Consider the following 66,273-nt stretch of genomic DNA (forward strand, 5'->3'; position numbering starts at 1 on the left):
TCTCATTCAATTCCACATCCTAGCCCCCAGTGCAAGGCCTGGACAGTGAAGATGCTTAATAAAATATAGAACAAATCCATGAGTGAGTGAGCTCGGTCATGCCAGAATGTGAACAGGTGTACAAACTGCTCTGTGAGTTTAGAAGAGGAAGAGATCAAGAAAGGCTTCCTGGAGGAAGGAGCATCAGAAGTGGGGCCTTCACATAAAGAGGAATAGACTGGCTCTGCCTGGGGCTTCCCTGGGCACCTTCTCATTTTATCTTCACAACAGCAACCCAATGATAACTATAGCAATAATTATACCCATTTTACAGATAAGGACATTGAGGCCTGGGCAGGGTAAGTCTTTTCCTCAGAGTGTCACAGCCAGGAAGCAAAGGAGTTAGGACTTGTTGAAGTCCATGCTCTCACCAGCTTCTGGAGGCCCAGCTCAAACACTCCTAGCAAAGGAAGTCTTCCCAAACTCCCTCAGGATATGGCCACTCGCTCCTTGGGACCCCCATGTCACTCCATCCCAGGATCACATTTGCCTTCTTTTTCTGTAGGCTCCAGTCAGCTGTGTCCAAGGTGGGGTTCATCATGGCATCCCCTGCACCCACACCCAACCTGGGGCATTGCTGCCTAGCAGCTGCCCACACGTGTTTGCCAAGGGGACTTTAATGCAATGGAACCTAAGATCACAGAGTGCTGCTGTGAGGAATCCATGAGCAGACACAAAATGACTGGCCCATTTACCACAGGGAGAGGCCACTGCTGGGCTGCTTACTGTTATTCGGATTCACCCAGCCCCCCTTCCTGGATTCAAAGCAATTCCTGCCCCCAGGCAGCGGCAGACCAGAGAAGATCACATAGCCACAGAGACTCAAAGCCAAGTTTCCCAACTCCCAACTCCCTGGCTAGTGCTCCTTGGCCTTCAGAAACTCACCGCTCACTTATGGTTGAGTTCTGCATCCTTTGATCACATAAAAGCCCATCCTAATGAAATAATTCCACCATAACCCTATCACGGAAGCCCACATCTGTTTCCTTTTCCTGTCCCTGTCCTGTCCTTGCATGCCAGACTAGCCTGGAGCACGTTGGGGGATGTGTGAGCCCAGGGGAGTGTGTGCGCGTGCGCGCGTGTGCTTGCGTGTGCGTGTGTGTGTGTGAAGTGTATGAGCCCAGCAGGAGGTCAGCCAAGGCTGTGCTATGCTGCTGTAACAAATGGCCCCCAGATCTCCATAGCTCATAGCAGCAGATTTATTTCCCAGCATCTCCCAGTTAATTCACAGGTTGATTCACCCGCTCCCTCCAACTGCGCCTTGAACCAGGAGGAAATGGGCAGCCTCCCCCTGACACGCTGCACAGTGCCATGGCAGAGGGAAAAGAGAACACGAGGAACTGTGAGCTGGCTCTGAAAGCTCCTGCCCAGAAGCCACACATGGCTCTCCCACTTCTCTTTCACAGGCCAGAGCTGGTCACATGAGCGAACCTGACTTCCACAGGATGGGAAGTGGACCCCTTCCTCAGCGAGAGCTAGGAGATAGCCTACCCCACTGCGATTCCACTGTGTTGTGCGAAGCCAACTCAAATGAGTGTCTGCATCTTGATGGGTATTGGTTTGTGTGAGAAAATACAGGTGTGCCAACTTTCCTGTTGGGGGTGCGTTGTGTTCAGAGTGTGGACAGGGGTAGGTTGGCATTTCTAGATGTAAAAAAGTGCTTAAGAGGTATGTATAAGAGCCTGTGGATAAATGGACAAATATGAGTGTGTGTGTGATGGGAGGAATGTGGGTCAGGGGAGTGTAAGCATGTGGGTGTGTGTATACGTGTATGCAAGCGTATGGGCATGTGTGCATGTGAGAGCATGCATGTAGGCATGTGTGTTTGTAAACATGCATGTGTACCCACATGTGTGTGTGCACATTCGCCCTAGTCACAGTACCATCTGAGTCTGGTTCTATGTATGCCGGATGCCTCCCATACTCACACCTAAACATATGCTCCCTTCCACAGGGAAGAGGCTCTCGCAGATGGGAGGTGAGATGCTCAATTTCCCAGCTGATGATTTAGCAGGTTTATTCACCCCTCATTTGTGGCCATCTGTCACCTTCCACACGGTGGTTGTCTCTACCTGGCCTGCACACTGGCTGCAAAAGAATGCTGGTAGGACCGGAAGACAGGCATTCTGCCTTCAGCTACCAACTGTAGAGAATGGGGTCCCCCTCCCAGCCCAGGACTGATTCTTTTGGAGCTGCCTTGGGGAATGGGTTATGAGCAGTCCTCAAAGAAAGAAGGGAATTGGGGGTCTCCAAAATGCTTGGACTCCCCCAAACCTCCAGCAACCTTTCCCATCTCCCAACTCATCCCTCCACCCCTCTATGGACCCCTAGCCAGAACAAACCAGACCCTAATAATTGCTGAGAGAGTCACCTCCTCTGGGTGCTGGTCCAATGCCAGGCTCTGTGTTAAGTGCTTTACATGTACTGTCTCATTTAATCCTCACAAAACCCAAGGGACAGGTGCTACCCTCCTCCCTGTTTGACAGATAAGGAAACAGACACAAAGAGATGTCCAAGCTTTCAGAGCCCACTTGTAACAAAACTGGGTCTTGTGCTAACTTCTCCCTGTTCAGCTCTTCTAGATGAGTCTAGGGCTGCTCCAGGTCACCTTCTCCAGGAAGCTGTCTCAATTCACAGCCTGGAGGGGTCAGGCCTGAGTCTATGGTTGGACAGCAGCCCTGAGTGTGGATGCTGGGGGAAGGAGGTGGAGCAGAGAGTCCAGGACACCCCATCTTCTTCTCTGGCAACCACCCCACACTTTTCCGGGGGAAAGACCATCCCTTTGGACAGGCCACTCCCCTTGACTCTGTTTTCTGATTCTAACATATCCTTGAAATGAACCTTCTAATCCCATGCCTGATTTTGTCATGTCCCAGCTAAACCACTGCTTGGGGCCCCACCACCCTCGGGATGAAGTCCAGCCCCCCGACACACTGTATGAAGCCCACTTGTCCAGCCTTATCACCCCATGCTCCCTTCCTCTCTTACTTTGAGTTCCTCACTCCTTCATCTCTAATCCTTTGCAAACATAGGGGACTCTTGGCTGAGGAAACAGCAAGTGAAAAGGTGCTGGGGTAGGAGTAGGTTTGGCACATTTGGATTATGCCCAGGTAGCTGGAGTATAGAGAGCTGGAGGAGGGAAGGGTTCAGAGAAGTAGCAAAGCATTTACTGAACATTTTAAAATTTTGTCCTTGAATGCTCTAGACAGCCCCCTCCAGAAAACCTTCTCTGGATTGCAACCCCTTGTACCTCTGAGCTCTCCCAGTCGCTACCCTGGTGACCCAAATCAGCTCTTGGCCCCTTTAAGATGGAGGAGTCTCCAGACCCCTGCCTTGTTTTATTCAATGGATGGTAAAAGCATTTTTACAACTGGGCCTTCCTCTGGTCCTGGGTCCCAGGGTCAGAAGAGCATCTGCGGGATTTGGATAGGTCCCAAACAGGACGTTGTCCTCCACATCAGCTCCGGCTCCAGTTAGCAGGTCTCTAGGGGAGGCAGGCTGGACTGGCTAGGATGTGAGGTTTGGTTATTTATGGATTTCAATTTCCCCAGCTCCCTGTGACTCCCAGGAGCATCCCAGGGAGGCTGCAAAAACATATTTGTCTGGGCCTAGAAGAAAGATTCAACTGTCAAATGAATTGAACATCCCCAGAAGGACCCATGGTCATTTCAGTGTCTGAGGGGCCAAGAGAGACAGTGCAAAGGGCTCTGGCAGGGAGTCAGAAAACCTGGGTTCTAGCTCTGTCTCTGCCCCAATTTTAGGCTAGCCCTAATCTGGACCCCAGTTTCTATCTCAATAAAAGGTGAGAGAGATTGATCTAGGTCAGGGGTTGACAAACATTTTGTAAAAGTCCATATAGTAAATATTTTGGGTTTTGTGGGCTATCGGGTCAGTATCACAACTCCTGAACTCTGCCCTCATAGTGCAAAATAGCCATAGACAATATGGAAGCTAATAGGCATGGCTATGTTCCAAGAAAACTTCATTTATAACAAAGAGGTTATAGGCCCAAACTTGGCCCAAGGACCATAGATCACTTCCCCCTGATCCAGGTGACTCTCCTGTTATATCAGGCAGGACAATTTAGGTTGCAGGCAACAAAATCCCAATGCATACTGGCTTAAGTTAAACATTGTCTAGGGGAGGAGGGATTACTCTCTCACATAAGAGAAATGTCCTGAGTAGACTTCAGGCATGGCTGGATCCAGCGGCCCAGATGATATCTTTAGGACTTATTATGACTAAATTTCACTCTCACCATCCCTTGCCTACATTTGCCTCTACTTTGGCTATGATTTTAGACAGACACTCTTCTTATGGGAGCAACATGGCTGTTAAAGCAAAAGTCCTAAGGTTCACTCTGATTGGACCAGCTTTGGTGATGTGCTCCTTCCTGAACCAATCACCCAGGTGAGGTTGATGAAGTTACTCCAGTTGGCCAGGCTTGAGTCATGTGCTCATCTCTAGAGCTGGAGATGAGTCCAGCCCCACCAGGTTTACATGAGCTGGCAGGGGCAGAAAGGTGGTTTCCCAGAAGGAATTTGGGGTAGTAGATGGACTACACTTGCCTATAGTGAGCCTTCATGTGAAATAGAACAGCGCTGTCCTCTGTGTGGACATAGTCGCACACTTTGGCTTGGCCTGCAAAGCACAGACTGGATTTCAGACCCACTTGCCCCCTTGGTAGTGTGTAATGAAAGACATGCACCACAGCATATGAAGCAGACATATGGTCCTTCCAACGGACAGTTGGAAGTTCTTGGTGTGGGGCTTATATTCAGGGTTTCTCCTCAAGGTGTCATCATTCCTCCTTGGATAACCTCTTAATCCCTACCCACTCTCTCTCCATCCAACCCCCACCACACACCACCACCAGATTAATCTTCCCATATCTGCCATATCTCCCCTGCTCAAGAAGCTTCCTTGGCTCCCGGTTGCTATCAGGACAAGATCTTCATGTCTTAGTCTGATGCTCAAGGCCCCCAGGATCTCACCTTACTTCTCCTTCTCAGCCTTTTCTCTTCTAATCATCTGGGCTGGACTAAGAGTCCAAGACTTGAGATGGCACCAATGTTCTAGTGAACAGTGACCTTCTGTGACCTTGAACAAATTTCTGTCCCTCTGGGCCCTCAGTCTCCTCATCTATAAATTGCAGATGACAATGGCTATGTCTTGAAAAACGTGAGTCAAATATTCTATAAATAAGAAGGATTATTATAGCTTGAGTTACCCCAGGCCTCCCCAGCTTATGGGTTCAGATGGGGCCCTGGAAATAGTCCTAGTTCCTGTTTCATTGGCTGTACATCACCCCTCACATGGGCCCTATGATGTCTCCCCAGTGCTCACCAGCCAGCCCATCGGTGGCAGTCACCTGCGGCATCCACTGTGCTCTTCCTCTCTAGCAGACACACTGGCTATTGCCTGCAAGGCTGTCCCCAGATGTCCTTGCTGATGCCTGGGCCTGGGGTGCTCTCCCCATGTGTCTCTCAAGCTGCTGGATAGGTGCTTCAGGCCAGGCACAAATGTAACAAGAAAGTGCCTTCTCTCCTCCATCACGCCTGCCCCTGAGCCTGAGCAGAGCTGCATGGACCCAGAACTTCATGGGGACCCCCATGAAAGGGACCCCTCCAGCTTCCATAGTAGCCCCTTCGTCCTGGCCTATAGACCATGATACAGAGAACCCAGGGAGTCTGTGAACTTGCATGGGTAAAGCATTACATCTTTATGTTCATTAATTCCCTTCCATTATGAATGAAGGTAACAAACCACAGTCATGTTGGTTGTACCTGTGCCTTTGTGTGACCAACAGAAATCACATGTGTGGTTCACAAATATTAACACAAAATGGATCATAGATTTATTTATTTTTTTTAAAGATTTTATTTATTTATTTGAGAGTGAGAATGAGAGAGCATGAGAGGGGGAGGGTCAGAGGGAGAAGCAGACCCCCTGTCGAGCAGGGAGCCCGATGCGGGACTCGATCCCAGGACTCCAGGGTCACGACCTGAGCCGAAGGCAGTCGCTTAACCAACTGAGCCACCCAGGCGCCCCTGGATCATAGATTTAAATGGAAAATGCAAAACCATAAAACTCCTAGAAGATAACAGAGAAGGAAATCTATATACTTTGGGGATGGCAGTGAGTTTTTAGATATAACACCAAAGGCATGATCTAAGATGCCTTCAGTTGGTGAATGGACAAATAAACTATGGGAAGTCCAGACAATGGAATATTATCCCACACTAAAAAGAAATGAGCTAGCAAGCCAAGGAAAGACATGGAAGAATCTTAAATGTGTATTACTAAGTGAAAGAAACCAATCTGAAAAGGCCACATACTATAGGATTCTGACTACATGGCGTTCCAGAAAAGGCAAAAGTATGGGGAGACTTAAAAGATCAGTGGTTGGGATGCCTGGATGGCTCAGTCAGTTAAGCATTTGCCTTTGGCTCACTTCATGATCTCAGGGTCCTGGGATGGAGCCCAGCATTGAGGTCCCAGCTCAGCAGGGAGTCTGCTTCTCCCTCTCCGTCTGTGCTCTCTCTCTCTCTCAAGTAAATAAGTAAAATCTTTAAAAAAAAAAAAGAGCTTAAAAAAAGATCAGTGGTTGACAGGGCTTGGGGAATGGGGGAGGGATGAAAAGGCAGAGCAGAGGATTTTTAGGGCAATGAAAATACTCGGTATGGTCCTATAACGATGGATACATGTCATTGTACATTTGTCCAAACCCACAGAATGTACACTACTGACTGAACCCTAATGTAAACTGCGGACTTTGGGTGACTATGATGTGTCACTGTAGGTTCATCAATTGTAACAGATGTACCCTCTGATGGGGGATGTTGGCAACAGGGGAGGCTGTGCATGTGTGGGGGCGGGGAGAATGTGGGAATCGCTATACCTTCTTCTCAGTTTTGCTGTGAACCTAAAACTACTCTACAGAAAAGTCTTTTTTTAAAAAAAGCAAGTGGCAGAATGATAACTAGAGTACAATGCTATATTTAGAATATAAGCACACTCACAAAAAAACCATTGTTACATATTTTCTAGGTATATATAGATGTACGCAACTGGAAAGGGAAAAGTCTAGAGGACATGCAGCACACTCTTCATGTTGTATCTGGGAAGGGAGGAAGAAGAAATGAAGATTAAGTGGTTGATCAAAAGGTCTTAAATATTGTAATAGTTTACCAGGAGTGTGTACCAGAAATATTGGATCATTAATAATATTTTTTAAGGGGAAAAATGAAGGAGAACAAATAAGGAAAGGAAGGAGAGAAAGAGAAGAAGAGAGACCAGGGAAGTACAAGGGCAGAGAGAGGGTCAGGGAGAAAGTGAGGGAGCAGAGGAAGCAGGGGTGGGGAAGAAGGTTGCAGAAACCCCTTGCCGTCCCCTCCCTCCACACCTGCCAAGATCTCTCCAGCCCCATCAGCCTCGGGCAGACAAGCTGAAATCCCAGGGCTCTGCAGTGTTCTCTCCCATTAAGATGTCAACTCCTCTCTTGGCCCCCCCACCTGCCCAGACCCTGGTCCTCTGCAGAGACCTTTATTCCCTTATCAGACAGAACCAGAAAGGACCACATGGCTGGCCCCACGCCTGGCCCACTGATTGCAAATTGTTTCTGAAGGAGTGTTTAGCAATGGGTTTTCCCTCTCCCAGGACTATTCTAAGAATGTCAATAGCTTCCGTTTGGAATAAAAATGCTGAATCCATTTTTCTCATAAATACTGATATTGTGATTAGCTGCCATTCTGATGGCAGATAATGAAAGTAGAGCACGCATTTGCTGCTTCTAGATCTCCTAAGATAGAGATGTGTGGGTGCCACAAGCCCTGATGGGGCATCTGCTCTGTGCCAGGCTTTGAGTCCATGCACTCCTTCCACCTCTTCTGGGTCATTGTGGCTGTGTCTACAGAGAGGAATAAACCATGGCCCAGTGATGTCATCCACTTACAAAGGCCTAGAATGAACTGAGGACTTCTCTCTCCAAGATCAGAATTCACATCTCCACACCCCAGCTGCCCATTACTGTTGGACAGCAGAAATTCCAGAAGATGAATTAGATGAGTAGACTCAGGGTAGTGCTCCCTGGCTCACCCCCATCAGGCATCAGCCCACCCCTTCCCCAGTGGAGAAGACACAGTGTATTACCATAACCCAGGACCTGACCTTTCCTAGGGACTCTGGCTAACCTCCTATTCCTTCACCTGCATCTCTGCCTGGGGGCTTCCCCACAACACCCAGGAAAGCTACTCTGCCATGCGCTCGCTAGTCCAGAAGTGTCAGGAAATTAGCACCGTTAGAGCAGTCCTCAACCAATGGCTGGCAAGAGTGGGTGTGTAAATACCCCAGCTCCCTCTCCTTTTAGGTGGGATGATTCTGAGGTGCATGTGCTACAGTCTTTCTTAGAGCTTTCCCCTGGAATTGAGTACCAGTTGCCTACCGGCTAGTGGGCTGGGTCATGCACTCCATACTGGCTGCCTTCACTTCCTGATCCCACAGCGCACTTCTTTACTGCGTTCTCTGAGTTTCCCAAAATAGACCACTTGCACTCAAGTCCTTGTCTGGGGGCTGCCTCTGGAGGAACCCAAACAAAAAGCTCCTTGGAAGCCAAGATCCAGATACACTGTAATAAAAGCTTCAGTCACCAGCAGCAAATCTCCTAGCAGGAACTTCCCAAGACTCAGATCTGATCACATCTTTAAAGGCTCCCTAGGTTAAGTTCAAACTTTTTCGGTTTTGTTTTGTTTTGATTCTTCTGGCAATCTCAGGTTCAAATTCCTTAAGGTGGTATTTGGACACTTAGAGATTTTGCTCATTTGGCAACCCTTAACCCTGGTCTGGTTACAATCTCTCAATTTTGGGGGTGGGTGTGGGGAATTATTTCTCCAAACTCAGTCCAAAGAGAACACAGGATAGATAGCATCCTTGACAAGACCTTGGTTAAGAGTGTATGAATTCGAATCCTGTCTGGTGATGTGAGCGAATACTTCACGGAGCCTCTGTTCTTTAGGTGTATTCTTCATATGTTGGGCAATAAGGGGTAGACCTTCCACATAGTTTTGTGTGGATTAGATGAGCTCGTACACACAAAGGGTTGAGTAGAGTGCCTGGTATGTGGTTCCGGTGGGCTGGTTCCACCAAGACTCCATGAAGCTGGAGTGCATGTAAGTCAGGTTTAGCCAAAGAGAGCATCAAATACCTCTGACCATAGTGGCTGGTTTCAGAAATGCACCCAAGTTAGTCCAATGAATGTCAACCCTGGGAATTTTCTAGGAATGATGGGAATGAGAGGGTATTTTCCTGATGAGAAAATAAAGATGTTTGTCTGGAGCTGTTGGTAGCCATATTGTCAACACATGGGGGGAGAGTCTGCCCAAGAAAGAAGCCAACACTGAGGAAAGAAGGACTAAGAAAGGGAAAGGATAGAGGGAGGGACAGAAAGACAGATGTAAGCCAATAAATTCCATTTGGTGTTTCAGGTGGTTTGAGCTCAGATTTCATCTCCTGCAACCAAAGGAATTTGGAATGGAAACTCACTCAAGAACTAAATTGAATGAGCCAGACAGCCCTTTAAAATTCTAAAGCCAATGACTTCTAACTTTTATCTTTAGCTGCACAAAAATTGTATCAAACAAAATCATGAGTGGAATCCCAGATTATAAAAGTGGAACTGTTCTGGCTGAATCAGAAATGTGGGTCCTTGAGTCCACCCACCCCCACCCCCAACCACCATTCACATGTTACTGCCCCACAGAGGTACCTCCACAGGAAGATCCAGGGACCAGTGGGACCTCAAACCACTGCCCTATCCCAGCCCTAGAACTCTCCTGCTGAGGAGTCAGGAAATTCATAGGCACGTAAAAGCTTCCAAAGCACTAGACTGTGGTAGACTCTCCCTTCACCTCCAGTGACTTCTCCCTCACCTCCTGTGACTTGCCCAAGGTCACACATTCAGAGCAATAACTGGAATCCAGGTGAGTCTCTGACTCCACCCTCAGGTTACTGAAGTTTCAGCCATTCACATGTCACGTTCATTTTCGTTTTCAACATTCACACTCCAATTTAGGAATTTTGCCAGATCTGGGCAGTACTCAGATCTCTCTTTAAAGCAACTCTCCTCTAAATGACAGTAAATTTATTTAAAAGGAAACATTTCACGACTGCAAATGGAAAGCCAGTATCTCTTGCCAAAATAGAAACCAATTTAAAATAATTACAATAACAATAATAAGGGAAGAGCAATGCTATTAAATTCTACATTGGAGAAGGGGAGGCTGAAGCCAGTTCTTTGTTAAAAAGGGAGATTAGCAAGTGTTGGAGAGGTGTTAAAGACATGGTAGCACTAATCTGAGACTTTCTTTTTGATGTGACAGCCAGGAGCCAGGCTGAAGGAAGCCAAGAAGATAAATCCACCTGCCATTTTTGGCAGCTAGGGCTGGAATCGAAAATTTTTTGTTTTTTAACAAATATAAATGAAGACAATGGTATAGAATGCAGCGTGGACAAGAATCATGTCAAACGGGTAATCATTTTGATGGGGTGAACAGCACAGCTGTCAGATGATGGAATTAAATAGCCCTTGAACCCTCTGAGTCAAAGACACTGCTGCACCCTCCTCCATTTGGCACCAGTGGAGTGTGAAACCGGAGCCCCGCACACATCATCTTCAGCATCCCCACGATGTGTGGGGAACTTAGATAGGAGTCCATTTCAAGGGCTCCTTCTTCCCCGTCAAAAGAGGCAGGTCTGGGTTCCGACCACCAAGGATCCAGAGCTCTTAAATGGGCTGCTGACATACCCACCAAAGTTAAACACACACCCATAACCAACAATCCCATTCTGGGGATTGGAAAGACAAGTCTGCAAGTGACTCTTGGCTTAAAAATATGTGGCACTTTATTAGTGAATCTGTAAGTATGAAAGAAGACCACCAACCAGAAATGCATCATGTGCACCAGAGGGTGTGTATAAAAATATTCCTGGCAGTGCTGTCTATAATTGCCCCAAGTGGAAAACAATGTAAGTGTTCGAAACAGGAAAAAATATAAAGAAATTATAGCATAGCCATATAATGGAATACCATATAGCCCTGAAAAAGAATAAACTAATTCCTACACCCAACAGTGTGGGTGAATCTCACAACATGATGCTGAGTGAAAGAAGCCAGACACATAAGAGTGTGATTCTATTTATATGAAGTGCAAGATCACAACCAATTTCTGATGCTAGAAGCCAGAAGAGTCATTATCTCTTGGCGTGATGTATTGAGTGGGAATTCTGGAAAGCTCGAAATGCTCTATATCTTGCACATGGAAGTGTGCACATGTAAAATTGCACTGAGCTGTCCACACAAGGTAAGTACTTTCTGTGCACTTAATTTTAAAAAAATTTTAATTGCAGTATAGTTATCTATAATATTATATTCTTTTCAGGTGTACAACATCGTGATTATGTACATTACAAAATGCTCACCATAAGCATAGTTACCATCTGTCACCACATAAAGCTATTACAATATTATTGACACTCTAACACGTGTATGTTACACCTCAGTTTGAAAAATGTATACAAGCTGCAGTTGGCTGCTATGGGTGAGGAAGTGAGGTTGGTACGATCTGGTTGCTGGTGGCTTTTGTCACCCAGTTGTGGGCTAGGGTGGGATCAAGGAGGCACCCAAGGGCATGGCAGGTGGGGAACTACCCCCCTCCATTTTTGTAGAAGTGCCCACGTCTCATGGACGCTGATCTTCAAAGCTGCCCCAAGATGCCATCATTTTTAAAGCCACCGAAAGCCCTCTGCTAGGGCTGCCATTGCACAGACTGCTACCTTGCTGGGCACAAGGCACTTGGTAACCATCACCTTACTGAACCCAGACCACCAGGTCAAGGAGCAGAGACACAGCAAGAGTTTGAGCAGCTTGCCTGAGGTCACCCACTGGGAAGGGGTGATGTGGTTTTTACCCCTTTCTTTTCTTTTTTTTTTTATAATTTTTTTTTAAGATTTTTTTTTAGAGATTTTTTTTATTTATTCATTCGAGACACAGAGATACAGAGAGAGAGAGAGAGAACATGAGCAGGGGGAGAAGCAGAGGGAGGGAGAGAAGCAGGCACCCTGCCGAGCAGGGAGCTCGATGTGGGGCTCGATCCCAGGACCCTGGGATCATGACCTGAGCCGAAGGCAGACGTCCAACCATCTGAGCCACCCAGGCGCCCCAACCTCTTTCATAATTAACTCTAGAGATCACACCTGCATCTGCCTCACGTATGAAGGCTCTATAGATAAATCTCTCCCCCAATTCCTTACATAGGTGTAATGAGATGAAGTCAGGTGAATGACGTAGACATTGTGACACAGTGTTGGACTACTATTTGACCTTTGCGTGATTCTCCAAAAGGAGGATCATCTGCTTCCCAAGTGCAGTTGGCCAACCATGGGTAACCGAACCAGAGAGAAGCAAAAGCAAAACCGCTGTACAGGGGATGCTACAGGCAGAGTGTATACACCAGGGAACTGGCCCAAGCCAAGAGGGCAAGAGGTATCCTACTGGCATCCAAGTTGAAGCCTGCAGACTGAAGAAGAGTCCATCAGGAGAGAATGATAAGGGACCAGTGTTCTTGGCAGAGGGAACAGCATATGCAAAGGTCCAGGGGTGGGAATCTTCTGAGGGGCATTGAAAATAGCCTCATGGCTGGATGTAGGCAATGAGTGTGGAAGGAATCCAAGAGTCCTAGGCTCTCTGCCCTGGGAAAGGTTAGAAGGGTCAATGAATATTGAGCCCCTACTGTGCGCAGGGTTCCAAGGGACAACAGTCCCCGGATCCACCCAAAGGAGAGTGGTAAGTACCTGTAGGGAGGCAGGAACAAGATCTATGTGGGGATTTCAGGAAGAAGAAATCACATGAATTTGGGCAATATTCCAGCAAGAATCCTGGAGGTGATAGCATTTGAGACTGCCTTCAACCCTCGACTAGGATCTTGTTGACTGCGAAGGAAGAACAAGGAGATTCCTTGTGAATAGCACCTGAATAGTAAAAGTATATTGACCACGTACCATGCACCAGAGCATTAGCTTGCTTTCTCCTATCAGCGTTGTCAAGGTGGATGCTATTATGATTCTCATTTTATGGATGAGGAAACTGAGGCCCAGGAAGGCGGGGTCACTTGGCCAAGATCTGTCCAGCTACAAAGCCTGCACATTATCCAAAATGCTGCATGCTGTAGAGAAATGTTTATTGGGCCGTTTCCTCAGGGACTGGGTCCGTCTCCACCCAGCACGGACGGCTCTCCACCCATCTTTTGGGGGGTTGCCTCTTTGGAGGTGACTTTCTGTTGAAGTGTGAAAGTATGGATCCCAGCATGGTATGACACATACAAATATGTGAACATTCAGCAGCAAGACTGCTGCCAGGGATCTGCCCCAGCGTGACTCATGGGCAGGATAATAAAATGATCTTATGTCCTATTATCTCCCGGGAGGTTTATTGTGGTTTTTCAAGTGATTACACACATTAAAGCTGCGTCTCTTTTGCTAATGGGGGAATTTCTGGCATGGAGGGGGGGTATGGTTAAGATAACAGCATCCCTTCAGAAAACAAAACATGAAGCTCTGTTTCCCCACAGGAGAGCTTTTCTCAGGTGGAAGGGACGCTTCTCAGTTTTACTATAATTTTGGAGAAACTCGAAGAGGGAATTTTGTTGTCCACAAGACAGTCTGCTACAAGCAGCAGATGGGGGTTCAGGGTAGGAGGCCTGGGCAAGGCAGTGGGGACAGACTTGGGCATGGCCTTCCCCCTAAGCCCCTCCCCCAGCAGCCTGGTGACTTGGGATGGCAGAAGGAGTGCCATCTTTTTAATTTACAGGTGAGTAAACTGGGGCTCAGAGAGGGAAAGGGGTTTGCCCAAGGTGACACAGAGGGATGGTGACAGATCTCAGCATCCTGACCCCCAGATTAGGTCTCTTACAGCATCACCTGTGGCCTGATGGGAGGCAGACAGGGATGGCAGAAACCCCCCAGGGGCAAGATTAATGAGCTGAATGGCTTAGTGGCTTTGAGATGGCCTGGCCAGAGCTGGGATCCCAGCTCCGCTCCTCTCCTGCTTGCATGACTTTGGGCCAGTGACTCTCTGGGCCTCTGTTTCCCTACATGTCAGTGATTAGCATGCAGCCCATGCTCCAAAAGGTAGCAGGGAGTCATCATCTTCCTGGCTCTGCCATCACACTGCAAGGTGCTCTCACTCAAGTCACTACCTCTCTCTGGGCCTCGATTTACCCATTTCTAAAACAAAAGGACTCAACTGGGTAATATCTAAGGGCCGGCTCCAATCGGAAGCCCTGTAAGTATGACTTCATGAATCACCTCAAGTCAGGGAAAGGGGAAGACTATAACAATATTACCAATAAAATTTCAACCATTTATTGGGTGCCTCCTATGTGCTGGGAACTCTGCTAGGTGCTAGCCCACCTCATGTCCCACCTACAATGCTACAGCAGCTCCCTGCTGGTCTCCTGGCTTCCGGTCTTCTCCCCTTCAATCCACCTTGCACATCTGGCCAGTCTCAGCTCTCTTAAACCTTATCTTACTCTTCTGCTCCAGCACAGTTAATGGCTCCCCAGTGCCCCAAGGTCAAATCCAATTCTTTAATGTGGTGTTTAAGCCTTCCATGTTCAGGCCATGCCTTCTTTAGTGGAATTTCCTATCAACTGTATTGTCTCTTTGTCTGGTCCTCTCCCGTGCCTGGTACTCAGAGGTGCTTAATAAACATTTGTTAAGTGAATGAACACGTGGGTGTAATGTTTCTCTAAATTAGGCTACTCAAACTTTCGTCGTTTGCAAACCACTTACAAGAGTTTTGTGAAATTTGTGCACTGTGTCTATTTTTATTTACTTAAATATTTTTCACTTTTAGATTAAATAAATGCATCCCAAAAGGAAACTGTACATCATGCTATAACTAGAAGATCAGTATTGCTTGCCAGAAATAGGTCTCCATTAAAAGAAACGCAAGGACAAATGAGCCATGCATTCAATTCTAACTAGATATTGTTGTCTACCAAGGCTGGCGTCCTAGGGCTCATCTCTCTCTTAAATGGGATTGGTCAGTACTTCAGAGAGGTGTTAATGAAAAATTAGCTCCAACCTGAGACTTACCCATGGACAGAAATCACAAGAATGTTACAGGGAGATGAACATAGAAAAGCTTTTCCCTTCCACATTATTCCACTCCACTGACAATCATCCTAGCTACCACCTGTGGTTGCCAGGCCACATTTTGGAAATATTGCTTATTGGAACCGACTACTCTAGTCCATGGGGGATGCCTGTGAGTTCTCTGGAAGACTTTAACTGGGGATTTTAAGAAAGACATGGAGGTCCTCCATACACCGACATCAGCTTTATAGTATAGCGACTTACCCAAACCCCACGGCACAGGAGACAGTTCTCAGAACTCCACTGAGATAAGAGTTTGTTGTTTGAAACCATCTGCCTGATAGAATAAGGAGCTCCAACATTGGAGATGTGCAGACAGATGCTAGACAGTCATTGGGGGAGAGGGGATGGGGAGCAGAGAATATTGCGAAGATAATTCAAGCATCAGATGGCAGCCGACGAAACTGACCGGACAGCCAGGATTTGGTTTGATATGTGGGCAAAAGACATGTACTGCAATGAAAATAGCAGAGAATGAACTTCTGATCAGGAATCTAGAAAAAAAAGAGACAATTGAAAGTGAGGCGATCCAGGAGACCTAAAGGCAGAAGAGGGGATAGAAGTGGATATGATTATTTCTTTATATAGGTGATGCTTCATATTTCTCAATCCAGCTCTGGATTCATCAGGACAGTTTTGATTTTAAGCAATGGACACTGAACTCAAACTTGCATAATTGACAAAAAGGACCTTAATGGGTTTTTTAAAATAACTAAACAGCCTTCAGGCATGGCTAGATTCAGAGACTCAAACAATATTCAACAGGACTTGGGCCACTCTCTCCATCTTCCAGCTCTGCTGTGCTCTATGTTGGTTTCAGGTTTTCAGGTAGGGTCTGCTCCACGTGTGACAAAAATGGCTGCTAGCAGCTCCAGGCTTAAGAACTGTGGTGGAGGTCAAGCTTCTGTTTGAAGAAGCTTTTAGAAAAAGTCCCAGGGAGAGTTCTTACTGTGCCTGAGCCAGCCTATGTCACATGCCCTCCACCCCTCGCCAATGGCGGTCAGGGTGATGCGCTCTGGCCGTGCCTAGGCCACATGTTCACCCCTGAAAGGAGGGAACCCCACCCAGTCAAGGAATGTGAGTGGAGGAGGGCAAATCCCCCAAATCAAAACTGAGGTGCTATCACCTGAAGAAGCTGAAATGAATGTCAGGCAAGCAGAAACAGCTTCCATTTTTGCCAGCCTCATATCCTTGCTCAAAGCTGTGCCCCCGCGTCTCCATCCACGCAGCTCCGAATCATCCTTTGGCCCTCAGTTCAAATGGCACTTCCTTGAGGAAACCTTCCTGAACCACCCTAAGCTGGCCTAAGATCCCGCCCCCCCCCCAAATGTATGCTCCTGGCAGAGCTTGTCACTCTGGGTTTATTTGGCTATCGGACAGAAACCCATCTCTCATGCTGGACCAAGACCACCTTAAGATTTGTCTTGTCTACCACTGTGTCCGCAGAGCATAGGACAGTGCCTGGGAAGTAGAGGCTCAATAAATATTTATTTGAAGTACCAGTGGAGGTTATAAGCATATAGGAGCTGGTGACCTGTGATGGGGGGAGGGAAGGATCGAAAATATCAAGGAAGATATCAAGGAAGGTATCAGGATTTCATGCTTGTGGGTGAGTGTTGGGAAAGAGGCAGGAGAATTCAGGGTGGCCTTGGGGAGCACTGTGCATCATGGGACCCCAGGATGGATGACCCAAGTGAGGGTCACGATGGGGTAGAGGATGGCAAGTCAATCAGGAAATGCCAGACCTAGGAAAAAATAGAGGGGGCGAAGATAGGTCAGGGCTGGAGAGAAGAAATCCTTTCTATGAGTCCTTGGGGAACGGAGAGGGAAGGGCAGTTGTGGCCCCATTCCCAGGAGCCTTTGTGAAAATGGAGGTGGGGGGGCAGTGTCAGGAGTTGGCAAAGTGAAGGGAGGGAGTCCTCAGGCACTGGGTTGGGAATGGCTAGGAGAGAGGCTTGTCTGGGACAATCTCTCAAACCTCAGAAACTGGAAGTAGGAAAATGTCTTGGGGGTTCTGCCGCCATCCCTTGGGCGTTGTTCCAGGCTGTTATCCCCTTTTAGTAATCTGTTTATCCATCTGTCCATCCACGCACATAGCCACTTGTGTCTCTAAGACCAAGCCCTGGCAGCAACCTACCCGTCCCTGCCACAAGCACACACCCAGCCTGGCACCAAGAGCCAGTTAGTTAGCTTCAGGTCAGAAGTGGTGCCCCCCTCCTAACAGGCAGAGGGAGGCTGCCCTGCGGGGAGAGGAGACACGGGGCAGGAGTCCACCCACCCCCACCTCCACCAAGGGGGCCTTGTGACCTACGGGGGGTGGGGTGCCAGAGAGAGAATCAAAAAGGACAGACCAACAGAAGCGGACTGCAAGGCTAGAAAGAGAAAAGCCAAGAGGGAAATCCGTGTTGAAAAGGAATGGGAAACTGAGACCAAGTCAGGCGGGCTGACCACCCCAGGCCAAGTCAGGGAAGAAGCCAACTGACGGAAGGAGAAGGAAGGAGGGAATGGGAGGAGGAGGGGGAGGGGGGAGCAGGCCAGACGGATGGGGGTGGGCTGGCAGAGGGAGGTAGAGAGGAGGGAGAGAAGGAAAGGAGAGAGGAGGAGAAGGAGAGGGGAGAACTGGAAGGCGGGATGGAGAGAGAACGGGGCAGAGGAGGGAAAGCAGAGACAGCAGCGGCGACCGCAAGAAGTGGGAGAAGCTGCCGGCGGGGAAGCTGCGGGGCGGCGGCCGCTTGGGGAGCGCGCAGCGCGGGCCGGGGCGGTGGGGGGAGCGCGGGCGGGGGGCGGGGCGGCGGGCGGCGCCCCTCCCCTGGCTGGGCGGGCTCCCGGAGCAGCGCCCCGCCCCCCGCCCGCGCGCGCTCCCGCCCTCCATCCCTCCTTCCCCCGCCCTGCCGCTTCCCGGTGTCCCTCCGCCCGCCCTCGGAAGACCGAGCGAGCGGTGAGGTTGCGGGCGAGCCGCGCCGCGCGGAGGAGCCGAGGAGCCGAGGAGCCGGGAGCGCAGCGCGGCCGGAGCCCGGAGCGGCCCCGCGCCCGGAGCGCACCGCAGCGGCCAAGCTGCCCGCGCAACGCCGGCTGCGGGCAGCGCAGCCCGGGCCGCAGGTAGGAACGGGCGGCCGGCGTCGGGGCGCGGGGCGCAGATCCCCGGACGGCCCCGGCAGATCGGGCCAGACGGGGTGGGGGCGGACACCCTGATTCCAACCCCCGCGCCTCACCTCGTCTCAGGGCATCACGAAGGAGCCCGGGACGCCGCTCCCACCGCCGACGTGAGCCCGGGCCATTCCCCTGGGACGCGCGGGAGGCAGGGGACTCGTGCGAGGGTCGCGAGAGTCTCCTGCCCCTTCCCTGTCGCGGAGCCCCCTTGGATCTCCTAGCTGGCGTTGGAGTCTCCTAGTTGGAGCCGTCGAAGCGCCGCGTCCATTTCTCAGGGGATGGCGGGGGACCCTGGGAGTGAATAATACGAAGAGCGTTTGGGGGGCCGTGGCCACTTTTCCGTCTCAGGGTCAGATGCGCCGAGGTAGAGCTGTGCGCCTCATTTATTCTCTAAAGGGCTCTGGGGCGAGCGACTTGGGGTTGGGTCACCTGCTTTTCATCCTGGGGTAGCTCAAGCTCTCAAGAAATGTTGGCTAAAAAGCATTTACCACAGCCTGGGCTGAGCGCACACTAGCTCGCGCCGCGCTCTCCACTCCTTTCCCCGAGGAATATGGGGTGAGGGGAGTCCCCCAGAGGGTTTGAGGACAGTGTCCCCTTGTCGCCGCGGAAACTGTTTTCACCTTCTTGTGTCCCACATTTACTCCCCGGAGATGGGGAAAGGGAAACTGCCTGCCTCAGTTACTTACCCCAGGGCAATGACTCCGTGGTCTCCGTGTCTGGTCCCTTTGTGCCCACCATCCCTATGCGTGGCACCCATAGATGCCCTGTTCTAGCTTGGCTTGGTCTTCAGACAAGGAACTTAGACCGGGCAGCCCCCGCGGAGGTTCTTAGCTAATCTCTTCCGAAAATAGACATGGACCCCAAGGAGAAAACTGGATTTTAAAAAGCCAAATGATTAAGCCCTGGTTCCTCCTGATATGGGGCTGGAGCACTCCCTCCCTCTCCTAGAAACCCCAGCCTCATGCCCATGAAGAACTGGGGTGGACGGGGAAGCACGGAGTAAAATGGCTTCTGATCTTTGGTGACACCCCCAAAACCAGAGGCTGTCAGGCTATGTGAGTGGACTTTGGGGTCGACCTTCATTTTTCTGTGACACAAAGTGGGTGTTTGGAGAGAGAGGAGGTGTTTGGTGAGGGGGTATTGGGTGCTGGGTATTGCCTAGATTTTTCTCTCTCTTTGGGAACTTTGGGGAAAATGTATTCATAAGGGAGTCTGAAAAGACTGCCCCAACTCCCAAATTCCAGAACAAAGGAGATCAGTGGGAACTACAAGCAACTTGTACCCTCTGTCTGTCTCCCTCTCTCTCTCTCTCTTTGGAGCACTCTCTCTGGGAAGGGTTGACCCAGCCTCTGCTCTGGTCAGGGTCTGAGCAGTCTCAGGCCCTCCCCTAGCCAGAGGAGGAAGAGGAGATGTTGCCCTTAGAGGTGCAAGTCCCAGGAGGAGTGGAAGGGACCTTTCCCCAGAGCATCCAGGGCAAAATGGCTGAGTCTCAGAAATAAATTGTCAGGCAAGCAGCAAACAAAGAAAGCGCTCGCTCTCTCTCCAGCCAAGCCCTGGCTCAGTGGCCAGGGCTTGGAGGACAAACAGGAGTCCCAGGCAGGGGCACATAGCCGGGCTTGTCTGGCAGAGCATCTGGAGAGTGGGGCGATCCCTCAGAACCACACAGGAGAGAGGCAGCTGCTGTGGAAGAGGAAGCAGGGACCATCTCTCTTGTGTGCAACCCTTCATTCCGGCGCTGGAGGTGTGGTGGGAAGTGGGTCCCCAGAAGCTCAGGATGGAGCTGAGAGGGGCATCGAGAGGCCCAGAAGGAAGCAACTCAGAGGGTAAAGATGAGGAAAGAGCAAGCCCACCAAAGCCGAAAGAAGCACAATAGCTCTGTCTTTGCGGGATTCCACATGCCTGGCAATCAGGAACTCCAAATGTCATTTGTTTATGCATGGCCCGGCACAGAGCAGGCACTTACCGAGTGTCTTAAATAAAGCCTGCACGGATGCAAGGTGACAGTGGTGCTGGTGTGGACCGACCTGCACTATCTTTCTATGTCATTGAGCCAGGGAGGCTCTGAAAGGTAGACTCTGAGACCAGAAGCAGCCCTGGCTGAGTTGGCTTTGAGCTGGAGTGCTGCCATTTTCTGGCCCGGTGACCTTGGGTAAGTTCTCATCCCCACTGGAAGGAAGGAATGGAGTACTGAAAGCTTCCAGTGTGACCAGCTCATAATTCCTATAATAATCTTATGCAGCAGGCACTCTTCTAATCCCCACTTCAGAGGCGAGGAAACTGCAGTACAGAGAGGGGAAGTGACTTGCCCAAGGTCACCCAGCTAGGAAGAGGCAGGGCAGGGATTTGAGCCCCTCTCTTCTGATTTCCTGGCCAACACTCTGCCCTGATGTTGGGTCTCTGGGCCTCAGTTTTCACCTCCATAGAGTGAGGTGGAAGGGTGATGGTGAGGACTGAATGGTTGACAGTCTGGCATATGCTAAGAGCTTGAATAAAGCACCAATGTCAGGTGGCTTCTCCCCATCACATAAAGACATGTTCCTAGGCTTGGCTGTGAGCTCAGCAGCTGAGACAGAGCTGTCCCAAGCCACTTGGAATTCAGAGATGGCTTTTTCCTTCCTCTCCTGTGATGTATATACATCACAGGCCGAGTGCCAACCATTAAGCCTTGCCCACCACCTCTAGACCCCTGCATCCGAAGTCCATCCTCAAGTCTGTCCCCTTTGTCCTTGGGAGCAGAGGGGATGCCGGAGCCTCTCCCTGTCACCTGGCCCCAGGTGTGCCCAGCTTCCTTCCCTTTGATCCCTGAAGCCACACCACCCCAGCAGCCCTGTCCCTCAGCTGCAGCTGCAGGGCCAAACCCAGTTAGAGCCCCTTAATCGCCTTCTTCCCTGGAAGGAAACAGAGATGTGAGTGTCAGCAGGCCTGTTTTTGCCCATGTCAGAACTGCCCCTTCAATTTCCCTGTGCGCAGTCACCTGAGCTGCTCTGTGCCCAGAGAACGGTGGACAGAGCACAGCCCCTGCCGCGATGAAAACAACCTTGAATCTACTCCAATTGCAAAGAGCAGCAGGGCCCCTCTCGGTGAGGAGATCGGGGACCTCCGATGCTGCTCCGTGGCATTCCTCTGCACCAGCTACTCCAGTGGGCCTGGTGCCCGTGCTCCTTTCTGTCACCTTTTTGCCCCATTCCCTGAAGGTTGCTGGGAGGTGGAGGGAAAGAGTGTGGTACCTAAGACGGGGAAATGGCTGGGAGGCCAGATATGGACCCCAAAATAGGGCTTCCCAGGAAACGTGCCTCCGTGAGCTTTGTGAACATCCAGCATCTTTGCTCGGAGCTCACCTGCAGACCTCAGAGCCAGGGGGAAGGTTGGTATGAAAGTCAGTGGGAAGCCAGCTAATAGTAGGGATAAGGGCTGCCTGGCATAAATGGTAGGTGTGAACACAAGCTGTGATATTTCAGCACAGACTTGGATTCAGTCACAAAGAGCAAAAAAAGAAAAAACCCACTAAATATTATTCCAATGATAATATCATCAATAACAATAATATCTAACAGTTATTGCGAGCTGATGATCTGCCGGGGAATGTGCTGTGTGCTTTACTTACATCATTGCATTTAATTTTCACAAAACCCCGTGGGGTACATAGGATTGTCCCTGTGCAGATAAGGAAACCGAGAGGAAAAAAGGTGAAATTGCTAGCTGCAGGATTAGTAGGCTAGTAAGTGGCCCCTGGAGCCCGAGCTCAGCCGTCGTGTGCTGACATCCCTGCCCCGGAGGAGCCTCCTGGTGCTGTTCACTTGGCAAGGACCACATGCCCCATTTATGGAGCTGCACAGTTAGAAAGTACTCTCCCCTTTTGTTTTCCAGCAGTTGAGCTTTGCCACAGCTCTGGGAAGCCGGTGGTGTTCCTTAGGGGAAGCCAAGGCACGGAGAGATGAGTTTGTGCCAGAGGTCCCTCAGCTGCTAGGGTGTACAACTGGGATCTGCACTCAAGTGTCCTGCATCTTACAGCATATTTGTGAGCTAGACTTCAAGTTCATTTAAAGCTGGTTTTACTGTTGTGCACCCAGCCACCTTTCCCTAACTCTTAGGTGTCCCCAAATTTGTCGCTTACCCTCTCACTGCTCTGGAAGCCATTGAGAGTGGCCAACGAAGTCATCAGCTCTGTTTACCATGATCTGACATGACACGAAAGCGGCATCCAATTTGATGTGAACCTCCTGCATCGAATGGCCTCCTATTTTTACATTTGTCACAAATTGGAAATTACAAGGAGGCCAGGTCTTGCAGAGTGATTGGCCATGGCTCTTTAAAAGCAGGGGGTGTGCAGCTAGGTGGAACAGGCCACATTAGGGTGCCAGGGGCCCTCTTGGCTGCAAGAGAGGCCCCTGGCTTCTGGGGCTGGATGGGATCCTGGCATTCAGACCAGGCTAGAGGATGCAGGAGTTGGTGGCTGCCTCGGACGGTGACCTGCAGCTCTGCCCACCTGTCAGTGCATGATGTCTGCAGGATGGATGTTGCAAGCCAGCTCCTGACACAGCTGAGCCCTGGCTAGAGGGACAGTCAAGGTCAAAGACGCCCCGAAAGACATTGACAGCAGGCTGTTTTCATGGCCTTATTGTTTGGTAAGGAGGTTCTGTCCAGGGAGAGGGCAGTAGCCACGGGAAGTAAGCAACAACATTTGGTATCAATATTGCAGTTTGCCGGAACTTAGTGTTGATAAAACTCCTGGTCATCAGAAGAGTACTTTGCGGTTTGAAGAAGAATGTTCTTGAAGCCGTTCTGTCTTTTGATCCTGTAGGAAGTATTCCAGGGGAAGAAAATATGGTCCTTAATATCCTGGAGAAGAATCCTCTGTCAGACAAAAAGAGACATTTTTTTTAAAGCTAGTCTTCTCATAAAGCCCAAGTCAGAATGACCTTGACTCAAATTTTAGAATTTTATAGTCGAAGTTTGCAACAGCCCTGGGGGGTTCCAAGTGAAAATATTATTGTTATTATTATTGCCATTATTATCTCCATCCTTTGGCTGGGGAAACTGAGGCTCAGCAAGCCCTGAAACACACTAATCCCTGACCTCTGGATTCCCAGCTGATGAGATTCACCTTTACGAAACCCAAGTCCGAATTCAGCAGGTTGCCCCTTGAGAAGGAGCCCGATGAGCCCGATCTGTGGCAGGCAGAACCCCAAGCACACAGGGACTGATGGCAGGATGGTGTGGGAAGGCACAGCCATGCAGTGTGAGAAAGGGCCCCGGCATCGTTTTAGCCTTCCGTGTCGTTCTGAGCTCCAGCCAGAGGCTAACATCTCCTCAGTTATGCCCAGAGCTTGTGGAGTCTGACGTGTGCTCATTTGGCCAGGGGGCCCCCAGCAGTAGCCAGATTTGGGGGGAAAGGAAGGGATGATCACTCTCAGACAGTGCATGAACACAAACATGCTTATCTGGGTGGATTTGGGTGAAAATAAATACACCAGGGGCCCTGTGAGGTTATCTAGAAGGATCTCAGGGCCCTGGCAACCAGGAAGGGGGTGGGGCAGTATTCATAGGTGAGCCTTGGGTTGTTTGGGACCTGTTGGAGGAGCAGGCTGAGTGGTTCTGAGTCCTTTCCAGCCAAGAGGGTAAGAGAGGGGAGAGTCAGTTACTTCTTCTGGCCATTACCCCACTTCCCCTCTGCCCTTGCTGGAGATGATGAAAAATCACAAGTTCTGGAAGCTTCCTTCTGGGGTGTTGGGGGGCAGGGGCACCTGAGAATTTGACTCTTCCCCTCCCTGCCCGGGCAGCCGGTCCCCAGCCACTGAGCGTGGCGCGTCCCCTGGGCACCAGTCCTGGGCCTCCTGAGGCTGGTGAGAAGGATGCTAGCAGATAGGGGTAAGGGGAATGGGTGCTACGGTCCCTGCGGCCAGAGGAGAACCTGGAGGCTGAGGAAGGTAGAGTCACTTACCCTGGCTTGCACAGCAGAGTTTGAACCCAGGCCTTGCTAATGCCGACCCCTACGTGCGTTTTCATGCTACCCAGTACCTCTGGAAGGCACCTGAGTGGAGGTCACAGTGGAGGAGACGGGGGCTTTGACTCGCTGAGGCAGAGTGTCAACTATACAAAATAAAAGTGACCAAAGCCAAAGGTGCCCATGCCCTTGATTCTGAGGTCCACCTCCCCTGCTGCCTGAGTCCATTTGTCCCTTTGCTCCCATGTCAGATGTTTTCAGAACTTGAGATCAAGGACTCACCTATGATTTAAAAAAAAAAAGTGGGCTTGGGAACGGGGAAGAAGTTGTCATACCAAAGAGTACTCTGTGAAGATGGAATTTAAATGCATCCATTTTTAACAGGTTGGTAGCAAATGATCAGATAGCTACAAGCCTTTCCTGGCCTTTGAGCTCTGACTGTGATCCAGGCACTGAGCTGAGGACTTGACAAGCGCTGTTCTAGGATCCCCCATAAGGAAACTGAGGGCCAGGGAGCTCACATGGTTGCCCAGGGTCGGCCCACTGACGTGCCGCAGAATTGCGACTCAGATCTAGGTCGGCGGGACCCTGAGTCCTGGGCTTGCATTCTGTGCAGGACTCGAGCTTGCAGGGGATAAAGGGCAGGCGTCCTGCCCTTCTCTGGACTTTGCTTTCTCAGTCCATAAAGCCGAGGGATTTGGACTGGACTGGACGATGGGCTGCTCCCCAAGCCCGGCGCTGGCTCTCCAGGCAGGGGGAGGGGAAGGATGGCTGCACGCCCTGCTTCCTCCTCCATTTCCCCCAGAATAGCCTCCCCAGACTAATGACTGGGGACGGTGAGAGCCCTTTCTCCAAACGGCAGTGAATGCCTCTAATGACAGAGCAGAGAGAGCACTGTTAATTATGCCGCGGGTGTTAAATGAAAATGCCGACCCGGGATGAGTTTAATAGCGCCGCTGGGCTGGCCGTGGCCATGCCGAAAAGCGGTGCCATGGACCTGGGCCGAGGCTGAACCGCCCCCCTCCCCAACCACGGGGCCAAGCCAGGAGCCACAAAGCCTGGCCACACTGGTCCCCTCCCCAGCGTGGGGTCCACAATGGCTCCTGGGATCCAGGGATGTTGGTGGCCCCTCTGGGACATTGTCATAGAGGCCTCTGGGGGCCTAGACAAGTTACCTTCAGAGGTAGAGGTGGGCAAACAATGGGGCCAGGTACAATTTTGAGCACCTTCTGAATGCCATGTCCTACCGTGGGCTGTGTAGACAAATCAGGCATTGTTTCCGGCCTTGGACGAGCGGCTCACAGTCAAAACTGTACATTCCCTACAAGCAGGAATGATGTGTCTTCTGGCGTCTCTGGGCCCAGCATAGTGGGACACAGCGTAGGTACTTACCTCTTGCTTTTTATGATCTACAAGTCTTCTTCAGTGAGAGCCAGAGGCCACAAGGTGGGGGCCAGAGCACATTCGGCCATGGGCTGAGAGTAAGGCACGACAGGCAGGTGGACTGGCTCTCTTCTCTGGCCTTCCTGGACAGCTGGACTTTCCACCTCCTGGACGATCTTGACCAGTTGACCATGGACAACTCTTTTGCCCTCTGAGCCTCAGTTTACACATCTGCAAAATGGGGAGAGTCAGGGCTGTGGTGGCTGCGGGCAAAACTGTGTCTCCTAACCACCCCCAGCTCTGAACCCAGAGGGTCTTGGAGATGGCATAAACATCTGAAAGGTGGCATTTTGGTGGGCAATTCAGCAGAAGGAGAGAGTTTGGTCACTAAGGGTAGGTTCTGGTTCTTCTTGTGGATTTAGGATGTCATTCAAACTTCCATCCGCTCTCCAGTGGCTCCAGTCCCCTACCTCCTGCTTCCTGAACCTGGAGAACCGTTTCTTAGGTTTTTCTAGGCCAGAGAAAGCCACAAAATCCACTCATTTCAGACTCCCCTGGGTTACAGATGAGTAAACTGAGGCCCAGGGGGGAGGAGCCCTAGGGCCACAGGCGCTAGGACCCAGAGCTTCTAACCCCTAACCCAGCGCTCCTTCCCCTGCCCTAAGCCAGCCCAGCTCCACTGTTGAGAAATTATTAAATAGAGTTGGTGGAAGGACTCTGGTTGCCGTGACAACGGAGCCTGTGTCCTCGGGAGACAATGGTGTTGTACAGGCAGAGAGATGTGTGTTGAATGCTGATTCGGGACCTGCCGGAGTGAGTGAGCACGAATGCAGGGGGGACTGCGTCTGGGGTTTGAGCTCCCCCGAGAAGGAGATTCGGGCTGGCTGGGTGGGGACAGCTGGGGGGACACTCGCCTCGCCTAGTTCCATCCTTGCCACAGCCTTGGCAGAGAGGGACAATTACCTTCCCTTCGTGGAGGCATGAAGTAAGGCGAAGAGAGGTGAACTGACTCTTCCCCCAGGTCCCACAGCCGGGCGAGACGTGGAGCTGGGATCAAAACTTCAGACTGGTGTCAGAAGTCTGGGCCCCGGGGAGGGTTTGGAGGGGCCCGTGGGGAGCACAGGCAGTGCATGGGATGGGGAGCCAGAAGGGAGCCAGCTCTGAGCACTGCACTCAGGACACCTCCACCCCTCTAAAGACTGCAGAAGAGAGTGCTCATGGAGATTCGGACAGGCCAGGGATGACAATTCCAGCCCAGGAGGAGTGGGGAAACATTACTGCAAGGCAGCTAGCTACCCATATCAACTTTGGTGCCAAAGTCCAGTCTCGCCCTGCCACTTCCTAGCTGCGTGACCCTGGACGAGTCACTTCACCTGTCTGAACCTCCACGTCCTCATCTGCAAAACAGGGACAATAACAGACTTCCCTCATAGGATTGTTCTAAGACCAAATAAGGTACGGTAGATAGAGCGTCAAACCCGGCTCCTGAGCATAGCTCAATCAACAGTAGCTAGGATTGTTAACCAGAGAGGAGAGGCTAGGAGAAGGAGCAGCTCCCAACCATGTATCAGCTTGTAATTTGTGGTGTCGGAAGAGTGGAACTGGCTAAAATGAGGATAAGAATGATGAATAACTGAGCTCTTCATTCCAGGCTAGTGAATATCAGTGGAACAAATGAACAGCCCCCATCACTAAAAATATACATCAATATTTTGCATTTGGAAAGCATGATTGATGTACCTCACTGCAGCGTGCTCTCCCTAAAAGCCCATGTGCGAACCACACTGGGGGAAGTTGCCTTTTCTCTCTGCCAGCTATCTAAATGACCCCATGCTGTAAACCCTTTTGGAAAATAAATACTCTCACCCACGCTCTTTCATTTCTCCCTCCTGCACAGCTGGTGCAAAATATTTACTCCCCTCATCAGGGATTGGGGAGCATGGGGTTAACACCCCGAGAAACGCCGAAGCGCATCATTTGCATGCTGGCAAAGATGTGATGGAACTGGCAGACAAGCCCACTCCTTTTGGGAAGCAGAAAGAGGGTGCTGGACTCAGGCATTGGGCTATTTTAAAAGCAATGGTAAGAGCTGGGATCCTGATGACTGGGAGGCAAGCAACCATTTTGTTTGTTTCCGCAAACCCGTCTGAGCAAATCCACCCCCAGAGATGGCAACCTGTTTCTGGATTCCCAGAGAGGGATGGTCATTTGTTCGTTGCTGATCCTGGGGCTGGATGACAGAGTGTGAAGCAATGAACCTAGAGACCTCGGATTCCCACACCTCCGACTCAGGCTGGCGGGAGAGGGGTGAGGGGGACTCATTCAGTGGACACATGAAGACGGCTGACATTTAACTGGGACTTGAACGAATGTGCTAATTGCAGGAAAGGTACACACATCCACTTCGGGAATCGTGTTTAATGAACAATTTGCTCTGAGAGCTTGATTTGATCAGCGTTTCCCGGTGGCTGGCACTGTTCCCTTCTATTGATTGCCTATAAGTTAAGATAACTGTGGCATTCTGCCCAGGACTTTTTCCCATAGCTATCAAAAACAAAACAAAACAAATAATATTAGCCCTAATCAAGTGATTTATGATAATATCTGCCAGGTAGCAAGCATTTTCCTCTGTACCAGGTTCTGTGTTAACCACTTTACGTATTATCTCATTTAATCCTCATAGTAGCTAAACGTAGGTATCACCACCTCTGTCTTAGAGAGGATGGGGGACTAACTCATGGTCACACAGCTTCTGAGGGTTTTCTTGCCCTCAGGGCCAATGCCCTTAACCACTCCCCTGTTCTGCCTACCCCTGTCCTGCCTGCCCCTGTCCTAGCTAACAGATCAACCTCCGAATACCCTTTGACATCCCCAGTGGAAGGTGTTCATGAGTTTGTTCATTGGCCATGGACTTAAAATGTGCTCAGTAAAAATCCAATTCTCACAAATGGGTAGGTTTTTCTTGCTGCATGTGATTTTTCACTTTACAAAGAAGGGGAGATTCATTCTATAAAGACTCCTTTAGAAAGCTAAGTGAATGAATCAAGAACAGATGCATTGGCTAAAGTGAGCATTCATTTGAGTCTTTTAAAGATAAAATCAGCTTTCACTTGTGGGAAATATTCGAGACCCTGGAATCTGACCCTTAATCAACTCCAAAAATACACACCCTCCTCATTCTTGCAAAATATTCTAAAGCAGCGTCTCTCAACATTGTTTTAAAATCCAACTGAGCTTGTATTAAAAGAACAATAGGATTTGTTGTTTCCCAGATATAAAATTACAGTTACAATAGTGAATGTGTGTTTTTGATCACTACCATCCCTGAGAGTTTTGCCCATCTCCTAGAGAAGGGGAAAGAGTAACTTTGTCCTTCTACCACTTAGAGGATGAGCTTTCTGGAGTGACTAGATTGCAAACTCAAGGTCCACTGAGAGCCAGGCAGGTCAAAGAAATGAGTCAAGGGATCAGGAACAAGATAATAGTCATGGCGGGACTTACAGTAAACTGGAAAACTCATGCCTACTCTCTCCCCCCAATACCTGCAAGTTCAAGTTTTAAAATTCTGATACCACTGAACCAAACACAGATGGGGACCCCCTCGGCCCCCGCAGGCCATCAGTTTGAGATCCCTGCGGCTTCTTACTGTAATCTTGATGCAGACAGTTTATCTTTGGGGCTTCAGTGTGTTCATCTCTAGAATGGAGCCAATAAAGCCTGCAGAGTTGTAAATGGAGCCCCGGGTGTGGAAGCTTGATAATGAACTGAAGAAATGCCCAGCGCCTTCGCTGCGGAAGTGCTATTCTGTGACGCCGAGTCAGCTCTCCATGTAGGCGGCGTGTCTGCGTGTGACTTATTACAGATTATCATTTAGTTCAGCCCGTCCCTGCAGTGCTGTGTTTTCCTTTTTCCCCCAGTCTGAGTTTTTAAAGGGCGTTTATCCTAATGCCCTTCAGAGTCCTTCAAGCACATCGTGAACAGGAGAGAGCGGTGATGTAACCCCCCGGGTTTTCTTACAAGTGTGTCTTAAAAGGCGAAGAGTGATGTGAAAGAATGTCAGGTGGTCAGCATGTCACCCTCATTTCCTGATCTGAATGAATCCTTTCTGACTAGGTGAGCCGGGGCCTTTGGAGGCAGCCCCTGGAGCACAGAGCTGCAAAATTGCACACAGCCGGCGAAGGAAGGGAGGGGGAAAGGCGTAGCCTGGAACAGGACAGTGAGGGCCCCGAGGCCAGTGCCCGGCACAGGGTACCTCAAAGTAGGTGCCTTGAGCCGTCCGGACAGACTGATGGGCACAGACAGAAGGGCTGGCCTCCAGCGAATCCAGTTAGACCAAAGGGAGGAAGCCAGCTGGGCAGACCCTGCCACCTGCGTCCGGGGTCACAGCTCCTCAACCACTCGAGACTGTGGGCTCTGCCACCACGTTTCTTCCTGCTGAAACACAGGCCCCCTCCTTCGTTGGTTCTCTGGAGGCTATCATGAGATCACAGAGTAGAGCCTTGCACAGCCCACAGGAAAGGGACAGCACCCTTTCTCCACTGTCCTTATTTTTTTCTTTTTCCTTCCGTCTTCCTCCTGTGCCCCTGCTCTCACCTCTTTGCTGCTCCCCTGTCCCTCTGGTTTTCTTTGCTCTCCTTTCTCCTCCTCCTTCCTGCCCTCCTCGCTCCATCCCTCCCCACTCGTCAGCACCCACGGACAGCTGGACTCTGGGCCCCAGGCATCTGCAGGAGCGGCGGTGTCCGCTCCAGTGTCCGTGGAGGAGGCGAGGTCTGGGCTCTCCGTACGGGAAGCACGCAAGAGCCGGTTCCCAGAGTGTGCTCATCTCCTCGCAGTCCTGTGACCTCACGGTGGCACCCTGAACGTGCTGCAGGGGGAGCATTTACACCCCAGAATCAGCCTTCTGTTCGTTTTCCTGAGGGCCCCCTTATAAACACCAGCACACTGCCGCTTCGGAGACCAGTGCCACCTTCCCAGAGGCAGACGTTTCTTGAGGACTTATAATAACAACGTCACCTGTCACAGAGGGACAGAGTGACGGATGGGGACGGAAGGTGGAACTCAGGACAGCATGTATACATCTGTCACTGTTTGAGTGGCTGTGAGGGAAACAGGGCAAGTCCAAGACCCGGGTCCCATCCGTATAGAGGTGACAATGTAGCTGGGGAGATAAGACCGAATAGTCATTAGTAGGATAGAAGTCAAGTTGTGAATAGTGACAGGCCTTCGCCTTCAGCCCCACCATGATCCCAGCTCCGGTGCTGTCCTCCCATCCCCCATCTCCTCCCCGCCCCCGGTGCCAGGCTCCTGCCAAGTCATCATCAGATCAAATCTCCCCACTTTTGAAGGCTCCAGTTTCCCCCAAGTTCCCCCCGCCCCCAGTGCCCAAGGTGGGGAAGAGGGGTTAGAAGCATGGGTTCCGGAATCAAGCCTCCTAGATCTGGGACCACGGGCAAGGTGCTTTACTGCTCTGAGCCTCAGTTTCCACATCTGTGCAGTGGGGTGTGGTAAGAGGTAAATATGATCATCTGTGAAATGCACTAAACATATTAAGCACTTAATAAATGTTCAGTGTGGTCACTGCTCTTATTACAGGATACAGTACACCCCCTTTTCCTGCATTCAAAGCCCTTTATTGCTGCTTTCCACCTCTCCAGTAATGCTCCTTAAATCACCCCAGCTTCTAGCCAGCCATGCCAGGCTCCTCATTAGCCCTAAATGCATTATGCATTTTCCCCCTGTTCTCTCTGCCCAGAATGGACCAACAGCTAGGCTTGGGGTAAGGTAAGGATTCCAAGCCCGCTTTCTCTGCCTGTGGTTATAAAGAGAACCTCCCCACTTCTGTCCCCTTCTGTCAGGGGCACAGTGCCATTCTCTCCCAGTTGTCTGCCAAGGGGGCCATCCCTCCTACTCTGGGCTGATGAAGAAATTATCCCATGCATGCTGGTTACCTGTGGCCCAGCTGTCCCGAGAGCCCAATGGCAGCAGGCCCAGACTCCAACTGGCATCTTTATTCCCTTGCACCTAGTGTGGGACCTGCTACCCGGATGTGCACGGTCCATGTGGGCTGGATTGGATTGAAAATTGCCTTGACAAGAGGAGGTGCTCAGTCGGGCTTTGCAGACAATTGTTAGCAAACCACTGATTGGGTGAGCTAGACACACAGGGTGAGATGAGAATGAGGACACGGAGTAGAAGGGGAGCTAGAAGGTGCGGTCTGGCTCCTCTCCTTGCCCATGGAGGAGAACAATGGCACAGAGAGCAGAAGGGGCTGGCTGGAGATCACACAGCTGGTGATGTGTGCAGTGGATTCCCACTCGGGGCCTGCGGCTCCAGAGACTCCAGCTGGCCACACTCCCTCTTTGCCCTGCAGACGTAGCCCGGAGGCAGGCCTCTGCTGTGGCACACAGGGCCCGTATGTGCAGTTGGAGGAGAGCTGGGGACTCCCAGAGGGGATCACCACCCTTTGGGGCTGACTGACAACCCCCCCGGGGGACACTAATTAGAGCCTCTAGCCCCTGGGGCCGAGGGAGAGCTGCTCAGCCTGGATCCCATGTGGCCTCTTGTTGGCTCCTGAGACACTGGCAGGTCTGCCCAATCGGCCATGGTGACAAGTTAGCCTCTCAGGGAGCCAGACCTCAGCAGCCGCCCTTGGGTTTCTTAAAAAGAGTGGCAGGCCTTGTCCTTATGGGGATTTGTCCTGGAGGGAGTTGCTTGCTGGAAATGGGCCACTCTTACACACCCTAAAAGTGGGGTCTGGGTATCCCACTAGAGACCGCAGAATAGAGTTTAAGAGCATGGACACAGGAGCCCAGCTGCCCGGGTTCGTCTTAGCTCCCCTTGCTCCTAGCTGTGAGACCTTTGGCAAGCCACTTTAAGCTCTCTGTGCCTCAGTTTACCCATCAGTAAACAGGGAGGGAGTGAGAATAGTTAATACACATAAATCATTTAGAGAAGACCCTGGCGTGTTAGTAAGTGCTGGGCTCACTTCTTTCCTGCACTCTGAGCTCTTCTTTTTCTTTCCTTCTTTGTTAATGAAAAGTTGGGGATTTTTTTCCTGTGTGCCACCACAAAAGAAAGAGAAGCTCGGCTTCTGGAGTTTATTTCACCTTTAGATGGGTCTCTTAAGCCTCTAGCAGTTATAAAGCTGATTTTTTTTTCACACTCTGGTTGTTGGGGGTGGGCGGGTGGGTTCTCTAGCCTTCTCCTACATTCTGGCTTTGGGGGCACCCCCAGAAAACCAGAATTCCAGGTTCTCAGAGGCTGCAAGCTGAGGGGAAGGGCTTGAGCCTGGGTTTCCTTATCTGCATGGGGCTGTGAGGCTGGGGAAACTCAACTACGTGTAGTCACATCTCTTCCCCTCAGAACCCAGCAGAAAGGCTCAAATAAGTGGTAAGGCTACATCTAAAGGCTTCAGAGAATTTCACACAGGCCCATGTCTGAGAGACACCTGCTTGGTGAGCAGATACCACCTGACTGTGAGCCTGGGTTAAATCCTGTGTGACCTTGGATAGGTCATTTGACCTCTCTGAGCCTCAGTACCATCATCTGCAAAATGGAACCAGTAATCATTTTAGTTTCAGTATATTTAGCACTTGCTGGGCCAGGCACAGCGCTAGAAAATTCAAATCCAGTCCTCATACCTCATGAAGTGGTTCCTGTTGGCTCCATTTCCTTATGAGGAAACCAGCACTTTGAAAAAATAAATAACTTACTTGAAAGTCACAGTGGGATGTTGTGAAGTGTAGGTATTCAATAGATGCCATTAAGAAACACGCCTGGGTCTGCAAATTATGTCTCAGGTATGTTGAAGCAGGTGAGGAGTTTGTGCCAAGATGTGAGGCTGCTTTCCTTCATCTCTTGAGTATGAATGTGTAATGAGCTGAGAATTGGGGTCGTGGGGATCTCCAAGGATCATACCGTTTGTGTCCTGTGTGACCTTGGGCCAGCCACCAGCCCTCTCTGGGCCTTGTTCTTCATCTGTAGATTGCTGGTATAGACCAAGGGTACCAGTGTGGCAGAGAACAAATTTGGAGCAGGAGGGAGGCTGCATAGGTCCTGGCCCTAAGCCCCACTGGCTGTGAGGGTCCAAGGAGAAGGACCTACCATCTAGACCTGCGGTGTCCAGTTTGCCTGCAGCTCGCATCCTGGCAAAGACTGACTCCTCACCCCCAGACTCGGGTCTCTGAGACCTAAGTCCTGAGGCCTTGTAGACCCTCTCCAGCTGCCCCTTCTCCATCAGAGCACCCTCTCTAGGGGTCCCTCCCTAACCTTCAGAGCAGGTGGTGTTAAAGGCTGCCCACAGCATGACATCCACCTGCCCACTTCTATCCTCCACCCAACCTTCTGCACGTGATTATCAGCTATTAATTGGTCCTCATATTTGTGCCATGTTTTTCAGTTACAAAGTACTTCCCCGGCCATTCATCTCTTTGAATAGCAATCTGAGCTGCTGTTTATTGAGCACTTCCTGTGCACCAGGCCCTCTGCTCTCACCAGCCTCTTTCCATGCATTATCTCGATTCAGAGTTTCACAACCATCCTATGGAGTACAGGAGTCCAAAATTACCACTGAGGAAACGGATACTCAAGCACAGTAAATATCTAGCCCCTGGACACACAGGGACTGGAATCAAGCTCTGTGAAATAATCAGGGGCATCCCTGACCTACGGCTTCCAAAGCTTCCGTGTGCACCCGAATCACTGGGACTTTTAAAATGCAGCTTCTGATCCCATGGGTCTGGAGTGGGGCCCAAGATCCTGCATTTCTAACAGGCCTCTGGGTGATGCCAATGTTGCCTCGTGGAGAACCACACTTTGGATAGCCAGGCCTTGAATCACCAAGCAGTCTGAGACGCCTTCACCATAGCTGCAAACCGGCAAGTCTCAGTTTCCCTATCTGTCAGCTGGGTGAAATAGCCTTTGGCTCACAGAGATGGAATGAGGACTGGATAATATAGCACCTGTGGAATGCCTGGCACACTGTAGGTGCTCAATAAATGCTGGCTCTTCTCCCTTGATAGGAGCTGGCATGGGTCTGGGTACACAGCAGATGCTCAATAAAGCCTGTCCAATTTATTGAGCCTAGCATTTTCCCCTAAAGCAGAAAATAAACTGCATTATGTTTCCCTTTGGAATGAAGCCAAACCCAATATTAATTTTTTTCTTGAACTGCAGAGTTCCAAAAAGAAATAAAAGCGAGTAGAGTGATTGCAGTATGAAGCAAGCCTCTGTAATTTCTGTAATTACAGAATGGGAGCAAGACAAAGCAGGAGTATGCACAGCGCCATGGGAGGGAGTGGGGGCCCCTACTCCCAAACCTGCTGCTCCCCTTCTTGCCTTCCTGGTTCTTCCTGGCGCCCCCCCTCCCTCTGAGCCTCCTTCTGGGCCCAGCCCTAGCCTTGGACAGTGGCAGCCCTGAGACACTGGCCTTGGCCTTTTGGCCTCTGCCCAAGTCCCCACCCCACGCAGCCACCAGTCCCTCTGATGCAGTGGGACAGAGGGGGGATTGTCCAAGGCGGCTGCCACACACTCCCCTCCCCCCAGCCTGCCATCTGTGCGGGCCTAGGCTGCTGAGAGCCAATCTGCTAGTAAGGCCTGCAGGCCCCACCTCCAGAAGAGATCCCTGGTCCCACTCCTCACCGCCTCTGCCCTAGCTGCCACCGTTCAAGTCACTGTCCTCTCTCACCTGGACTCTCAGCCTCTTAATGAGCCTCCCTGCTTCCACCCCTGCCCCTCTGCAGCCTCTTCTGGGCAACCACAGTGAGACTCTTAAATGTAAGTCAGATTTCCCCACCACTTACACCCTCTACTCTCTCTCATCCCGTTTAGAAGAAAGTCTGAACTGGGCGCCTGGGTGGCTCAGTTGGTTAAGCGACTGCCTTCGGCTCAGGTCATGATCCTGGAGTCCCGGGATCGAGTCCCGCATCGGGCTCCCTGCTCAGCAGGGAGTCTGCTTCTCCCTCTGCCCTCTTCCCTCTCCTGCTCTCTGTCTCTCATTCTCTCTCTCTCAAATAAATAAATAAAATCTTTAAAAAAAAATAAAAAAAAAAAAAAAGAAGAAAGTCTGAACTCCTTGCTGTGGTCTCTCAGACCTTGTGTGATCTGGCCCTTGCCCACCTCTGACTAGTTCTGTTCCCTCCTGTACTGGACTCCAGCCAGCACAGCCTCCATGCTGACTCTCAAACATGCCAAGCTTATTCCTGCCTCAGGGCCTTTGCACTTGCTGTTCCCTCTGTTTGAAATAATGTATCCTAGAGAGTCGTATTTCTGGCTCCTACTTCAAACTGAAAAAAAATTTTTGTTCAGGCCAAATTAAACAAGCCCAAGGGCCAATTCTGACCCATTTTGCCACTTCTGATCTAGAGCTTCCAACTTCATTTTTTTTTCTTATAAAGCATTTCCTCACACAGGGATTGGCAGAGGTATTCTTTCTGCTTGGTCTGGCCCCATTTTTATTGATGGTTTTAGGACTTGGTCTCAAACGGCAAATCGAGGAAGGAACAGATTCATGGGAACATTCTCACCACTTTCCTGCCTCGAGTCTCTTTCTTTAACTCCTTCCCAGAGCCTCCCTGAGTGAGTCTTCTTCTATAATACTAATCTGATCACATCATCACCTCTGTTGCATCCCTGCAACTGGTCTCTAAGTTCCTTAGCCTGGCTTTCAAGGTCCGTCACAAACTGACCTTCCTATCTTCAAACCTTTCTACTTCTGTTCCTGCATTTCCCTCTACTTGGGATGCCCTTCCCTCTTTTTGAGGCTGATGAACACCTATTCAACCTTCAAAACCCAGTTCAAATGTCCCCTCATCTGGGATGCCTTCTTTTTTTTTAATTAATTAATTAATTTAATTTAGAGAGAGAGAAAGAGAGCAGGGGAGGGGCAGAGGGAGAGAGAGAATCTCAAGCAGTCTCCACACTCAGCACGGAGCCTGATGCAGGGCTCGATTCAATGACCCTGAGATCATGACCTGAGCCAAAACCAAGAGTTGGAGGCTTAACCAACTGAGCCATCCAGGCACCCTTGGGATGCCTTCTCTGGTTGAATTCAATCATTCCTTTAAGCCCTGCAGTGTCTTGTTCATACGCTCTTGCTGCACATATCACAGGGTACTATGATTGGCTACAGGCCGAAATATTTCTCCTTCTAGGCTATGACCTTGTGAAGGTCATGGACCTTGTCTTATTAATCCTTGCAACCCACATGTCCAGCCCAGCTCCATGAACACATTAGGCCCTCGGTAAATATTTACAAAATGTAATCTTTCTGCTGGCTCCTGTTAGTTTCCCTGATTTGGACTCTGGTTCAGAATACAAAGGGCTTGAAATGATTGTTCCATCCGCATTTCAGCACACAACGAGCAGACACTTGATGAATGAAGGAAGGAGTGAATGAGTAGGTGAGTGAATACAGAGGATGTGTCACTGTGGTCTCACATGAACTGTGCCCTTTTGAACGTTGCTTCTGTGGAATTCAGTTAATATGGGGAAACATGAAGGACTTGGAGGAACATGTAGCCAGATCCTTGGTCTGCTGAATATTGTCACCTGACAAGGAAGAACCAGAAGATTCTGGAAGAAGGCCTTGGAAAAATGCCCCAAATCATGAAGTGGTGAGAGGCATTCCTTTGACCCACGCGGCCAGCAGGTAGAGGAGGGCCGCACTGTCGAGGGGGTGGAGAGATGGAAGGTCCTTCTGCTGTGGGTCCGCAGAGCCATCCTCCAACCTGGGGCAGCCCCTGCCCGGCAGAGCGCATCCTGCCTCCAGGAAAGGCTAGCAGGGGCTCCTGCTTCCAAAATCATTCATTTTCTAGAAAGATAGCCAGATTCCTTTGCTGGGCACTTGCACGTGCCTATGCTTTCCATGTGCTGTTTTTCGTGAGAGAGGGAAGCAACAGGTTAACCAGCTGGTGTTGGGAATGAAAATTTGTCAGCAGCTCCTCCTCGGGTGTTTGAGCGAGGCCGCTTCTGGAAGTGTTGTCTGTAAGCTCCGGGTCTTAGGCCTTTTAACTAACGGGGATCCCTTGATCATTTTTGTCCCATCTACTAGAGGCTTTGACTTTTGTTCCTGCCAGACTTGACTTATTATGGAATAATCCTTTATTTTACTGACAAACACACAAATGTACTGCTCCCAGCTTCTGCCTGGCCCAAGGGGATGGGCTAGACCACTCTTCAGTTGGTATACAGAGAGCCCAAAGTGGGGAGATTTGAAATTTTTATTAGCTAGTTTTCCCCCATGGAGGCTAAAAGGACAATTTCCATCCGTCTTCTGAAAATGCTGCAAGTCTCTGGAGGGCCTGGCTAATAAGCCCGCGATAAACGTTAGCTGCTGTTAGTCGTAATAGTGTCAACACCGCTGTGCCTCGCAGATTAGGAACCACGATCTGTACACAGCTGGCAACATCAGGATGAGGAGAACGGCCGAGATGACCTGAGCCCTCGCTCTGAGCCAGGTGTTCTTGCACAATGCTTCACATGCGTGATCTCATTTATCCTTCACCGCAACTGTGTGAATGAAAGATTATTATTATTTCCCCATTTTACAGATGAGGATCAAAAGGGGGAGGAATGAGCCCAGCGCTAGTAAATCTCAAGGGGAGCCAAGGTCTCTGATGTAGCACCTTCTCACTGCCTTGCAACCCAGGGGGCTTCTCCATAGGAATCCCCAAAGAAGCACCAGTTGTATGAGCTGGCGGCCTTACACTGTGATCTTCACATTTTCGTCTTCTGAAAGGAAAGCTCCATCTGCTTATGTGGCTCTTCAGAGGCCGGTTACAGGCACCTGCCCGGATCTTTCCCATATTCCGAAGATAGCGCGTGTGCCTTCCTCATGCTGAGCTCTTCAAGCAGCTGTGGTCTCTGATCTCTCCGGCCTCTGCACGAGGGGGATGCTAAATGTGCTCAGGGAGGGGACGGAACTCTCCTTCTTCCCGACCTTCCACCTCTCTTCTGTGTTGATGTTGAATGGTTTCTTCAAAGGACACACACACCACGTTTCATCCCCTTAAACATGCCCTGTCATCTCGCCTGCTTGCTGGGAGTGAGCCAGAGCTGCACCTGTCTGTCTGTCCGTCTGTCTCTCCCTGCGTGGTGTGGGGCAATCTGAGGTCCATTGCATAGTAGATTTTGGAGTTTGGTTTGAGTCTCCATGGATAAGCAACAAGTATATCCAGAGCAGAGGCCAGAAGTTGTTCCCATAGGGCTACAAGCCTTCCTGAGAACTTAGTCAAGTGGTAAGAGAACAGAGATTCAAGACTTTAGCAGGCATCCCCTGTGCCAACGTGAGCAAAAACAGGGAATTTTATTTTACCACGGTGGGGATGCTATCTTTGTAAATTCTGAGCATTGGAATGTAGCCAGTCTTAAGAAAGCCTGGAATGGCAAAGACAAATGCTTTCAAGACTGTCCATCTTTTGTCCTCTAATTTCTTTCCTCCTCAGCAGACCGACTCTCCCTGCTCCTCTGAGTACAGGTGGGCAGAAGAGAGCTGCCTAAGAGTTCCCAATTCCCCGGACAGGCTGGCCTTCTTTCAGCCTCATGCCAAATTCCCAGGGAAGGAGCTTTGATTGACTAGCCAGAGTCAGGTGATCAGCCCTGGTCCAAGGTGATTGGATCCTTTTGAACAAACATGGTGGCTGGAGCCCACAAGGGTAGGTCATGGGGACAGTTAAGGTCATCATTGATTTGACAGTTAATGGCTAACCACCCCCACCCCCACACACCCTTTCCTAAGGCAGCTCTCTCCCCTGCATATCCCAAGACTTCCTGGTAGACCACAAGATGGGCTATCATCCCTGATGATGGGAGGTCACCCTACATTCCTACCCTATCTGGAGTTCCTTCTGATGGTGCCAGACCCAAGTCAGGAACCAGATGGGTCATCCTGAAGAATAAGAAACAGGGTTGGCAGTAAGGTTTGGATTGTCCGAAGGTAGTCTGGTTTTCTGTGAACTCTAGGCAGAGACAGTGGTGTTTGGTGATGAGGACTACATGTGAGGGGCTGGAAGGCGAGTGCACAGCAATCAGAGTTCCCCCAGTGGGGCCGAGCTGAAGGAGGAGGCCATTTGGGGCCACACACTACTTTGGCCCTGCTCCTACATCTCAAGAGTCCCCAGACCGTTGTTTCATGCAGTCCTGTTTGCTCTGAGGGTTCCATAAGTTTATTCTGTGTTATTTGATTAATTTAAATTTTTTGTAGAAATTTAGAAATTATAAAAATCCAGAAAAGTGCAAAAAAGGAAACAAAAGTCACATATAAACTAATCAGTGTGAATGCCTTAAGATATATCCTTAGGGTTTTGGAGGTTTTTTTTTTTTAATGAATAGATTGGGGGGGTGGGCAAAAATAGGATCATACTAAATAAATTATTTTGAGGTCTGCTTACATGGCTTTTTACAACATTTCTGCATGTTTGGTTAGGGGATGGAGAAAAATCTCAGCTGCCTTTGTTGGCTCCCAGTTGGGCCCTGAGGGGCTTTTGCCCCTCTGTTGATTTCTTTTTTCCTTCTGATAAAATGATGGAATGCTGTCCTTGCATTGCCCTCATGCCCGCCCATACAGCTGAACCGAGAGAGCAGCAGGCCCCTTCCAGCATGTTCCTAGAACCACATGGCGTGGACTCATGTGGTCACCCGGCTTGGGGGCTCCCATGGGCTTCCTGCTCCCCTGCTGCTCTCTGCCCAGGGCTGCCCGTTAGCCACCACCTGCCAACTCACTGAGGTCCCTCCTCATCTCTGCTTTGCAGGCTTGCACCCAGGGGTGGCAGAGGGAGCTGCTCTGGAGCTGAAAATCATCAGGTAACATCCACAACCAAAATGATCACAACCATGTGTGGAATTCTCTTTCTAAACCAGTCAGGTGAAAAATACCCGTACAGCCATGAAAGCTTATTTTTGCCACAGTTCTACAAGCCAGATAAGGTTACTGCCATTTTATAGATGGAGAAACTGAGGCGAGAACAATCAAGAGTAGGACTTAGGGTCACTCAGCTTGTAAAAGGCAGACTGGAGATTTGAACCCAGGGCTGGGCTGAGTCTGATGTCATACACCGTTCTCTACTCCATGCTGCCTCTGGAACTAAAGAGGCAAGCAGAGTACAAAGTGTAGGTGAAATATCTTGGGTCAGAGAGGTCATGTAAACCAGTGGTCCTTCTTCAGCTGAGGGCTGGGACTGGCTCCCAGCATAAGGGTCTCCTTTTGCAGAATTTGTTAAATGCATAGATTCAGGACTCATCTCCTTGAGATTCTGATATGGGACACCTGGGTGGGACCTGGGACTCTATCGTTATAGAGCTTTGCAAACAACTTGGAAGCACGCCAGGCTTGGGGACTGCTGACAAAATAGTAACAAGTCCCCACCATTTGCCAGGCACAGAATCCTTGCTGAATAAGTGAAGAACAACAACCTGATGTACTATTATCATACTCAATTTAAAAGATAGGGAGAGTTAGGGGCGTCTGGGTGGCTCAGTTGTTAAGCGTCTGCCTTCGGCTCAGGTCATGATCCCAGGGTCCTGGGATCGAGCCCCGCATCGGGCTCCCTGCTCAGCAGGAAGCCTGCTTCTCCCTCCCCCAGTCCCCCTGCTTGTGTTCCCTTTCTTGCTGTGTCTCTCTGTCAAATAAATAAATAAAATCTTTAAAAAAAAAAAAAAAGATAGAGAGAGTTAAGCATCTGCCTTCTGCTCAGGTCATGATCCTGGAGTCCCGGGATCAAGCCCTGCATGCGGCTCCCTGCTCAGCAGGGAGTCTGCTTCTCCCTCTGACCCTCCCTCCTCTCGTGCTCTCTCTCTCTCAAATAAATAAATAAAATCTTAAAAAAAAGATAGGGAGAGCAGGGCCCAGAGAGGTTAAGAAGTTTTCTCAAAGTCACACCTCAAATGTGAAAGAGGACTTCGATCATTAATTAGAGTCTGTGCTCATCTACCACTTTCACCCACCACCTGTAGCTGGGTCACCGCCCTGTTGGCCCCATGATAAGCCCCTCCATGGCTTACAGTGGCCATGGTTACTCTGGCCTCAGGGTATGAAAAATCTAATTGCACTCCAAGAGGCAAAGATGAGGAACACTTAATATTTCTGTCAGGAAATTTGGTGTCCTCAGTTTTCTTCTCTGAGCAAGACACTTAAGAGAGGGCACATGACACAGATTTGCAGGTTTGAAGCTAGTTCAGGAGCTCTCAACCCACCACATCCGCCACACACAAGTCTGGAAACAGAAGGCACCGTCCTTCCTCCAGGAGAAAGACAGCTGATGAGAGAGCCTTCTCCGGCCCCTAGTTTGTTTGTGGGTCCTTTTATTTTTGTTATTTTGGGGCAACTCCAGGATTTGGCCACCCTTCTGTGCCTGTCACCCCACCCCTCTGTTCTCCTAGGGTGACCTTGAGCCGCAAACCTGCTGTCTGCGTGGACCGGGGCCGACATCACACGTCCATCTGCCAGGACCTCTGTGTCCAAACTCCGAGACATGGCGACCAATGGCAGCAAGGTGGCTGATGGGCAGATCTCCACGGAGGTCAGCGAGGCCCCTGTGGCCAATGACAAGCCCAAAACTCTGGTGGTTAAGGTGCAGAAGAAGGCAGCGGACCTTCCAGACCGGGACACATGGAAGGGCCGCTTTGACTTCCTCATGTCCTGTGTGGGCTACGCCATTGGCCTGGGCAACGTCTGGAGATTCCCCTATCTCTGCGGCAAAAATGGTGGTGGTAGGTGCTGGCCAGGCAACCTCCCAGCTGGGTCTGGACCCCTTGAAGTATGTCACACTTGGGCATTTTCTGGGGCTACCTTAGGGGAAGGGGCCCCCTAAAGACCCGGCCCCGTTTCCTGTTTTTGTCCCTTTACCAAAAGATTCCCAAAGGACAGTTGTCCTTTGTTAATGATACCAAAATTTCACCTCATCATTTTGCAAAGAACAAGGGATGTAGTTTGAGCAAAGGACATCCTTGGACCTCATTTTGGCTGTGGGTGCTACTTTGAAGGCAGAGTGTAGGGAAATTATGGCTGGGACCCCCAGAATGCCCTGCCATGATGCTCCCTCTGAATGGGGCTTCTCCAAAGCTTTGGGACCATGAGCATCTCTCTTCTCAACCCCACAGGGGCCTTCCTGATCCCCTACTTCCTGACACTCATCTTTGCGGGGGTCCCACTCTTCCTGCTGGAGTGCTCCCTGGGCCAGTACACATCCATCGGGGGCCTGGGGGTGTGGAAGCTGGCCCCCATGTTCAAGGGTAAGTCTGCAGAGTGGCAGTGCTCCTGCCCACAGAACTATGGTGAAACCAGGGCCTTCCTGACACTCTCAGCCCCACTGGAGAGAGGGACGTGCTTGGTTCACTTCTGAGCAGAGTGGAGCCCTCGGAGGGGCCAGGTGGCAGATGGCAGCCCTGGCTAGGATCTAGGGCAGCAGAGGTGGGCAGGAGGCCTCAATCCAGAGACCCCGTACACACATCAGCCTGCCCTGTCCTGTGAGTTCATTTCCCCAGCCAGGGCTGGGTACGACTTCCTTTGCTTCCTTGCTCAGTGCCTGACAGACCCTCAGATGGATACATGGAGAATTATTCTTGCCTGGCAAGCCAAGACCCCCGCCCCACCTGCAACCAGCCAGTGCTGGGCCCCAGACCCAAGTCCTCCCTTGCCAGATGTGTGTGACCTTAGATAAGTTCCTCCCTCTCTCTTAGCCTCAGTGCCTTAATAACACCTGTCTCCAAGGTCCAGTGAGCTGGTGGACATCATGGAAAATGATAAGAATGAGGCTCCCTGGGATAGTTATTATTACTGCTCTCTTAGACCAATATCATGATGCCGTGTCTGCTCCCAGGTGTGGGCCTTGCCGCTGCTGTGCTGTCATTCTGGCTGAACATCTACTACATCGTTATCATCTCCTGGGCCATCTACTACCTGTACAATTCCTTCACCACAGTGAGTGGCCCCTTTGACCCCCTCCAGAAGGAGCCAGACCCAGAGCCCACCGTCCTTCTGCTGGACTACCATTCTGCTAATAGGGCTGTTCCTTGGGTTGGCGGGGGTTGGGGGGGATCAGGGACATGGTGTGTCTTCGGCAGCCCCTGTCTCCCCACAAGTCATAGCACCGTGAACCAAGCACCTGCTCCGGGCCTGCCACTGAGCCAGGTGCTTCATGTAGGCTGATATCTAATCCTCCTGACATGCCCTCTTAAGGGGGCTGTTGTTAGCTCATTTCATATGGACTCGGACTGCCTGCGTTCAAATCTTGACCCCAGTATATACCAGCTGTGCAACTTTGGGAAAGAGGCTTAACCTCTCTGAGCCACTGTGCCCTTATTAATAAAATGAAAGTAAAAATGAAACGTGCCTCATAGAGTTGTTGTGAGGATTAAGGAGTAAATATGTGTAAAGGGCTTACTTAGCACTGTACCTCGCAAAGAACAGGTACTGTTCAGTGGTCACTGTTAACATCAGTGTGCAGAGGGTCAAACAGGCAAGATCTCTTACCCGAGGTCACAGAGCTGGGAAGTGGCCCCGGGACGAACACATGGGACCTTATGGCACAGCTTGGGAAGCTGGTTTTCAGAGTGAAATGATCAAGGTTCACATTTCAGTTCTGACACTTAGGAGCTGTGTGATCTCAAGCAAGTGGCTGCCCCTCTCTGATCTCCACAACGGGCATCTCAACATGACCTGCATCTGGGAGCTGTTGGGAAGGGGCGGTGAGATCATGGATGGCTTGGAAGAGGCGCAGGGGACCGTGAGGATGGACAAAGTGCACTGGGACCACTGTTGCCATCCCCTGGGGGCTCAACAGGGTTTGTCTGTGCCTTTGCAGACGCTGCCGTGGAAACAGTGTGACAACCCATGGAACACGGACCGCTGCTTCTCCAACTACAGCATCGTCAACACCACCAACATGACCAGCGCCGTGGTCGAGTTCTGGGAGTAAGTGTGGGGCCGTCAGTGGTGGGGGGTGCCTGTCAGCCAGGGCCAGCAGGAGACAGAGGCACCCTCAAAAGGATGATGGGAGCTGGGGAGGTGCGCAGGGCTAAGGAAGAAACAAGAGAGAGTGAAGCCCTCTCCTCCCCCGTAGAGAGCTGGGCCGTGGAAAGGGCCACTAGGCACAAGCTGGAGAGAATGAATTCCTGCCTTCTCACTCCTCCTGCCCAGTGGCTCCTGCCATTGGTCAAACCTAGTTAGAAGCCAGAGGGCCAGGGAGCCAGGGAGGTAGTACCAGCCGCCAGCCTCCTGGGGCATGGAGCAGGGTGGACAGGGGCAGATGGTGCGCCTCTGGAGGGGGGTAACCGGCACAGGCCAAGAAGGATCGCCAGGACAGGCCAACAAAATCCCAGTTCATCCGGAAAACCAGTCCAGTCTACTTAGAAACCCAGAGTTGTTTGGAATAAAGGTGCGCACACACGTACACACATACACACACACACACACGGTTCATAGCGAAGGCTGTGCTGATTGTATCTTCAGAAGAGCACATCATAGATGTGTGTTGGGGTACTGATTTCACAAAAAGAGGTCTTAGGATCCAAGTCTCTCTGGCATGAAGGAGGCATCTGTGCTGGGCAGCTTAAAAGGGTCTGGGAGCACCCTGGAAGGTTCCACTGCACCTTGCATAAGCTGCCAGGAGGAACTGTGCTCAGAAGGCGTCAGAACACGTGATGCGAGTCTCTTTGTGCAGAAATGTCCTTGGCTAGGCAGTCTCCTTACAAATAAAAATCAGATTCTTCTCCGGCTGCTGCTTCTTCCCAGCATCTGCCACATAGAATTCTCTCACACACCTTTAGGATTGCCTTGAACCATTTAGTCAATAAACGTTTCTTGAGCACCTACTATGTGCAGTCTGGTTAGAGACATGGCAAACATAAGCAAACAGGCAGAGTGGCAATGCCAGATGACCAGTGCTAAGAGGAGGGGATGCACGGGGTGCTCTAGGGGCCCCAAGTTGATACCTGGACGAGCCCAGGGGAGGAGTGACATCTAAGGTGAAAACCACGTGGGAGAGACAGGTGTCAGCAGGAGGAAGAGAATGCATGAAGGCTTGGAGGCAGGTGAGAGCAAGCCAGGCGCAGGTGAGGGGATGAGCTGAGACTGGAGAGAGAAGCAGGGCCAGCTCAGAGGGCCTTGCAAGGTGGGCCTGGGGTGGTTGGGCTTCATTCCAAGGACAGTAGGGAGCTATTCACTGCAGGGTTTTAAGCAGGAGGGTGACCCGATCAGACATATAATTTAGAAGGGTCCCTGGGGCTGGAGTAGGGATAGAGCAAAAATGAAGGTGAGGGTCCTGCTAGGAGGTACTGCAGCCAAACAGGTGAGCAATAATCGTGGCCAAAATAAGGCACCGGCAGGTCCCTTGAGCAAACAGCACTTTCTACCGGTTAGTATAATGGACCCCACAGTCTCCTGCCAGCTCCTGTGTCTCAGTGATCACAGACGTCAGCACAGTCATGCCGGGGGTATCACTCCCTGGGCACCCCCAGGCCACTCCAGCTCCCACCAGCCCCATGTGACTTTCTGCTCCCTCCACTGTTCCACCAGGCGGAACATGCATCAGATGACAGATGGGCTGGATAAGCCAGGACAGATCCGCTGGCCTCTGGCCATCACCCTGGCCATCGCCTGGATCCTTGTGTATTTCTGTATCTGGAAGGGTGTTGGCTGGACTGGAAAGGTAAGGCATGTGCACAGTGAGGACCAGAAGGGGATGGGTCTACAAGGGCATTTCCGCCCTGCACAAGGAGTCTGCACTTCCAGGAACCCCACCGAACCTGGAGAACAGCAGGTCCCTGCATCTCTCCCTGCCTTGGTTTTCTTTCCTATAAAATGGGAATAATAACGCTACCTACCTTCTGGGCAGTGTGAGGATGGAATATGATAATGTAAGTCAGTTACACAGAGCTATCACAAAACAGATGGTAAACTTTGTTCAAGGACCACTGAGCAAACTGTCCCTGAGCATTTCCACCGTACCAAGCCTTGTTCTAGGGTGATCCAGAGATGAATATTCCACATCCCAGCCTTGGAGGAGAAACAGAGATGGATCGATGAATGGTTAAATATTCAGCCTTTGTACTGAAATAGTCCTGAGTTCGGATCCCAGCTCGGCTGTTGACTTGGCTAGGTGACATCAGGCAGATCACTTCACCTCTCTGAAACTCAGTTTCCTCCTCTGAAAAATGGAGCTTATCTGTTGGTTTGTCAGGAGAATCAAATGGGATGGTGATTTTGTAAAGCCCTCGGCAGGTACCAAGAGGAATTGTACTTGTTTTTGTTTTTATTATCAGCAAGGGCAGAGCCAGGTCAAGCTGGGGGGGCCCAGCCTGAGGACATCTGGGGAGCTTGCCAATCAAGTTAGGGGGAAGGGGACTTGGCCTTACTCCCACCCTTTTCCCCTTAAAGCCCTGCCCCAGGGGTCCAGGGACAGAAGATAGCCCAGGCTCTCACTGGACCCTGGCCTGAAGGTAACTTAGAGGAAAGCTGTCTGAGTTCTGACAGCAAGTAAGGGAGAAAAGGGATTTGAACTGAATCATGCTGGAGCAAGGAGGTCAGGACTACCCAAGCTGACATGAGCAAAACAGAACCTTCACAAATTCCATACTTGGGCATGAGTATGGCTGATGAAAAACCGCCCAATACCAGTCTGGTGGGACCTTTGGACCTACCAGTTCTCAGATCCAAAGCCAATGTCAAAACCTCTCTGATGCATCCCTAGGTTAAGCAGACAGGAGGAGGGCACAGGTGTCTCCCAGCCCAACTTTAAGAAGCAGAAGAATGTAGGGCCTAGGGGCTCTGGAAGAGATAGAGCTGAGCTTGAATCTCAATCTCCCGATACCTAGCTATGTGTGCTTGGGCAAGTCATTTCACCTCTCTGTGTCTCTATCTCCTCATCTGTTAAATGGGTACAATAATAGTACCTTACGGGGTTGTCATAAAGACTAAGGAGAATGAACTATGCAGAGTATGTAGCATATGCCTAGCATCTACTGGGTAGACAGTGCATGGTATCAATTGTCTTTTGAGTGAGTCATCCAAGCTATCAGTAAACATTGACTGAGCACCTACTGTGTACCTGACTCCATGCTAAATGTGGAAGACAGATTCAAGTACAAGACCTAGGCGATATATATTAAGCATGTTGTATACATACATACAACTGACCTTTCTGAGTCGGCAGGTTGATTGTACCTATTTTCCAGACCAGAAAAATCAAGGCTCAGGGAGGATAAGAAATTGACCCAACATCGCACAGCTTATAGATGCCACAGATGACTTCAAATTCCCTTTTCCTATTTCCAAGTACAGTGGGTTTTCTGGTGGATCATGGCTACCTTTCCTAACCCTGAAGAATCTAAGATCCATTCAGGGAAATGAAACTAACCCAGAGAACAGTTCATGCAGTCCAGAAAATAGGGTCACATCAGACTGTGAGATAACAAGGATTATTGAGCTTGAAAACTGCTCTTTCACAATAGCGGGCAAATGTCATTTCAGACAATGAAATCAGTCTTTTGATTATCAATTTGGCAAAAAGAAAAATATTTTTAATGATTATAGTCAGTACTGGCACATTTGTGGGGAAGGTGTGCTCTGAAATGCTGGACAAAGTCCCGTTTCTGGAAGGTAATTGGGCAATATGGATCACAAGCCATTAAGAAGTTTATCCCTTTTTAGTCAGTAATTCTACTTCTAGAAAATTTTCCCAAGAATGGTATAATAATTTTGTAGACAAAGTTTTATACACAAGGGTTTCCAATGTATTATTAGTGAGATTCACATGAATGGATAACAGTAGGGGAGACTTTAAAGAGGATGGTAGAACCTCCTGAGGGACTATTTTGCATAATTAAAAATCACATTGTTATGAGGCAATAAAACAATGGTTAGTAAACATCGTATGCACTGCTTTTTTTAATTTTAGACATGTTAAACGAAAAAGTAAGCACATAATTGGAGCATCATTTTGTAAGAAAATGTGATCATACATGCATTGCACAGTCTCCAAAGAAGAACATTAATGTGTTAACATCCGTGCATTTATGTATTAGGCATTTATCCAGGGTCTCTTATAAACCGTGGATTGTTCTAGGTGCTGGGAAAACAGAAGTGAACAAGACAAGCCCTCCCTTTCACCTAAATTAAATTCTAGGGGCGGTTGAAGGGAACTTTAAGTGTGTGTGTGTGTGTGTGTGTGTGTGTAACTTTAAAATTTTCCTGACACTTTGTTTTACTTGAATAATTTAGACAAAAGTCAAAAAATAAAGGAGGGGTAGGGGAAAGGGAAAACCAGGTGCGGCCTGGTTGGTTGAGACTCCAAGGAGAGGCTTCAGAAAAGTGGACAAATACAGCTGGTTAGGAATCCAGGGAAAGCTTCCTGGAGGAAGATGAACTGGAAGTAAGCCCAGGGCCACAACAGACACTGATGTAAGTGAAGTGGGGGGAGGGAAAGAATGGGCACGCTGGAGGGGCCATCAGTGCCAATTTTCCTCCCAGGTGGTTTACTTCTCCGCCACTTATCCGTACATCATGCTGATCATCCTGTTCTTCCGTGGAGTTACGCTGCCTGGGGCCAAGGAGGGCATCCTCTTCTACATCACACCCAACTTCCGCAAGCTGTCTGACTCTGAGGTGAGTGGCCTTCCCGGGTTCCCCGCCTCCACCGGCTGAGTTAAGAGCACACTTGAGATCTGAGCCACCATTTACCAGCTTTAGGATAAGTCACTGTACCTCTCTAACCTCATATGTAAACTGATATGGTTGCCAGGTACAGCTGATTACCACATGTAAAGGGCCATGGGGCACTGTGGCTATGATTATAATTTTGACTATTTTTTCTTCATTCTACCTATAGGTGTGGCTGGATGCGGCAACCCAGATCTTCTTCTCCTACGGACTGGGTCTGGGATCCCTGATCGCTCTTGGGAGCTATAACTCTTTCCACAACAATGTCTACAGGTGAGAGAGCCCAGGAGCCCCTTCCTTCCCGGCCACGCCCCGCTAACGCCACGCCCACATGCGGCCACTCCCCTTATAGATCACGCCCCGTGGCCTTTCTCCACTTTCAACTCCGTTCCAAGTAAGTCAGTTCCGGGCCACTTCCTCCCTGGGTTGGGGTGGGGCCACCTGCCCTGCAGCCCTGCTCCCAGGTACCCTCTTCTGGCCCCGCCCCTTGCCCCTCGCTAACCACTGCTCCTAGCTCACCTCCTTGCCAGCCTCATCCTCGCTGAGTCCACCCTTTCTTCTCTGCAGGGACTCCATCATTGTCTGCTGTATCAATTCCTGCACCAGCATGTTCGCGGGATTTGTCATTTTCTCCATCGTGGGCTTCATGGCCCATGTCACCAAGAGGTCCATTGCTGATGTGGCGGCCTCAGGTCAGCGCCACACATGGGAGGGCCAGGGCTCCTGGGGTGGGAGGGGGCCTCTGTGGCAGGCAGGCATCTGTGGTCCTTACCGCCATCACCAGCAGGAGCCAGAGGATTAGCGTGCAGGCAGAGGGAAGAGCCGGTAGAAAGGCCCTGAGACAGGGATGAGTGTGGTGTGTCGGCTCCCTGGCACTGAGCATCACGAGGTGCCAGGCAGAGCAGGGAGCATTTTACGTGAAACTTTCCAACACTATGGAGTCCATGCTTTCTTACTGCATTTACTGGGTGAGGAAACTGAGGCTCATGGACCATGTCCACCAAGCTAGAGAGGTGATGGAACTGGAGTTGAGCACAGACCTGGCTGATAAAAAGCTTGGGCTCTTAATCACCTGACCATACTGGCACTTCAGCACAATCCTGCCTTTTGCAGGGAGAAGACCGACTCTTGCCCCCTGGGATATAAACCTTGTTCCAACTCAGACATGCTCACCACCATGACACAAAGTGCCTAAATCTTTGCTTTTGTCCCAAACGTGTTCTCACCAAGCAGGCTGTACCCACTCTGCTCACCACACAGTCATCAATGCTGCAGGGTCTGAGGAGAGCCCCAGGCAACCCCTGCCTCCCTGCTCAGTGGGGAAAGCAGCGAACATGAGGGACCCACTATGTGCACAGCAGAGGCCCTGGGGCTTGGGGAGGCAATGGGACTTGTCCCTTCCCCATCATGGAGAACAGTGCTGGTCATGTGGAAAGGAACTTTCTCCACTGACGTCCTCATCTTCTCTACAAGGGCCAGCTCGTTTCTCTGGCATTCCCCAGCCACCACCCCCTTTTCTGAGCCAGACCCAGGGAGGTTACAGTTTCTTTCCTTCACCTTCCAAGGTTTCCCCTCATCTCTTGACTAAGCCCCACCCAGACACTCAAACACAGTATGTCCCAAACTGACTTCTTTAAACCTTCCCCTTCCCTGGGCTCCCCACTGCAGCAAAGGGTGCCACCATCCCGTACCCAGGACAGCCCCAGCATCATTCTGGACCCTTCCTTCACCTTCACCCCATAAACCGACCAATACCAGGACCTGCCCATTCCGCCTCCTAAGTATCTCTCCATCTGGCCACCTCTCTGCACCTGCACTGTCCCCACCACGGGCCAAACCACCACAGTCCTTCCTTTCATCTCACTGGTACCATGGCCCCTGGACCCAACCCTACTGCCTCCCCCACCTACGCACACTCTGTATCCTCATCTAGGAAAGGGGGTGCTGACGACACTCACCCAAAAGTTTACTCCGAAGATGAAATGCAATAAAGCTTAAAAAGTGGGTGGTGTGCTGGTATGCGGTAGGTGCCCAGTACCTTTTTTTCCCTTTTTTGTCCTTCCCGCCACAGGCCCTGGATTGGCGTTCCTGGCATACCCGGAGGCGGTGACCCAGCTCCCCATCTCTCCCCTCTGGGCCATCCTCTTCTTCTCGATGCTGCTCATGCTGGGCATTGACAGCCAGGTGAGGACACCCTTCCTGGCACCTGGCGGAGCCCCCACCCAGCCTTGTCGGTCTGGGAGCAAGCAGGGAGAGGAGGCCATTGGCCATTTTCTTAGGCCCCCAGGAAGATGGCCAAGAGTTTCAGACCCCTAGACTGTTCCACCACATGAGACTTCAGGGTGGATCAGCTCAGCCACCTTCCCCATTTTCCAGATGGGGAAACTGATGTCCAGAGGGAAGGGACTCTCCTGAGGTCACAAAGAGAGGCAGAAGCAGAATCAGGCCTGGATCCTGGGGCTTCCTTGGCTCTGCTGTCCCGACAATGCCAGAGCCCTTTGGTCTTGCCCCAGAGTCAGGCCCTGGGTGGGTTGGGGCTGGGGTCCGCTGCATGTAGCTGACCTTCGTCCCCCTTGAAGTTCTGCACCGTGGAGGGCTTTATCACGGCCCTGGTGGATGAGTACCCCAGGCTCCTCCGCAACCGCAGGGAGCTCTTCATTGCGGCTGTCTGCATCGTCTCCTACCTGATCGGCCTCTCCAACATCACCCAGGTGAGCTCACCAGGCACCGGGCACACCTCTGGTGCCCAGGCACACCTCCCACCCCAGCCTCGTGCCATCCCACCCTTCGTCTGTTCCTTGAGCACCATCTCTGTGCCAAGCCCTGCACACACAGCAGTGAGGCAGATGGGGACCCTGTCCTCAGTGTGGGAGGGTGGGAGACACAGACACTGAGCTAGAAAAGATAAGACACAGCTGGAGAATACAGCCCCTAACTCAGCCTGGGGCACCCGGGACTGCTTCTGGGAGGAGGGGATACAGGGACTGAGTTTTTAAAAATGCACACAAATTAATTAGACAGTCGAGCTAGAGTTGGGCCTTTGGCAATGACACTGCCCCTTCTTCTCACTCCCATTTTTCTTTTACTATTGATAGTAATGAGCAGTCTTCTCTGTGTTCAAGGCCCTCCTGGTCTAGTCAGAAGGCATACACATAAACTGATGAATTGTACAATAAATATAAATGACCTGAAAGCCATGAACTCAGTGGGTCTGTGGGTCTGCTTTATGATCCACAAAACTACCCCCTGGATTCAAATACAGTTCATTCCCAGAATATTGTTCATTTGTCCTTTTATTCCTCCATGGCTGTTAAAACATTCACCATGGGCCTGTCATGATCCTGGAAATTCAGCAGTTAACAGGACAGACACAATATCTGCTCTCTTAGAGCTTATGCTTTGGTGGACAAGACTGACAGACAAATTAAATCATTTCAGAGAGTGTTCAGTGCCATGAAGAAAAGATAGTAGTGGGACAGGGAATGACCAGTGAGGGTAGGAGGGATGCTACCTCAGACACAGTAGTCAGGACAGGGCCCTGTGAGGAGGTGGCAGTTGAGCTGAGACTCAAATGATGAGGAAGAGACAACCAGGGGAAAATGAGCATAGCAGGTGCAAAGGCCCTGAGGTATGCATGAGCTTGGTAAGTTTGAGGGGCAGAGGGAGTGAGCAGACAGGTAGGGTGGACAGAACCAGTTCATGCAGGAACTTATAGGCCAAAGCCATTTGGATTTTGTTTTTTATTTATTTTATTTTATTTTATTCTCTCAACTTTTTGATGTTGAGAGCCATGGAAGGTTTTAAGCAGGGGAAAGACATAACTGATTTAACTTTGTGGAGAGAGGGCTCTGATGACCAGCTCCTCTCTCAGTCCTCGAACATTCCCAGACATGGAGCATTTCTCTTCCCCGGACATCTTCCCAATTCCCAGGGAGTCAATGATCACACCCTCTCCTAGTTACTAGGCCCTCAATGCTTCTTTTAATCTTCCCTCAAGCCTCCTCGCTGCAGTGTTGTCTCACACCTACCTTGCCAGGCTGCAGAGCCCATGTTGGCTGTGAACTGAGTGCCCTGGGCCCTGGTGGGAAGTGGACCCCCTCTCACAGCTTTTCCTCTTTTAGGGGGGCATCTATGTCTTCAAACTGTTTGATTACTACTCTGCTAGTGGCATGAGTCTGCTCTTCCTCGTGTTCTTCGAATGTGTCTCCATTTCCTGGTTTTACGGTGAGTGTCAACCCTCCTTCCTCCTTCCCTCCCTCATTCATTCATTCATTCCTCTCTTCAATCATCATTCAACAGTTACAGCTTGAACACCAAGCCCTTCTATACATTAGTTGACGGTTGACCCTTGAACGACCCAGGTTGGAACAGCACACCCTACTTGTTCTGTGTATAAATACAATACGGTATTTTTTGATACTCATTTTGATACAGTACAGTACTATAAATGTATTTTCTCTTCCTTAAGATTTTCTTAATAACATTTCTTTTCTCTAGCTGACTTTATTGCAAGACACAGTATATAAATACATAGAACATACGAAATATGTATTAATCAATTGTTTGGTATTGGTAAGGCTTCCAGTCAACAGTAGGCTATTGGTGGTTAAGTTTTTGGGGAGTCAGAAGTTATATGTGGATTTTTGACTGCGTGGGGGTGGGGGAGTCAGAGCCCCTAGCTGCCACATTGTTCAAGGGTCAACTGTATTCAGTCCTCACAGAAATCTGATAAAGCTAGCACAGGGGGTCTTGTATTTAGGGGACACCCTAAGACGGGTTAAATAAATCCATTTAAAACGGGAGCCAAAATTTCTTCATAAATTTTGGGATAAGAGGGTTTGAGATTTTATCTAGAAAAGTGACACCAAAACTACAAAAGACAAAGTTCTAAAGTGAAATACTTAACAAAAATGGGGCTAAGATGAAAAGTATGCACTCCCTTACAACAAAGACTGGAGGAAATGATGGTTTTGTTTGTTTATTTTGTGGCCTGAGGTTCCAGACCCCGCTGCATGATAGTCAAAAGAATGTCCTTCCCTGCACTTTGATTATCCCAGCATGACAGTGTGTTCAAACTGTTTTCCTGGGTCCCTCTTAGTCCTTGATATTCACTGTACTTTCTTTGCCACCCCCTCCTTGTCATCCCCCTTCCCCCACAACTGGCTTCCTCACTGGTCAGGGGCTTTGCTCAGAATCCGAGTGATGCCCAGTGTCAGTCTTGGGAACTTCATGACACCTGTGGTGTTTTGCAAGATTTGGTGTTCTTTGCAGTCTGTCACCGGTTGCTTATAGCATTAGAGAAGTGGGGAAACCCGCTCTGTCCAGTAGAGCTTTGAAGGAATGACTAGGCTAGCTGTTGGGTGGGAGGAAACTGAGAGAGGTGAGGACATCCTTTATAAGCATAATCCTTTGATGGTGGATATTTTCATGTGAGGTGCCTGGCTTTCTCACACAACCCACTTGCTGGGGGTTATTGATGCTTAGATAACAAGGACCCCCCCCAGAGCGTTAGCCCCATGTTACAAAGAGGCTGAAGCTCCTAGAGGCCAGGTAACTTGCCTGTGGTCATACTGCCTGAAAGTGGCAGATTGAGATTTGGAGCCTGCAGTGCCCACAGCTCATTCATCCCTCCTGCTCTCACTCCAAATGTCACAGGTGTTAACCGATTCTATGACAACATCCAAGAGATGGTTGGCTCCAGGCCCTGCATCTGGTGGAAACTCTGCTGGTCCTTCTTCACCCCAATCATTGTAGCGGTAAGGACAAGTCCTGACCAGCCCTGTTAGGATGAGGCCAGGCCAGGCGCTGGGGTGACTCAGGTCCAGAGAGAAACTTCTGGAGGCAAAGGCGCCCATTCCCTAATAATACTACTCCATCCCATTTGCTGAGCATCTACTCTGTGCCCCACATGACACCAGACACATTACATCATCTTCGAAAACCTCAGCAAAATAGGCATTCTTGCCCCCATTTGACCGCTGAGGGGCCCAGGCTCACCCTGCCAGCATCATCCAGCTAGTTGGCCCCCACAAGGGCCCTTTTGAGGGTCAGCCTCATGGCAAGGGAGGTGGTGAGTGGACCTATCAGCTTTAGGGTCTAGGAAGGGGCCTTGGTTGTCCAATCTGGGGACTGACTGTGTCCCATCCCCCTCCCCCCTCCCCAGGGTGTGTTCATTTTCAGTGCTGTGCAGATGACTCCTCTCACCATGGGAAACTACGTCTTCCCCAAGTGGGGCCAGGGCGTGGGCTGGCTTATGGCTCTGTCTTCCATGGTCCTCATCCCTGGGTACATGGCCTACATGTTCCTCACCTTAAAGGGCTCCCTGAAGCAGGTAAGTCCCTTCTTCACCCTTCAGACTGCTAGTCCCCTTCCTCTACTGTGCTGGGCACGGCCCCTACCTTGTGGAGCTCACAGTCTAGTTAGGAAATAGACAACTCAATATCCAATGGCAACAGAATGTTGGAAGTGCCATGATTCGGGTAAACCAGGGAGATCGGTTAGCCCTGCCTGGCTTGAAGAGAGTTAAGGAAGGCTTCTTAAAAGAGGGGATAGCTAAGAAGAAGCCTAAAGATGAGCCAGAGTTAAAAGTAGAAGCAGAAAGAATGTTCCTAGAAGGGGATGGGAAGCATGTGCAAAGGCCCAGGGGTATGAACAGCATTTGGTGAACTGAAAGGAGATCATTGTGGCTGGATGGTAGAGTGGAGAAGGTTGCAGAAGGGGTGATAAGAGATGAGGTTGGGGATGTAAGAAAGTCAGGCCAGATCATGGAGGGCCTTGAAAATTAGGACAAGAACTCGACTTTATCTTGAGGGTAATGTAGAGCCTCAGGGGTTTGAAACAGGTGAAGGGTGGGGTCCCTTGTATTATGGGCTTACTCTAGACCCCTTTTGTGGGCTTGATAAAGATGAAACGTGGTCTTGCCCTCAAGGAAGTATAATGTAAGGCATGCTGCCCTCAGCAGAGGCCCACTAGCATATTCTAGGTCCACACCAGCTCTTTGTTAAATTATTATCGAATTCTCAAGTGAAACAAGGCAGTGCTGGAGGTACCCAGGTGCTAGCGACATTGATGGATTAAGTGTACGCTGAGAAGATTTCACTGGGGAGAAGTGGACAATCAGAATATGGAGGACCACAGCTGGGAGACCTTGGATCAGTGGTTCTCAACCTTATTTCTACTAAGATGGACCTTCCAGACCAATCAGAGCCAGAAGAGAGAGCTCTATGGTCTGTGGCCTAAGGAAGACATGGTGGGGATTCACGTGTAGCCCCTGGACTAGCATCCTCCTTTCACAATGCAGAAACTGAGGTCAAGCAAGAAACCACTTCCCCCCCCCTTGCAATAAGTTATTAGGAGAGCTGACGCTTGCAGCCCCTTCTTCCAGCTCCAGGCCCAATGCTTTCATTTTTCCACAATCCTCTGCTGAACTGCAAAAGGCAGTCAAGTCAGGTCTGGGAGTGGAGGAGAGGCAAAGGCCGTGTACTTGAGGAGGGGAGCACAGCCTGTGCAAAGACCCAGGAGTGGGCACATCTGAAGACAGTGTGTGATCTGAAGGGATAGGATTTCAGGGAATATGTGTAGAGAAGGTAGGGGGAAATTCATCCATTCAGGAAATAGGTATTGAACACCTACTATGTGCCAGACAGTATTCTCAGTAATAGAGACACAGTCATGAGAAAAATAGGCAAAAATCCCACCCTTCTGGGGCTTATATTCTAGTAGAGGAAGACCAACAATCAACAAAATAAAAACATGTTACATAGGGATGAGTACCTTGGAGAAAAATAGAGTAGAAAGGGGTTTTAGGGAGTGCTGAGTGAGGCCTTGCTGAGAAGGTAACACTGAGCCAAGACCTAAGGAGGTCTTGAGTGAGATCGAGCTGTGTAATTATCTGAAAAGAAGGATGTCTCAGACAGAGGGCACAGCAAGTGCAAAGGCCCTGAGGAAGGTGCATGTTTGACATGTGTGAGGAGCATTGAGGGGGCCAGAGAGTATGGAGGATGTGGGGATGAGGCCAGAGTCTGGGTGCATTTTGAAGGCAAAACAGGCAGGATAGACCTGAAAAGAGGTGGGGGAATGGAGCGGCCAGTCTCCCTCCTCCCAGCCCAAATTCTCCCTGGTGCCCAACAGCGCATCCAGGTCATGATCCAGCCCAGTGAAGACATCGTTCGCCCAGAGAACGGTCCGGAGCAGCCCCAGGCCAGCGGCTCAGCCAGCAAAGAGGCCTACATCTAGGGGTGTCTGGCGGCTTGCCGACCCGACACTCTCACCCCCCAACCTGGCTGAACATGACCACCACTTGATGTCTGAAGATACCGTCTATCTCAACCTACCTCGAGTGGCGAGTCCAGACACCATCACCATGCAAAGAGAGGGGAGGTGGGGGACAGTCACACCCCCGGTGGGCTCAGCCCTGGGCAAAGATACCGGCACCTGCACGCTGGTGACCTTTTGAATCCGGGCCCCATAAGCATCAAGCAATCAGCCTCTGTGACTGTGCGGTAGATCATTTTTATCCTGCCAGCGAGTGTGATGCGGTGAGGCCACACACTCGTGGCTTTTAGTCATATTGCTGACTGTTCTCTTACTGCCGAAACCCATGACTCTTATCTCAGACTTTGCCGGAGTTCGGTTCCGTCGGAACACTGCTCTGAACATATGAAAAGGGCATTTTGTATAATGGGGATCTCCAGGGAGAGCTCACTCTTAAGTAGCAGGGAGCCCGCGGAGCTCTGACTTTCATTTTTTTTTGTTTGTTTGTTTATCTTTCCCGAGGCAGCTTGACAAAACAACCCCAGGGACCTCCATCAGTATTCCCCGAAGCTGCTGCTGCGTCTCCATCAATCTGCAGAGCGTCCTTCCTTGCCCCCTCCTAGCCAGGCCACGCTGATTGCCCCTGGCCCAATAGCGATCATTCCAGACAGCCCAGCTCCCTCACTCCCTCCTTGGAATACTGCCACAAGCACAATTGATTTTTTTTTTTTTATTGCCATTCTGGGGGCCTAAGATCCCGCTGGGGAAATTCCCTAATCAGGAGCCCCAGTTTCTCTTAGGCTGCCCCGTTTTATGGAGCACAAATCAGGTGCAGAGGAAATCAAGGTGAAGGTTTGTCTGTCCTTGAGTCAAAATGGATGCAGTTCTTTTTCTGGCTTCCCCTTCAGCTGTGTCCTCACTGCCACCCCAGTCAAAAATGCTGCCTTCTTTGTTCATATTCCTCAGTGGGAATCCGCCCCCCTCACTGCCACTAAAATCTCCCCAGCCCACTAACTGAGGAGCTAGTGTTAATCCAGACCACCCGCACCCCCCCTCCCCCAAAGTGCTTCCAAGATTAAACGGCTTCATCAAGAAGTAGTATTTGTTTCTTTCTGGAATTGGGCTCCGTGGCGGTGGCAGATCAGGCAAAGACAGTTCCTTGCAAGCTCCAGTGACTCAGCGTTTCTCATTTGCCAGGAAGATGGTTTCCCATGTAGCAAATCGTATGTTGTTCCCCGTAGCTCCTTAGCTAGTTAGCTCACAAACTGTGTTTTACAACTAATCCTTAATAATTATGGTAAATAACTGTGACTGTGGGTTTTTTAATCTCTTGTCATTCTCATCCGACAGTGACCAGCATACCTGTTCTTGCAATAAGGTATTACCCTCAGAATATTAAGCACATTCTTGTAGAGAAACATAAAGTACGTGTACACATATAAAGGCACACACATATACGTTCATCCTCACGTGTGGTATATAGGGTCTTATTTGATATCGTGTAGGAAATCTCAAACCTTTTCCTGAGGTCATCTGTAAAATAGTCTCATTGCTAAGGCATCCCTAATGCCAACTGGTGAATCCATGATCAAAACTGCATATGTATTGTTAAATTATAGGGTTTAGAATGAAAGGAACCCTTCACTGTGTCTCATGGTCCCACCCCCCCATCATGTGTGAACTCTTCTAGAATAAGGGCAGGAAGACTTCTGACTTTCTCTTTGTTCTTCCATGTGAAACTAAGACCACGTCTTTCGAAGACAAATGCAGTGTACTTAATGTTTGTATGCAAATCTAATCGAGATGTTTGGCAAGAAATCCCCTAACCGATTTCCATCCAAACCTACTTAATATAGCACAATATTACGTGTCGTACAATTCCAGTGAGAACTGTGAATATGTGTACCTTTTTTAGTATTTGCCCTGGGGGAAAAGATATTGTATTATCATATATGCTTTTTTTGCAATAAGGATTTATTCTCAGAACACCAAGTAAATCTATCTCTATATAAAAAAATATATGTAATATATACATATTCAAACTATATACAGAGCCTGTTTTAAAAAAATTACAGTATTATTTAGAAAAATTATCTGTTCTATGGACCAAATGTAAAATATTTATAAATGAAGATGCATTTTAAATGTCTATAAATGGTGTCATAACTAGAGCACGGGCGTTATGTACGTTTCTAAGAATTTAGAGGAAAAATAATAAAGGTTCTATGATATACGATGTCAGACCTTCAATTCTTTGGGGTGGGGGCACAATAGCCTCTTTCATTGGAACAACAACACATATACACAAAACTATTTTGTCCCCAACAGAGAGAGAGAGATTTGGGCTCAAAAATCCAGCAAGATACAGCTGCGTTTCCCAAAAGTCCTGGAATGAGTGAATACAAAATGACTCTGAGCTACATAAGGGAGGTGTTTTCATGGGGAAGCAGGGCTCTGAGAGGCCACAACTCTTAGAACCTGCTTCCAAGGCAGAAACAGGCTGTGATGCTCTAAGAGACACTGGGCACCCAAGGAACCCTGTTAAGTGCTTTCTTACTCGAGTTACTTCCACATTCCAGCCAACCACTCACACTGAAAATGATGGCCTAGAAGGGAAAGGAAAGATACGGAACCCCATACTCTCCCCGAGCATCAGGAAGTGGGAGTAGTGAGTATGGGCACAATGTGCACATCTCAAGAAGTGAAATCAAAACAACTTAGTTTTGTGCGGGTCTCTCCTGTTCTGGAAAGAATGGAATGCACGTGCATGTATAAGTTTTGAAATACGTATTGTGTAATTCACACATGAATTAAATGCTCTTATAGTGGCATTTGCATAGTATAAAGATGAACAATAAAATGTATGCTGGGGGCACCTGGGTGACTCAGTCATTAAGCCTCTGCCTTCGGCTCAGGTCATGATCCCAGGGTCCTAGGATCGAGCCCCGCATTGGACTTCCTGCTCCGTGGGGGGCCTGCTTCTCCCTCTCCCACTCCCCCTGCTTGTGTTCCCTCTCTCGCTGTCTCTCTCTCTGTCAAATAAATGAATAATCTTTAAAAAAAATAAAAAATAAAATAAAATGTATGCTGAAGATTTAGATTTTAAATTTTCCTGTACCTAGAAGGACATTACATAGCAAATTTAAAAACACCACGACCAGCTGAGAGAAAGACCGTGGAAGGAAGGAAAAGCCTTATATTTTAGTACCTTTATTGGACTTTTTCCCCCACTTGTTGAACAAGGGGTCCCGCATTTACCTTTTACACTGGAAGCTGCAACTAAAGTAACGGTCTTGGGGAACGTCTAGGGAAGGCCGCTGCTGGCCAAGAGCTTCCAACTCTGGATGTGTGGTGGGCAGCCTGGAGCGGTTGGTCAGCAGGGCCAGGGGCAGGGGACAGCCAGGACAAGCCTGCCCCCTGCAGCCTGTGTGCAAGCACTCCGGTCTCACACTGCATCTGACTCTGGAGGCCCCCGGAGTTATGGCTCCTGCTTCGCCCTGCCTTCCAGATCTCAGGCAAATGCACTTTGGGCCAGTGCTCACTCAGAACCGTACGTGCAAGGGGGCTCTGGGCAATGGTGTTAGCTTAGCCAAGTAGAGAATATAATGCAATCTCCTTTAATTCTCTCTCTCTCTCTCCCTCTTATACACACACACACACACACACACTAATAATAATAATGAGATGATGATGATTTTGCTAAGCCGTTTGAGAGTGACTTGTGGACATTTGGACCCTGTTTGTCTTTAAACATGATCACGTCTCCTCTGAAAAAGGACATCCCCTTACATAACCACAGGACCTTGACAAATTCAAGAAATTTCACACAGTTACAATACTATCATCTAACCTACAGTCCATGTCCAATTTCTCCAGTAATGCCCTTTCTGGCACCTTCTATCTGGTCCAGGATCACACGCTGCTTTTGGTTGCTGTGTCCCTTGTGAGCACCTACTACCTGCCACGCAGAGTGGACACGGCCAGCCTCCCTTTCCCATCCCCCACCCACCCCTCCCCACATCTCTCACCGAAGTAGGGGAAGGCCACTCTTTCCTCCACTGTCTGCTCTCCCAGCAAAGGACAGCTGGGGATTTTGTTATGGGCATCACCAAAAAGAATGTGGCTTTCCCTCAGGAGAGCAGACAAAAGGTTCAGTTAAGGAAGCCACGTCCTGGGGGCACTTCTTTCTCTGGCTACTTCTCCTGCCCTCTCTCCTTTCCACACCTTTCCTGGCCCTTCATCCCAAAGCCATAAGCATTTAAAGCACAAAAAGAAGAAATGAAAATCCAAAATGTGAACCTCACCTGTCAAATACGGCCATGGTGATGTCCTTTCTGCCTGCCCCCTCTGTCCCCCACACCGAGGTGCTTCTTCCCCAGCTCCTCTTGTCAGCAGCTCAGAGGAAAGACAAACAGGTCAGAGGGCCCAGGATTGGGAAGAATCTTAAAGGTCATCTGGTTCTACTGAAGTTTGGATTGTTTTCAGGGACTTGTTTCTCCAACTGTGATGTGCATACAAATCACCTAGGAGATCCTGTCAAAATGCAGATTCTGATTTCATAGGTCTGGGGCGAGGTCAGGACTCTGCATTTCCAATAAGCTCTTAGATATTATCGATGGGCTTCCTCCCACTCTTTACATAGCAAAGATCCAAAGAAAAGCCACCCAGCTTCTTAAATGCTCAGAGCATTTGCCACCTCCTTAGGAAATTGTCAGAAATTCAAATTGTCTTAGGTATAAAAGAATTTGTTGGCTCGTAAAAATTTCCAGGGTTCTTGTCAGGCACAGCTGGATCCAGGTGCTCAAAGGATAGCATCAGGAATCCATCTCTCCACCTTTCTGCTTTTCTCTGCCGAAGCCTCTACCCTCAGACTACTCTACCCTCAGACTATTCTACTCTTAATGAGGCTTCCAGCAGCTCCAGGCTAACATCCTACCAGATTGGTAACCACACTATAAAGTGAGATGCTTGTCCCCAAAATTTCTGTCACAGTCCTGGGACTGAGCCACATTGAGCCAGCCTAGATTTCATGCCTGTCTCCTTACCAGTCAGTGTGGCCAAGAGGATGGGATGGACTGACTACCAGGCCTGGGCCACCTGGCCATCTCTTGAGCAGGGGGATGGATCTGTTGCACCTACTCATGTGAACTGAGAATGGGTGTGAGGAGAGGTAGGTCCCGAAAGGAAAAAGGGAGGAATAGATGCTGGGCAAACAAATATGACAAAGACCCCCTCTCCCCAGAGAAAGTTACTATCTCTTCCAATAACCTTCTGAAAGTCCTTCTCTGAACAGTTGCGCCCATTTGGTCCAGTTTCTAGTGCAAGGTCTTTGTGCTGTGGCACAATCGAGAAGGCAGATGGAGAGGAACTGGGTGTGTCTTAGACAGGTTGGGACAGTCCAGGGTGGGGACCCAGAGGTGGAAATCAGGAATGCTGCCTCCACTCAGCCCAGACCATCATCATTGCCCAACTGGACCACTGCGACAGACTCCTGACTTGTGTCCCTGCCCCTAGTCTTGCCTCCTATCACCCACTCTGCAACACTAGCCAGTGATAGCCTAAAAATAGAAATCAGATCATGGCATCCCCCTGTTTAAAATTCTCCAATAGCTTCTCCCACCACATTTAGAAAAATGTTCCTTCTCCCTACTCTGACCTGTAATGCTTTCCATGATCTAATGGCCACTGTCTGACTTTCTGATATCAATGTGTACCACTCACTTCCTCATTCACAGCATTTGGCCATCTCTGTCCCTTGAGCCCTGCAACTTTGTTCCTACCACAGGACTTTTGCACTCATCATTCCCTATGCTTGGAACACTGCTCAGGGAGGTGGGGGGGTCACCAAAAAGGCACCTGATTCAGCCTGGTTCAGAACAGGGATGACTTGCTAGGAAGGGGTCACCTAAGCTGGGAACCAAAGAAGGCCTTAGCCATGGAACTTCGGTCCAGCTATGGTCCCAAGTCTGCCCAAAGATGAAGGATGACAAAGACTTGGTGAGAGGGACAGAGGGGACAGAGTAAGCAAAGACCCAGGGCCTTGGAACACAGAGGCAGAAAAGCACTCGTGGTTCTGTACTGGGGGGACCAGGGACACATTCTGCCTCTGCTCTGTTCTTCCTTTACATATCTTCAAGTCTGGTTCCTTCCCTTCATTCAGGTCTCTGCTCAAATGTCACCTCCTCCCAGAAGACTTCTCTGACCACCCTAGCTAAAATAACACCCTCCCCTGTCACTCTCTGTTCCCTAACTCTGCTTTACTTTTCTTATTCTTAACACTCACATGCTCATTAATTTGTCTGCTTCCTCCCCGCCAAAGGAAGCTCAGGGAAGATAGGGATTTTTTCTGTTCACTGCTGTGTCCTAAATGTGCAGAACAGTGCCTGACAATAGGAGCTCTATGAATACAAGAATAAATGAATGAATGAATATGAATGGACAAGGAATAGCAGCATAACAGCCCTCAAGGTCACAGGCTTTGGAGTCAGACAACCCTCAATGTGAGTTCTGGCTCTGCCACTCAATCTCCATGGGACTCTGAACAGGTTACTTAAAATCTCTTTGTGCCTCAGTTTCCTCATGAAATCATGGTTAACGTGAAATGAGTTAAGGACAGCACAGAGTGCAAAGCCTGGACCATAATGAGCCTGCCCCAAACAGCAAGTGTTATTATAGCAATGGTCCCCGAGATGCTCCCCTAGGAGGACCTCTCTCATCAGGGTCCACTCCCCATCACAGCGCCCCATGTTTGGAAGGATTTGTCTGCCAAACTGTTGTTTAATAAGTAAGCCCCCCTTTTGCTTAATCAGACATGGCTGCTAATTAGAGCTCCTGATTAGCATGAGGTAGCCAGGGTGACAGCAGTGAGCTGATATCATTCCAGACAAAAGCAAAGCAAAGCAATGTGGCATTTTGGGTACACAGCTCACCCTAATGGTGCATTATTATGTGATTTCCTCGGGGCTCTGCGTAACACGGAAAAAGCGCTTCCAGACGTTCTGCTGGTCTCTTCAGGGACCCTCACAGGTCCAGGGCCTCACATGGGGTCTAAATTACCATGAGTCCACAAAACATTTGGCTGCAGACTTGGTATTGCCCCTCTTTAAAATCAAAGCCACACAGGTTGTTGTTTGAGGAACAAACTTCCAAGCAGTGTGATCACAACCCTGGCTCAAGTAAATAGAAAAGATCAGGAAAATGGCTCATGGTCTTGAAGCTCAAATTGTGTGCTCATCTCTTCCTTCTTCAGAAAAACTTGCAGCAGTGGAATGCCACCAAGTCAATTTTTAAGGCCTGGGTGCTTTCTTTTTTCTTTTGAATTGAAGTATAGTTGAAATATAATCTTAAATTAGTTTCAGGTGTACAACATACTAATTCAGCCATTATATACATTATGAAATGCTCAGCACGGTAAGTGTATTACAAACTTATTGACTATATTCCCTATGCTATACTTTTCGTCCCTGTGACTTATTTATTTTATAACTGAAAGTTTGTACCTCTTAATCCCCTTCACGCATTTCACCCATTCCCCCCACCCATTCATATCTAGTGCTAAATTGCCTTCCAGGAAATTTGTGTCTGCTTTCATTCTTCAGAAAGTAAGAAAGTATCAGAAGTGATAATCCCCCAACACCCTTTCCAAAAGCAGGCCTTGTTATTTTCAAAACTCGTTTCTAGTTTCACAGCCAAGGATATCTGAATATTTGAGCTTATATGTCTTTGAATGTCACTGATGCTGGTCTTTTTTCATATGTTTTCTAGCCTTTCATATTTGTTTTGTGAATTTACAGTTCCTAGACATTTTGTTTTTGTATCTTATTTGTTTGGAAGAGTTTTTTTTAAAATATTGAGAATATTAACACTATCTTGTCCATGTTAAAAATACACATTAAATCTTAGGCAGCTAAATCATAAGACACAGATGTAGATGTGTGGGTGTTGGTGTAGATGTGTGGCTGTAGGTGTAGATGTGTAGGTACAGGTGTAGATGCATAGGTGTAGATATATGGGTGTAGGTGTAGGCATAGATGTTTATGTGTAGGTGTCGATGTGCATGCACAGGTATAGGTGTAGATATGTGGATGTAGGCATAGATGTGTATGTATAGGTGCAGATGTGTAGGTGTAGATATGTAGGTGCAGGTGTAGATGTGTGGATATAGGTATAGGCATAGATGTGTAGGTGTAGATGTGTGGGTGCAGGTGTAGATGTGTAGGTGTAGATGTGAGGGTGTAGATGTGTGGGTGCAGCTGTAGTTGTGAAGGTATAGATGTGTGGGTGCAGGTGTAGATATGTACATGTAGATGTGTGGGTGTAGCTGTTGTGGGTGCGGGTGTAACTGTGCAGGTGTAGATGTGTGGGTGTAGGTATAGGCATAGATGTGTAGGTGTAGATGTGTAGGTGTAGATGTGTGGGTGTAGATGTGAGGGTGTAGATGTGTGGGTGCGGGTATAGATGTGTAGGTGTAGATGTGTGGGTGCAGGTATAGATGTGTGGGTGCAGGTGTAGATGTGTAGGTGTAGATGTGAGGGTGTAGATGTGAGGGTGTAGATGTGTGGGTGTAGGTGTAGCTGTGTGGGTGTGGGTGTAGATGTGTGGGTGTAGATGTGTGGGTGTAGGTGTAGCTGTGTGGGTGTGGGTG

At 49.7% G+C, this 66,273-nt stretch overlaps 1 protein-coding gene across 2 annotated transcripts; it reads left to right on the top strand.

The window, feature by feature from the left end:
- The first annotated feature begins 18,190 nt into the window (after positions 1 to 18,190).
- On the top strand, positions 18,191 to 59,860 carry SLC6A1 (solute carrier family 6 member 1). 2 transcript variants are annotated; one of them, XM_006744853.3, is made up of 16 exons: positions 18,191 to 18,348; positions 40,474 to 40,525; positions 42,101 to 42,430; positions 42,821 to 42,952; positions 43,540 to 43,640; positions 44,524 to 44,633; positions 46,236 to 46,368; positions 49,188 to 49,322; positions 49,546 to 49,649; positions 49,944 to 50,068; positions 51,448 to 51,560; positions 51,956 to 52,087; positions 53,498 to 53,600; positions 55,032 to 55,132; positions 55,540 to 55,707; positions 57,507 to 59,860. In XM_006744853.3, the coding sequence occupies exons 3-16, from the start codon at positions 42,193 to 42,195 to the stop codon at positions 57,609 to 57,611; spliced, it is 1,800 nt and encodes a 599-aa protein (XP_006744916.1). In that variant the 5' UTR covers positions 18,191 to 18,348; positions 40,474 to 40,525; positions 42,101 to 42,192; the 3' UTR covers positions 57,612 to 59,860. The 2 variants fall into 2 exon arrangements, with proteins under 2 accessions (XP_006744916.1, XP_081678345.1); XM_081822219.1 differs by lacking the exon at positions 18,191 to 18,348 and having other exon boundaries at positions 40,429 to 40,525.
- Positions 59,861 to 66,273: the final 6,413 nt, after the last annotated feature.

Source organism: Leptonychotes weddellii, chromosome 1, assembly GCF_054177405.1.
Source record: "Leptonychotes weddellii isolate Sample4059 chromosome 1, ASM5417740v2, whole genome shotgun sequence".
In the NCBI taxonomy this organism is placed as follows: domain Eukaryota; kingdom Metazoa; phylum Chordata; class Mammalia; order Carnivora; family Phocidae; genus Leptonychotes; species Leptonychotes weddellii.

What these genes read in the sequence shown, in the direction of transcription:
- SLC6A1 (XM_006744853.3), top strand. Translation starts at nt 42,193, where the DNA reads ATGGCGACCAATGGCAGCAAGGTGGCTGATGGGCAGATCTCCACGGAG. An exon ending in GCTGGCCCCCATGTTCAAGG is followed by an intron (nt 42,953 to 43,539) that starts GTAAGTCTGCAG and finishes GTCTGCTCCCAG; the next exon opens with GTGTGGGCCTTGCCGCTGCT. An exon ending in TGCTGATGTGGCGGCCTCAG is followed by an intron (nt 50,069 to 51,447) that starts GTCAGCGCCACA and finishes TTCCCGCCACAG; the next exon opens with GCCCTGGATTGGCGTTCCTG.